Source organism: Grammomys surdaster, unplaced genomic scaffold (assembly GCF_004785775.1).
Source record: "Grammomys surdaster isolate TR1022 unplaced genomic scaffold, NIH_TR_1.0 343, whole genome shotgun sequence".
Classification (NCBI taxonomy): domain Eukaryota; kingdom Metazoa; phylum Chordata; class Mammalia; order Rodentia; family Muridae; genus Grammomys; species Grammomys surdaster.
This window is the reverse complement of record NW_021604762.1, coordinates 55,958-126,918: the sequence shown is the minus strand read 5'-3', so window position 1 is coordinate 126,918 and position 70,961 is coordinate 55,958. Positions and strand designations below refer to the sequence as shown.

Sequence of the window (70,961 nt, the reverse complement as noted above, 5' to 3'; positions counted from 1 at the left end):
TTAATATAGGTTATTAAACAATATTATATCCACACTAAGTTCCCTGGTTAATGTAAAATAACATCTGTGTTCTTGAGAAATTCATACCAAAGTATTTAAAGGCAGAGTCATTTAATGCCTGCAATTTATTCTCAAAGGGTTGTAAGACAGAAAGCAAGCCTAGCTGTGCATGTACATAGGAAGAGAACATGAATGCAGCAAGTGCTAACACTTGGTAAACCTGAGTGACGAGTACCCGGGCATCTTTTTATTAGCCTCAATCCTTTTAAGTAAATTAAAATTATTTTTTAATATAAAGAAATAAAACAAAGGGCTGGAGAGACGGTTCAGTGGTTGACAGCACTGACTGCTCTTCAGGAGGTCTTGAGTTCAATTCCCAGCAACCACATGGTGGCTCACAACCATCTGTAATGGGATCTGATGCCCTCTTCTGGTGTGTCTGAAGACAGCTAGAGTGTACTCATTCATATACATAAAATAAATAAGTCTTAAAAATAAATGAATAAAACAAAGCCCAAGGCTGGGTGTGTAGCACAGTGGAGAAATGTGTGCCTAGCAGAAAAAAACAAAACTAGTCAGCCAGTCATGGTGGAACACACCTGTCATCCCAGCACTTGGGAAGAGGAAGCAGGACGAGCAGAAGTTCATATTCCCCTTCTAGTTCAAGGTCAGCCTGGAGACCTTGTTTCATGTAGCCCAGATCTGGGTTGCCATTTACAGAGCAGTCTCATCCGCCCGCATATAGTGAAGTAGAGCCCTCACGTGGAGATAGGTTGGAACCCAAGTCCCCAAAGTTCCTGCTCTAACGGAATGCCTCTCGGGGCTGTGAAGGGAACACATACCTTTGTCAAAACCCACCAGAGAATTATTCATGTACACTTAAAGTATATGCCAGTAAGGAAGAGTCCAGCAGATGGCAAGGAAGGATGAAGGACAAACCAGAGTGGTCGATTCTCTGAGAGAAGCGACAGTAAGCTAAGGCAGAAGAACAGTAAGGAGGCAGGGCGTGGTGACTTAGGTGGTAGAACAGCCTCAGCAAAAGCTCTAGGGTGGGCAAGTGGCATGTGTATACAAGGAACTGCAAACTCTTCCTCGACATTAGGACCTGGAGGGAAGGTTCCAAGCAGCAACCAGTGTGGACTGGACATCTGTAGAATGTGTGAACAAGTGAACAGCTGGGGTCTGGTTCCAGTATCTCTCTAGAGAGAGCCCCTTCATTCTCAGCCCTTAAATCCCACAGTGCTATAGAAAGAAAGCACTACCCTTCTCCCCTCAGAGCAGAGCTGGAAGAAACATCCCAACCCGCTAGACCCCCACCTGCCACCTAAATGCCATCTCTCCTGTTAGGAAGAGACAGAGCCCAGGTTCTGAGCAGCCTTGCTGAGCCCCTCGGGCCCAATGGGGCCTTGCTGTGTGCTTTCCCCAACCCCACAGCCTGCCTTGTTTATTTGTTCAGCAGGTTTATTTCAGCCATGGCACAGCCTGTTCTGACTCTGGAACATTTACGAGATGAGCCAATTTTTAAAAATCATACAAAATAAATGATTTCTCTTGGAGCTAAAGGGCGGGGCTGCCAGGGTGGGAGACAGGTTTCTGGCCAGCTCTGGGCAGAGATTTTGGCTTATCCTTCTATGTATTCTTTCCCCCTCTTGCCCATGGGAACCAAAGGGGCTGCCATGGGATTTCCTGCCTCTATTTCTCCAGACTATGATGTGGAAAGATTGGGACATTCAACCGTAAGATTTCCGGTTCTCATCTCCACCCTCGTTAGTTCCACTCCAAAGCCTGGCTCTAAACCTCTGTGTTCAAGCCACAGTCCCATCTACTTGATCAGCCGTGGGATGGAGATGTCAGAACTAGACCTGGTCCATCCCACCCCCTCTGCAGCAGCTTTCTTTCCCTCTCTGGTTGCGAATTCTGACTTTCTCTTTCAAAGTCCAGCTGTCATCTTGTCACTCTAAATCCTACTGTCTTCCTTGTAGCTGGCAGCTACTAAACATATTTTTCTCAAAGCCCAACCAGGATTAACAGGACGGCTAAAATGTTGAATTTCTTTTTTTTCTGACTGAGTATTAACTTGGCATAGTGATGTTAGGTATCTCAATTGATCTGAAAAGCTTATTTGTAGCTACGTGGGTATTTTATCACCAAAAGACGAGAAAGTAAAGGTCAATACATTCAATTTGGGGACCAAAAGAATACTTTATTCGAACCTTAGTTTAAGCGGGTGTAACTGTAATCTGAGCACTCAATACTGAGGGAGGAAAACAGAGTTCAAGGTTAGCCTGGGCTACATAGCAAGACTGTCTTAAAAAAAAACAAAACTAAACTAAAAAACACAGCCATGCATCTCAGCCAGCTGAAGAAATTAAGTACTGGAGAGGATGGATAAGGAGTCCCTTCTGTGAAGGGACACTGATAGGTCTCACCTGGCTTTTTGACATGTGCCTGACTTGTTTCCCTAAAAGGCCAGGTACACAGTCGGCAACCTCAAGGATGGATGCTTGAGGCTGATGACACTCTCCAGCTCCTGAGATCACTGCGGCCCTTTGCCAATCCCAGCCAGTCAGCCCATAAGAATCAATGTAGGAGCTGCCCCAGGCCCTGGATGTCTAACTGATGGCATGTCCTCTTAGCACTCACCCGGGGAGTGCTGTGGCTGGTAAGGACGTGGGGCTAGGGCAGTGTGTCCTGGACTCCAATGCCCACACCAGCACTCTCTGGGGCAGCTCCCCCAAAAGCAAAGCCTGGCCAGCTGTGGGAGGTACTGTTCTTCTTTTCCAAGATTAGCTCAGACTTCAAACCCTGACCCTGGGCCTGCTCTCGGTGCCAATGAAAACAGTAGGTCAGGAGCCTCCTTGGGTATCTGGAGGACAGCTCCCTCAGCTCCTCCCTTCCTCTTATGAGGTCATTGAATCAGGATGACAGAGCAAACAGTGACATGTGCTACGACTTGTTCCCAGAATGATTCCAGGGATTCTCCGGCCCTCCTTTCCTCCCCACTTCAGAATGTGTGGGCAGCAAACTGAACTGTACTTAGTAATTGGGCAAAGAGGAGGTAGGTCTTGGATAGACAGACACTAGCACAGTGCATTCATTCAAAGCCTCAACATGCTTTCACGCCATTCTAATCTGACTTAAGGTGGGTAGGAATTCCATACCCACTCCACAGAGGAGGAGTGTGAGGTGAACAGTTCAGTGTTACATCGCTTAGGTTTGCAATTATTTTGTCAATAGTTTTGTTACATCTTCCCACCTTACCACAGTTTCTTAAAACTTGACTTTGGGAACCTTAAACTTCCCACTCTTTGTCTTGCTGCCTATCAACAACAGTGTCATTATTTATTGTTTTTCTTTCCCTTTTTGAGACATGGTCTCACATACACTAGGCTGGCCACAAACTCCCTATTAGCCAAGAATCCTCCTGTATCTACGTCCTGGGTACTGAGATTAGGTGTGTGCTGCTATGTTCCCAGGGCTTTGTGTGCACCTGGCTGGCATGTCACCACCTGAGCAAGCTACACTTTTCGGGCCTGCTCTTAATTGGACCCACACTGAATGTTAACTTCGGGAGCAGGGGGTGGGAGCAGCTCAGCATCTAAGAGGGCTTGCTCTACAAGCATGAAGACCCAGGTTTGAATCCCCATATGGATTCAGCTGCATGTGCCTATATTGCCAGCATTGTAGGGGCAGGAACAGACAGCTCTAGAGAGCTCAATGGCTAGCCACCTTTCCCAAAACAGGGTTTCTGGTTTAGCGAGGCAAACTAGGTGTGTCTTTGAACAAGTCACTTGTTTCCAGTCTGTTTCCTTCACCAGCAATGTCAACCATCCCCTTTCTGCCATTCAAGAATGACAGATGACAGATCTGGGGAAAGAGAGGTGTGAGAATCCTCTGTAAACCATAAAGTTATAAGAGTACTATGGGAGCCGGGCGGTGGTGGCGCACGCCTTTAATCCCAGCACTTGGGAGGCAGAGGCAGGCAGATTTCTGAGTTCGAGGCCAGCCTGGTCTACAGAGTGAGTTCCAGGACAGCCAGGGCTACACAGAGAAACCCTGTCTCGAAAAACAAAAACAAAAACAAAAAACAAAAAACAAAAAAAAACAAACAAATAAACAAAAAAAGAGCACTATGGGATGGCCCAAATCTCACAGAGTATTCTCACTGTAACTGGAGAATATTCAAGGAGAAACCAAGACAGAAACAATGGGTTGGAAAGAGATTTGGGGAGCAGGCTTTGGTTGGAGAGGGATTTGGGGCGCAGCTTTTGGACCTTGGCAAGGTTCCCTGGAGAGCATGCTGCGTCCAAGTGTTAGGCTTGGAAAGAAAGACACTGCTGAGCTGAAGTAACTTGCTGCCCTCTACTCCTTTAGAAGACTGTTTCTCTTTGATCCTTTGAGCCATTTCTTTCAGACTTTTCAAGTCAGCTGAATAGTCGTGGGTCTCTACTGGCCTCGTGTGGTAGCTCCCTAACATTGCTACATGGGCTTCTGAAGGGATTTGAGGGACAAAAGCCAACCTGACTGAGGAAAGCAAAGCCAACCTTCCAAGCCAGCATTTTCCAGGGCCAGCAGAAGACTTACACCCCAAATTAAAGTCAGCATCTTGAAGCTAGTGCCCCTCCATGGGAGGGGTGAAGCTACTGTAGTGGGGGATGCTGACAAGAGAGAGGCCACACATGTGAGGGCAGGGACAGGAAACTCTGGCTGTTCAACTTCACTGTGAACTCAAGACTACTTTAAAGGTACACCATTTTTAAAATGACACATGGAAGAAAATAAAAACAATTTTATCATTCACGATTTTCTACTAATAAAAACATCTCTAGGTACAGTCATTCTTGTTAACCATGGGTATCCAGGGTCCCCTGTGGATGCTCAAATGTGGGGTGTTCAAGTCCCTTCAACAAAACAACACCATGGTTGCTTAATAAAGCTCTAAGAAAACAGCCTACTTCAAAAAAAAAAAAAAAAGAGGACTTGTGGGGATATCTGTTATTGAGGGAGGGTCTCACTATGTAGGCCTGGCTGGCTTTGAAGTTACTGTGAAGACCAGGCTAGCCTCAAAGTCACGATGATCAAAAAGTACAGGGAACCTAAAAGGAATTTTAAAGAGACACAGAGATTTGATCCTGGAGAACATTCAGATTTCAGAGCAAGGCACTTTGTGTAAGGGTGTATCTGAGATGGCAGCACAGCCAGAGAGCAGACAGGGGAAACCTGGGAAGAGGCCTGGGGTGAGGCAAGAGTGGCTTCAATCTTTACCTCAACAATCTGAACCAAATGTGAGGGATGAAGAAGCCGCCCTCAGGAAGGAGCCATTTCCCCTTGACAAGCTGGTTAACTCTTCTCATGATGCCACGCACTATGGAAGAGAAAGATCTCTGGCCTCCCATGGAAGAGGTCTCAGATCCACCAGGAAGCATGGTGTGCCAAACCCCTTAGCCCAAAGCAGGCCAAGGTCTGCCAGAGACCAGAGACATCCTGAAAACTTCTCTTAATGCCACATGGAATGAGAAATCTCAGGATCAAAGAATGGTTAGTCACAAAAGAAGACCATATAGGTTTGATACCGTGACCCACTCAGCAAAGGTCAAGGGGCCTTGTGTCATTTCCCAGAAGTTCACCATCTGTTTGGATCAAATCCTGTATGGGAACTCAGCCCCAACATGCCCCCTCTTCCTCCAGGAAGATTCCTGCTTCTGATTGCCACAGCGCTGGCAGGCTTCCCTCTGGCTCCCATTCTTCCAGGAAGCCATCTACAGCTGCTGGTCCCTTGTCACATGCTATGTGGTGGTGGTGGCAGCTTTCCATTGGTAAAATGGATTTCAGGTTACAGCTAAGGGTTTCAAAGTTAGCTCAGAAATGTGCTGTATTTCTAAAGATGGCTAACCCCTCCAGTTCTAGGGATGTAGTAAGGGCTTAGATCTCAAGGGGCTACTCTTCATTCCAATTCCTATTTGTTTTGAGACAATTCTAGGAAGAATGTTTATGGCAAGCAGTCAACAACCACTAATGGAATGTGCTAGGTACTTTGAACAGTAAGAAGTCTCTGTTCTCAAAGAGTTTTGGTCTCAAGAAGACACCTACCTTGTGCTAATACTTTTTTTTTTAAAGATTTATTTATTTATTATATATGAATACACTGTAGCTCTCTTCAGACACACCAGAAGAGGGCATCAGATCTCATTAAAGATGGTTGTGAGCCACCATGTGGTTGCTAGGATTTGAACTCAGGACCTCTGGAAGTGCAGTCAGTGTTCTTAACCACTGAGCCATCTCTCCAGCCCGTGCTAATACTTCTTTACTCTGCTTTTTCCTTCCCAAAGCTTTGCTGATACCTGACCACTTCACTGCCCTGTCATTTCAGCTATTAGATGCTACTGCCCGGAAGTCACACAAAGCCACTGTGTTCAAGAAAACAAAACAAAATGTAGGCATATGAAGGGGTGTTGTGTGGAACTCTTAGCAGTCAAGAGCACTGCTCTTCTAGAAGATAGTTCCCTTCCCAGCCGCCCACATCGGCCTCCAGCTCCAGCCCCAGGGGATGTGACGACTCTCCTGGACGCTGCAGGTACCTGCACATGCATCATACACTCACTCGCATAGAAGAGACAAACTGCACACTTCTTAAAATGTAATCTTTTAAAGGGAATTTGTACCTTAGGGGCTGGCTGTAAGGGACGTGGTTCTCATCAAGGGCAATACTATATTGGAAGTTCATTGGTCTCTAAACAACTACAGTCTGAACAGAGAAGCCAACCCAGCCGGAACATGGAAACACCTAAAAACCCAGATACAGTAATCCAAACTCCTGACCTTCACACCCACACCATGCACCCTGCCACACACACAACAGGTAAACGTGTAGTTTAAAACAGGAGAAAGCTGGCTGAGCACAAACATTTATGGGATTAAGACTGAATACACTAGACAAAAATCACTTCAGTCCTTGGGTGGCGGTGGGAGGAGGGTGGGGAAAGGTGTGACTATGGGTGGGAAGCCCCCAAAAAGGGTGGGGGAAGGAACAGAGGACATAACATTCTAGCAACTACATACAAGTTATGGTTTTCTCTTTCTTTTCCTTTCTTTCTTTCTTTCTTTTTTTTTTTTTTTAGAAAGAGGCACCAAATTTCAGCAATTTCTTTCAATTAAGGACAGTGTGTTTCTACCTCACATTGACTTATTTTTATATTGTTTCCAGTTTAGGGAAGTCCTACTGTTTATCAACACAGAACCCTTCAGAAGCAGATGAGACTGGAGTTGTGAGCTACAACTCTGCAAAGCCCAGGTTTCCTCACCTGCAGACAAAGGAGGATTGACAGAGGGACCCTGACGGTTTCCAGGCTAAGAGCTTCAGTCACACAAAGCAAGCCTCCTTCATTCCAAGGCCTGGGCTTATGATAATGGAGATGTGCCCTGCTGGGATGGGTTTACAGGAGTGAAGCTCTAACGTCCAAATAAGCTCTCTGCTTCCTAATTGCAGAGGTGCAACTATACTTCAAATTCCCGCTGTTTTGACTCCCTTCAGGATACACAATGCTCCTCAGTCATAAGCCAACTGAAACCCTTCCTTATGCTGATTTGTCAGGATATTTTATCACAGCAACAGGAAAAAGTAAGACGAACCCCTGGCTTTCTATGTGGGCTCCGGAAAACTGAACTCGGTCCTTGTGCTTGCACACAGGCGATTTGGCAATTGAGCATCTTCCCAGGGCCCTGATGCTGGGATTTCCATGATTTTACTTTTTAAATCCATGTACCTGTTTCTTTCTCTAAATAGCCTCAAAATGACCATATTTCATTTAATATTTTCTCCTCTCTAATGACATATGTATAAATAATTTCATTTTGTTGTTAATGTTTTGTTTTGTTTTTGAGACAGGGTGTTACTCTGTAATCTATGCTGGACTTGAACTTGTAACAGGCTCCTACCTCAAGCCCTTGAGTACTAGGGTTTCAGGCACGAGTCACCAATGTCTGATTAGAACTCTTTTAAGTAAAATCTTTAAAACTGTTCTGTGAGGCTCAATTAGTTATACAGAGAGATTCTGAAATCTACAAGAGAAACTGAGGAGATACAAATCTAAATCCGCACAAAGACGCTGCACTTATGCTGACCAAAAGTTGGGCTACTGCAGACCCAGTTATCTTGAATTATCCTTAGTTCTCTTAACAGCCATTTGCCCATTTGATCTAAAACCCTTCTATGAGGTAAAACTTCTGTAATACATTCTTGGCATAATACCAACATCATTCCCTAGGTACTTTTTCCTGTCGCTGTGATAAAATATCCAGACAAAGGGAACTCAAAGGAGGAGTTTGTTTTTCTCATAGTTCAAGGTCCAGTTCATGACAGGAAGTTACAGTGGCTGCTTGAGACCCATTGTCAGGAAACAGAGAGCTATCAATACCGGTACTTAGTACACGTTTTCCTTTTTACAGTCCAAGATCCCAGCTCAGGGACTGGTGCCATCCACAGTGGGACAATGGGTGTCCACCTTATTACTTTCCACCTTATTACTACGACCAAAATAATCTCTCCTAGGCATGCCCTCAGGCCAATCTCTCAAGTGATTCTAGGTTTCATGAAGTCAATCATTGAGATCTAGTCTTCACAGCCACCCATCTCAAAGCTACAAATGTCATTAGGTAGTGTTTGAAATTTAAAGCCAAGTTGCTTTAACCTGATCACCTGTGGTTTCTACCTATTTTGGTAAATGCACTGATTTATGACTTTCTTTTATTCTGTAACTAGAGAAGACTCATAAAGCCACTTCCGTGGTGAAATCTGTCATTTGTCACGACCTCAATCCACGTTGCTAGAATTTCTTAGTGTCTCTGAGGTAAGACTGTGTTTTGCATCAGCCTTTTTAGCATCCAATGATGGGTCCTGTGCTGATCAGTTTAATATCAACTTGACATAAGCTAGAATCATTTGGGAAGAGGCACTCTCAGTTGAGAAAATGCCTCCATAAGGTTTGCCTGGAGGCAAGTCTGCACTGCCTTTTCTTGACTGACAGCTGATGTGGGAGCAACCAGCTCACTGTGGGCGGTGTCACTCCTGGGCTGGTGGTCTTGGATGTTATAAGAAAGCAGGCTGAGCAAGCCATGAGGAGCAAGCTAGTAAGCAGCACTCCTCCATGGCCTCTGCATCAGTTCCTGCTTCCAGGTGTGTGCCCTGTTTGAGTTTCTGATCAGTGATGGACTGTGATAAGAACCATAAGCTGAAATAAACCCTTACCTTCCCAGTTGCTTATGCTCATGATATTTCAACACAGCAATAGAAAGCTTAACTAAGCCAGGTCAAGACAATCCACTTTCACTGAAGTCAGCAAGATCCGTACTGGGTACCTGCAAGGGCTTTTTGTGTCCAACTGTCTTGGCTGTATCATTAGGTGGGCACTGGTGAGCTCTTACTGGGCTCATTTTGAATTGGTTGTATACACTTTCATTTCAAGGCATTTGGATGGAGCACTGACTAGTTTTGAGAATATTTATGAGCATTCTCCACTCCTGCCATGCCTCAAGTATCTAAGTTTTTTTGTTTTGTTTTTCTGTATCCTCTCCTGTTTTTGTTTTACAACCTAGCCCCCTTCACTTTACACGTCCATGACTGCTTGATGCTAAAGATGACAAAGACAAAGAACAGTTGTTCCCTCCAGCATACAGGCTGCAGGTGGCAGGGGGAACTCCCCAGGGTGTGCAACACCCTCAGAAGAGTAAGACACAACACCCTCACCATGGTTTGTAAGAAACCTTGTTGGCTCAGCTCAGGAGACTCACAGAAGGGGTGATCATCTGGTATCCTGAGCCCCCTCACACAAGACACAGTAGGAAAGAACTGACTTGAGAACAAGAACCAAAGGAGCCACTCTCACAAGCAGCAAATCCACCAAGCTAGAAAGTTGGCTGCAGCTTTGGGGGGGAGGGGGGGACCGTTAAGCTGAGAAATAGATGAAGAGAGATGTTTAGAGAAAACGCCGTTTGCTCCTCCAGCTGGCTTTATGTTTGATAGTTATGGTCATTTAATTTGCAAGTATTTGATCAAAGGGGGTGCAGTGAAGTAACTTTTGACATACCTAAATTGTCTGTTCTTCTCCTTACTAAACTAAAAGTCCCAGGCAACAGAACAAAAGATCATGAATGGGCAGCCTATTTTAACTGGAATTCAAAAGTATATAACAAAAGAATTTATGAAATTTTCGATTAAAAAATGCTATCAAACCTTTTTAAAGACGTTAAAGAGGAGATTCATGAGAATTTCAGGGCTGGAGACACAGCTCAGCAGTAGCATTTGTCTTGAATGCATGCGTGCTAACCCTCAACACCTAGCGCTGTTTTGCTTTTGTTTTAAGGAATTTTAGAGGTTGAGAACTAAAGATTAATTTGGAGTAATTTAACTTTTCTTATCCTTCCTCTCATTGATGCCTCTGCCTTTCTTTCTCCTTCTCCACCTCTTCTGGCCTCTTCTCCAGTAAGCCCTATACAGAACCACATTCTGCAAGGGGAAACCATTACAACAGTTCAACAGCTCAGATAAAGCCTAGACTGAGCAGAGGTCCTGATGGTATCTAATCCCCAGACAAAAACTGGGCTGCAAACACTAACTATAGGATTTCTTCAGTCATATCAGGACACTCTGGGACTGAAGCAGCATGTAGGGCTTTCTTTTTAACCTTTTTTTTTTTTTTTTTTTTTTTTTGGTTTTTCAAGACAGGGTTTCTCTGTGTAGCCCTGGCTGTCCTGGAACTCACTCTGTAGACCAGGCTAGCCTCGAACTCAGAAATCCGCCTGTCTCTGCCTCCCAAGTGCTGGGATTAAAGGCGTGCGCCACCACCGCCCGGCTTGACCTTTATTTCTAACCCTACATATTTTGCATATATGACTTGTTTTGTGGGACTCCTGAATGTGTGAAGGAGCCTATCTGTGACTTGTGCCTTTTCTTGGGCTTTTTGCCTTTCGTTTGCTCAGGGCCTCTCTCTCCCTTCCTCCCCTCCCTCCCTCCCTCTCCCCCATCCCCCCATATAGGCTGTCCTGGAACTCAATTCCTAGACCAGACTAGCCTCAAGTCAGATATTGGCCTGCTCTGCCTTCTGAGTTCTAGAACTAAAGGGCACCATGCCCTGGCTTTTTGTTTTCTAAAGAGAGACAGTTAGGGGGTGGTTCTAGATCTAAGAGTGGTGGGGTGGGGAGGTCCTGGGAGAAGCAGAAGGGAAACCATAATCAGAATCTACATATAAAAAAAAAACAATTTTGAATAAAAGGAAAAAAGATTTTCTTAAGAATTCTTAAGAATATAAAATTCTTATTTACTTACAAACCAATGTTCTCTTGCTTTTCCTAATTAGAAATTTCCATGTGCAAGGAACTCTCTGTTGCTCTCAAACAAGGGAAGTCATTAACATACCCTGGCAAAGCAAGCTTCATCCTTTGACCTTTCTGCTTTTCTCTGGGCCCCTTACAGCTCAAGGGCATGACTTACCACTTTGGCTCTTTGCACTGGGTGCATACTAATTTAATGTAATCATATTATGCTTTTCTGATAATTTCTGATATTTACTGATTTCTTTTTTTAAAAAATTATTTTATGTATGAGTACACTGTAGCTGTCTTCAGACACACCAGCAGAGGGCATTGGCTCCCATTATAGATGGTTGTGAGCCACCATGTTGCTGGGAATTGCACTCAGGACCTCTGGAAGATCAAGCAGTCAGTGCTCTTAACCGCTGAGCCATCTCTTCAGGCCCCTACTGATTTCATCTAAGTGTTTATGTGTCATTTTGTCATATGTCTGTAGGGCTATGTTCATGATCTGACATTCTTATTTATGACTCCAATATACAGGGCCTTGTTTTCTGTCCCTTGGTCTAACTATCTGGGGGTCTCTTGTTTCTTTTGAAAACATAAAACTGGTGATTGCTAAAGATGACCATCTAAAGCCCACCTTAGTTAAAGCACAGGCACACAGACTTTCAAGGTTTTCCTTTTCCTTTACTTCCAGCGTGAACATGGGCTCTTAATTTTATGGTTCCGGAGGCATGAGGCAGCTCCTGCACAGGCAGTTAATATACTCATCCTTGACACCGATACCTGTAAAACATTTCATTTCCCAGGCCTGCAAATTGTAACTACTTCCTGACTCACTGTTCAGGACTGGTGATGACCTATACTATCATTATTGCTTTGAGTTTTGTTTTTGAGACAGGCTTCCAACTATGTGTCCCAGGCTGATGTGGAACTCTCTATGTGGACCATGCTGGCCTCAAAATTGTGGTGGTCCTTTTGCATCTGCCTCTCAAGTGCTGGGACTACAGGTGTGCATCACCATGCCTGGCCTACTGCTTAATATTATAGCTAAGTTTTAGAGGAAAGTTATCTCATCTTGGGACTATCTGTATTTCTGGATACATAGATATATGTTATAGAGAGCAGAGAAATCCCAGAATTAGTTAAATCCTTCGTGAATGCATACTGTTGACATGATCATGGCATTAACAGAGAGAGGCACAAAGCCTTCCTTAGGGGTCCAAGTGTGAACATTGATAATGTGTGCAGAAAATGTCCACTACAGCTTTCTCCTCCTGGATTTTATGGCCTGAAGACTGCTTGCCAATAGAGACTGTGCCTTCCAAGATTAGCTAAACCTGCCTCTTGAATTTAGCTGTTTGCAACAACCCCACCTCCCTGTTCAACTGCAGATAATAAATACACTGACCCTCCAGGGTGCTGGTTTCTCTATCTGAGAGCGCAGTCCACCAGATCTCAGCGCTCCCCTGTATCTGTCTGTCTTTTTTATTCCTCATCTTGAGGCATACTGGATGTGGCAGTATGCTATTTGGTGTGTTTACAAAATACACCCCCCCTCCAGCAATGGTTTGATTCAAACCAATTTATAAAACTCATGCATTATATTAGTTCAAATTCCTTCTAGTTCAGAAGAGTTAAACAAACCTGAGAACATATTTTAATTTGTTGGTAACAGAAAATAAAAACCATCATCAGGAGGATTAGCACATCCTTGCCTGTCATTAGGTATTTACAGAACTGATGTCCTCTCCCCACCCCACCCCCACCCCCATACATACAGCTTTCTGGGTTTTCATTAAAATAGTTACTTTTGTTAAGGAAATGACCTAAGTTGAGAAAATTTGCAAGGAAATGAGGAAGGTATACATTTTGTTGTTGTTTGTTTTGATAAAGGAAAAAATGTTCTTAAGAAAGGATTTTTAGATATAAAATACAGATTTTTTTTCCCTGAAGGGAAGGATTATTCTAAAATAGAAAAGGAAAGATAAGTCCAAACCAGAAAGTATATTGCAAAAGGCCTTTCATGTCATAAGGTTTGTAAACAATAAAGCTTGTTTGCTATGACTGAAGGCTATTAACTTCCTTAAGATCAAAATTAAATGATGCTCTGATGTAAGAGTAAAACCTAACTCACTACTTTGAGCAATAGGTTTTAAATTTAAAAACAAAACAAACAAACAAGACCCAAACCAAGCTCAGGTGGGTGAGCCCGTTAACCCCATTGCTTCCAGCACTCAGGAGATGTAGGTGAGTGAGTCTCTGAATTCCAGCCAGCACGGATACACAGTGAGACCTTGCCTTTAAGGGGGGAAGGCTTAGAGAACAAAGACTTTATGCTTTATCCCTTACTGAATGAAGTAACTGACACTTTAGATTACGTCCAAATGCCTCTGACACAGCTGTATTCATTTCATCATAAGTCTGTGTGTTTCCCCAGTGAGTTAGGTCAGGAAGCCAGCCTTAGCAGTAGGTAAATTTCTTTTCTTTTTTTTCTCGTTTCTATTTTTTCAAGACAGGATTTCTCTGTGTAGCTAGCTCTGGCTATCCTGAAACTCACTCTGTAGACCAGACTAGCCTTGAACTCAGAGATCTGCCTGCTTCTGCCTCCCAAGTGCTGGGATCAAAGATATGTGCCACCACTGCCCTTCGGAAAATATCTATTAGAAAGAATTAATCTTATTTATTAGCCATGGCCATGGCATTTTGTAAAACTCCCTCATTTTAGTTAAATGCAGTAATTTCCCCAAACTACAGTAATTGGCATTTCAAGAACTAAAGTGATTGTTTTCCTAGATTCTGTCGCCTCCACCCTGCTGACCTAGGCCATGAGAGGGGTTTACAGATCACTCACCATCCTCTTATCTCCTCACAATGTCCAACCTCAGGGGGGAAAAAAGGAGGGGGAGAGGAGATGGGGGAGGAGGAGGAGGAGCAGCAGCAGCAGCAGTAGCTTTTTGACCCAATATCCCATCTCTTCTCCCCACAGCTGTCCCCAGTCTGTCAGCAGCCAGTGCACTCTCTGGTTTTCCAATCCAGCGACCTCCCTTTCAAGGGTTTTCTTGGATTAAGCCTTATCTGTTGCAGAAGTCAATGGTTTCCTTTGCAGACCTTGCACTTAGGGCATTCCTGATAAATTACATGGTAACTGTAGAACTCATTTAACGGTCAAATATTAACTCCATTTGTAAAATTGAGCCTATGCGTTTTCATTCAATCTATAATCTTTAATTATCTGGACTGATGGTTAAATATACAAATGACACTATAAAAATTTGTTTCGAACTTAATCTAGGATCAAGGCCTTTTAGAAAGCGTCAACTATTTCTTCATAAAGCAACTTCTGGGCATCCTATAAAATGGACAAAGTACTATATAAGCAATCTTTCAACACTGAACTTCCAGACAACAAATAACACCAAGTTACAAAGGTTTCCTATTAGACAGGTCTAAGCAACCTCTGTCCCACAGAAATTTAAAGTGGGGTGGACACGTTGGCATACACTTTTAATCCCAATCTTTTTAAGAGGCCAGGCAGGCTGTGATTTGAGGCCAGCCTTTGTTGCGTGAGTTTTTGCTACATCACACTGATCTGTGCTCCGAGGGGATGGCCTGTACGCACATGCCCAGGAGCTATCTTTGGATCCATGAATGAAAGACACACACATGTTAGCTTCTATTTTAAATGCCTTGGCTACCTCGAAGGATGAGCACTCCTAAACCTTCCCTCGCTATCCCTGGTCCATTCGGGGAAGTGGACTGTGGCCGCTTACCCAAAATCTCACATGGCTGGTTGGCTTTATCTCCTGCTACTCCTAGGTCCCATCCCTCTACCCTGAGTCACTGTGATCTTCCTCCATTCCTCTCTGTGTCCTACCTGTGCAACTGTCCTGCTCCGTGCCTAGACATTGGCTGTAGGCATCTTTACCGATCAATCAAAAACCAAAAACCAAAAGGACTTTTGGCAGATTCCCTACTGAGTCAAAGCATTAGAACCAATCTCCAACAAGCCTGGTCTACATAGTAAGTTCCAGGCCAGCCAGGAACTGAATGAAACCCTGTCTCAACAAAACAAAACAAAGCACCCATAAACAAAACCAGTCAGTTACAGTTCAACCCAGATTTCTTTTCTCAGCCTAACTAGTCCTGATGACTACCCACCCATAAATGTGGCTAGATATTCCAAAGAATGGGATCTAACCAAATCTATCAAATATTCAAACTTCAATTTATAGGAGTAACTGATACTGTACCGTGATCACATTCCTTTTGTAATGTAATTGTCCGTTTGTTTTCTCAGACTAATACTGCGTCATACTCAGCAGCATTACTAGTCACAGAGACAAGCTACGATACCTTAGACATTAAAGACCAACAGCCCCTACAAGTAGAAAAAGCCACTCCACACAAGGTTTATGGTTGTAGAATCAACAAGAAAAGCTAGATTTAAAAATCAAGAATAAGCCGGGCGGTGGTGGCGCACGCCTTTAATCCTAGCACTTAGGAGGCAGAGGCAGGCGGATCTCTGAGTTCGAGAGTTCGAGGCTAGCCTGGTCTACAGAGTGAGTTCCAGGACAGCCAGGGCTACACACAGAGAAACCCTGTCTCAAAAACAAACAAACAAACAAAAAAAAAATCGAGAATAAATTACTTCAAATACAAACAATAAAATAAAGTTTCAGCAGGACATTGTGGTCCACTTTTAACCGCAGCACTCAGGAGGCAGAGGCAAGAAGATCTCTGAGTTAGAAGCCAGCCTGATCTACAAAGCAAGTTCCAAGAAGCTAATGCTACACAGAGAAACCCCGTCTTAAAAAAATAAATAAATAAAATAAAATAAAATAAAATCACATAAACTAGAAATGAAACCATATCCAGCCTAGCTGAAGAACAGGCTGACAGACAGAGGGGTTAAAACACCTGCTTCCCTCATCTGCAACATTTGCCACTGTTCTCTCTCCCCTCCCCCCCCCAACTCCTTCCTGTTTTTGTAGTAGCTCTGTCTTGTCTGTGTAGCTCTGGCTACCTTGGAACTAACTATGTGGACCAAGCTGGCTTCCAACTCACAGATCTGCTTGGCTCTGCATTCCAAGGTCTGGAATTAATGGCTTGTGCCATTATGCCTGATTTAACTTTGCTTCTTTAGCTCATTGTATGTTTCTATTTTAATTGTAGATAAAGTATTCCTAGCACATCTGTGTAAACATTAGACGGAGAGAGTAAAACAGGAGAGGTGAGACCGCGGTCATGATGGCTAACAGTATTAATATGGTCAGGGCTTTTCAACTATTTCTCTCTCTGAAGACCGCCTTCCAGCCCACTCGGACTCGTCGTTATCAGGTCTCTAGAATGGGCCTCACTAGCACTGTGAAATAGACAGAAAACATTTGGATTGCCCAGTAGGCTTGGTTGGTTAGATTATAATGCTAAAAAAGCATGTAGCCTTTGCACGCATAAACTGCAGTGGTCAATCAACAGAAGTGTTATTGTAAGCTCCCAGGAAAAAAGCTACATCCACACTCAACACTACCAGGCTGCCTGCCTGCCATATTAGAACTCTGGGACAGTGAAAGGTTAAAAATGCTGCAGACCAGAGACAAGTTATCTTCAGTCACTTATATTTGGTTAAGAATAAGCTCCCTCCTCCTGCCCTTGAGCTGAGGGATATGCTGTGCATCGACAGCATTGGCAGGCAGAACTGAGCCCAAGGACAGCCCGCTTTCATACAGGACTCACCCAGAGTGGCAGCAAGGTCCAGCACAGGCCCTGTTATATTAGAGGCTATAACCTTAAATCAACATTAGGGGAATCATCATCACCTCAGTTTATAACGGGTCATGCCTCTTTACTGATTCATGGTGTACATGGTTCTTTTTTACATATATACACAAACACTTAAATATAAACACCGAAATTCAGGAGAATCCAATGGGCAGGTAGTTTTAGGAAGCCAGGGATACACAGGAAAAAGCTGGTCACCATATTTTACAAAAGGTCATCTGAATTTCCCAAGCCATGACTTGATGTCTCCTCCCAAACATCCTGTGGCCCACAAGGTCTTCCTTTCGGACTCTGAACCGATCAATAGCCATACTTGTCATTAAGATGGGTCCTGCCATCTCCACTTTGACCTAGATCAAAAGGAAGGAAAAGGAAAGAAGAAATGTATTTACCCTTCCAAAGTCAAGAAAAAATATTCAGGTTATCAGTAGGTCAAAAGCAAAACAAATCAGGCAGTTTCTTTTATAACAGAACATTTACCTACAAAGAAAAAAATTTTCTAATTTTTGGATTTTCAAGACAAGATTTCTCTGTATAACCGTGCCTGCCTCTGCTTCCCAAAGGCTGGGATTAAGGGCATGTGCCACAACACTTTGCTATGAAAATTTACTTTTTGGGCATAATCTCACAATTTTCTTTCTTTCTTTCTTTCTTTCTTTCTTTCTTTCTTTCTTTCTTTCTTTTCTTTTCTTTTCTTTTCTTTCTTTTTTCTTTTTGTTTGTTTTTTTTCGAGACAGGGTTTCTCTGTGTGTAGCCCTGGCTGTCCTGGAACTCACTCTGTAGACCAGGCTGGCCTCAAACTCAGAAATCTGCCTGCCTCTGCCTCCCAAGTGCTGGGATTAATGGCGCGCGCCACCACCGCCAGGCCACAATATACTTTCTTTTTACTCAACATTTATTAGTAGATAAGAAGCAAATATTTCTAGTATCTTAGAAACATCATCCACCAAGAAAGGCAACATGTGATTAGCCCGTGGAGAGGCGATCATCTCCTACCCGTGTGCATGCACTAGCACTGAACTGGGACAGTATCCTCAGAGTGTAGTTATGGGCAGCCCTTTGACCCAGGATGTTAACACCCGCTTTCCCATGGATGTATTTCTATACTTGGTGTATTTTATTTACTTGTTTGTCCAGTAATCTTTATCCTTTTCAACTTTAGAATTTACTAATTTATTGATTTATTTAATAATAAAAAAAAAGAAAGCAGAACAAGGAACCAGCGCAATGGCTTAGTAGGTAAAGTCAGAACCCACACAGTGAAAGGACAGAATCAACCATTGCACATCACCCTGAGTTTCAAATGCATGCCATGGCATACATGTGCAAGTGTACACACACACACACACACACACACACATGCGCACACGTGCGCGCTCAAAAACCAACAACTATGCGTCAATTAAATGAGGAAAAAAGAAATAATTGTTCTAAGAACAAATGAGTAGATGAAACCCCCATTTGTGTAGAAAAGGGACTAAAATATCTTTTGTATAGGCATTTTATATAATGCATTAAGAGTTAATAATTAATAAGAAACCGATACTATTCCATTATCTTTAGAGAAAAAAAGATTAGATGAGTCAGAAATTAATTTTTTTCTTTTAGTTAATAAAATGCAAATTTCTTGCAAAAATAAGCAAAATAAATAAATAAATAAAGCATGCATGCATCCCTCACCCAGCTTTAGTAGTTAATAAAGTGTGGCCAATCCTCTCTATCTACTATCCCTATCCAGGTTCTCTTATTCTCTATCACCAGAGCACTTAAAGTAAATCTCTGTATCTGTATCCTGTCTAGAACATAACGACATTTTTCAAAAGCCATTATTCAACATCATTCAGATTTTAAAGAGTCAACTAAAATTTCTATCATCAATATTCAGTTAGTGTTTGTGATGGTTTGTTTATGCTCAGCCCAGGGAGTGGCACTGTTAGGTGTGGCCCTGTTGGAGTAGGTGTGCCACTGTGGGCGTGGGCTTTAAGACCCTCATCCTAGCTGCCTGTAAGCCAGTATTCTGCTAGCAGTCTTCAGGTAAAGATGTAGAACTCTCAGCTCTGCTTGCACCATGCCTGCCTAGATGCTGCCATGCTCCCACAATGATGATAATGGACTGAACTTGTAAGCCAGCCCCAACTAAATGTTGTCCTTTATAAGACTTGCCTTGGTCAAGACAGTGTTCAAATGTGTGTGACTGTCTCATTACTTTACAAAAATTATTTTTACATATTTATTTATATATTTTTTAAGCAGGGTCTTGTGTAGATAAGATTAGTCTCATATTTGCTATGTAGTAAAAAATAGCCCTGAACTTCTGATCATCCTACTTCTCCTGCTGAATGCTGGGATCACAGGTCTATGTCACTATACCTGGCTTACATAGTGTTAGGGATTAAATCCAGGGCTCTGCGAATGCTGGGCAAGCACTCTATCAACTGAGCTACACACTAGGCCATTATAATTTTTTAAAAGTTAAGTAAGGATCTACACAGGATGCAGCAGTTCCACTGACTTGATGTGTCTCTTGACATCCTTTAATTACAAGGGAGACTTACTGTGTACTGTGTAGCTCTCTTAAACAGCGAACCTACTTGATATAACCGGGAGGGAGCCAGGACGGCCCTGAGGCTAGGAGGATCTGCTGCGTCTTCACAGGACTGCGTTCAGTCCACGGCACCTCACACAGCAGATCACAACCACCCGCAAGTCCAGTTCCAGCAAATCTAATGCCCTCTTCTGTCTTCCATGGCAACAGGTACACGTCATATACACCATACATGTAGGGACTCATGTACACACATACATACATCTTAAAGGAAGGAAAAATAAACACTATACCTTCAGGTGGGACCCATATACAGTAGTCTGGGTCATCCTCAGGATATTTGGAAGAAAGTATGGGTGGAAACTGCAAAGAAGAAAAATACTGTTTTACTCACCACAGTTGTTTGTTGAGTCAGAGTATCACTAAGTAGCTCAGGGTACCCTGGGGATTTGTGATCACCCTACCTGGGATTACAAGTTTGTCTCATCATTATCTGACTCTAAAGACTTTTACCTGTAAGATTTATTGTCTTTGTGCCTGTCAGTAAACAAAACTAAGAGAGAACAGTTTCTGAGAATGACTCTGATTTCTATAAAGCCAGAAGTCAGTGCCAAGTGTCTTCCTCAATTGCTCTTCATGTTTTACTTTGAGACAAAGTCTCTATGAAGCCCCAGTCGGTTGAGAACACATTACATACACCAGGCTGGCCTCAAAGTCACAGAGATCCACTTACCTCTGCCTCCCAGGTTCTAGGATTAGAGACATGTGCACTGCACATGTCCCTCTAGTTACTCATTTATTTACTTACTTGCTGGCTTATTTTTTGTTTTTTCCAGACAGAGTTTCTGTAGCCCTGGCTATCCTGGAAATTGCTCTTTAGACCAGGGTGTCCTGAAACTCACAGAGATCCACCTGCCTCTGTCTCTTGAGAGCTGGGATTAAAGGTATGCATCACCATACCTGGCTTTTTTTTTTAACTTTTAAAATTCTATCTATTTGTGCTTTTGAGTGTGCATGTCCTGGGACATATGTGAAGGTCAGAGATCAACTAGCCAGAGTCAGTTCTCTCCTTTCACCAAATGAGTCCAGGATCAAACTCAAGCTGTGAGTCTTGAAAGCAAGCATCTGCACTAAGCCACCTGCCATCCTTTTGTGACAGGTGATTCTGTACTGAACCTGAAGTTAACTGACGTGGTGAGGCTGGTTGGCCTTCTGCCTCCTCAGTACTGAAGCTGAAGACATGTGCTGAAAATCCAAACCTGGGTCCTCACACTTGTCCCACAAGCACCTCACCAACTAAGCCGTCCCTGCAGCTGGTATAAGACCCTGTAAAGTGGTGTTAACATCTGGCTGGCTGAGGCAGAAGGGGTATGAGGCACTCCTGCACTACAATGAAAGCCCTGCCTCAAAAACAACAAAAACAAACAATAACAAAAAAGCGCACACACTGTACACACACTCCTGAAAAAGAGAAATAAAAGGAGTGGTAAGAGAAAGCCACTGTTTGTCTTTGACCTGGCCAGGCAAGCCTGTTGCTATCCTTTGTGAGGCTATTGACAGGCCAGCCTTTGGCTGGACTGTGGTCTGGGGTTTGGAGGGAGACTTGGGTCCTAACAGACAAGGGTGGCTCACTCTGTCTCACTATGTCCCTGGGGTTATGAGTGTCCGCTGTGCACTCAGTGTGCTCATGTTCCTCTTGCCAGTATGGAAAGTGGACACATGTTGGGCAGATAATGCCTTACATGATACACCCCCAATAAAATCCTGGTTCTGAGTCCGTGAATGAGCTTCTCCATTTAGCACCACTTGCCACAGCTAGCTGCTAGGGAGACTAAGCACACTTTGTGTCTCTAGTACATGAGGACTCTGAGCCTTGCATATGGTTGCACACATTTTTTTGCCCAGTGCATTTTCCTGTTGCTGACTGTCCCCGATATCCTTCTGCTGTAAGGAGTCACAGCTGCCAGCAGGACCACACGGCGAGCTCTGCAGTCCTCTTGTGAGTTAGGCACCCCAAGATGATCCCAGGACAGGACATACAACCCACTTGGCCCTCTCTGAGGAGCTAGTGAAGTAGGAAGCTCTTGAGAAATTAATACGAATTCCACAATAGGTTAAAAATTAAGATTACAATGGAGAACATCAATTATACTTTTATGTCACAAGAGGGAGATAAGAACATGTACTCAAATTCTTTGCATTGCATACAAGATATGAAAAAACAATTAATAAATTAATAAGAGCAGGGTAGATGGAGAATTGAAACATGAAAATGAAGAAGAGTCCAGATTTCTGCAAGTAACTACTGCTGCTGGAAACTCTAAGGCAGTCTCAAGGGTCAAAGACCCACCACAGTAAACCTGCTTTCAGAAAAGTGAAGTACGTACTTTGCCTGGCCCAGGAGGTTTCTTTTTCTTCAACTCCTCTCTGTCTTTTTTATATTCATTCTCTGGTGCTGCTTTAAGGGGGGATAAAGTAGATACAGTTGTTATCAGAAGTAAACATAGTATAGACTGAAGCTCCCCTGAGACAGTGCTGTAATGAAGCCATAGACACTCAGTAACTGGATTGTCTACAACATTGTATGACTATATAAAGGTTTGGAGAGCTGGCTCAGTGGTTAAGCACGTTTGTAGCCAACCCCCACTGGCAGACCTCCCAACTCCCTGTAACTCCATTTCCAGAGGATGCAACACCTCTGGATACCACAGACACTGGTACTCGTGCACATACCAACATGCACATACCCCCCCCCACACACACACACATACACATAACCAAAAATAAACTAAATCTTTATAAAAAATGTATATTAAGAAGAAATAGTTGGGGCTGGAGAGATGGCTCAGCGGTTAAGAGCACTAACTGCTCTTCCAGAGGTCCTGAGTTCAATTCCCAGCAACTACATGGTGGCTCACAACCATCTGTAATGGGAGCTGATGTCCTCTTCTGGTGTGTCTGAAGACAGTTATAGTGTACTCAAATACATAAAATAAATAAATAAATCTTTAAAAAAAAAGAAGGAAAAGGAAGGGAAAGCTGGAGGAGGATGAGGAGGAGGAAGAAGAGGAGGGGGAAGAGGACCAAGAGGAGGAGGAGGAGGCTGCTCTTCAGAGGAGCAGAGTTTGGTTCCTAGCACATGTCAAGCAACTAACAACCACCTATAATCTAGCTCTGAGGGAATCTGATGACACCCCTGGTCTCTGCAGGCACCTGCATACATGTAGCATATAATCATATCACACATACACATAAATTTGAAAAATATATAGGGACTGGAGAGATGTCTCAGCAGTTAAAAGCACCCATTAATCTTACATGGACTTGAGTTTAGTTCTCAGCACGCACATCAAATGGCTCACAACCATCTGTAACTGCAGCTCTGAAGGGATTTGGCACCTCTGGCCCACAAGAACAGCAGCACTCACGTACACACACACACACACACACACGTAATTTTAAAAATAAAACAGACCTTTATTTCATTCACACAAACACTCATAAGAAATTACCTTTCACTGATATGTTTCAGTTTTAAATACCAAAGCTAGGCTATAAGCTAAAATATGACAAGGCTGCTTTACCTGTAACAGGTAAAGCCAGAGAAAAGTAGCCTTTCTACGTACCAACCAACCTATGACCTGACTTATTACCACAGGTTTAAGTCACTCCATGGTAGGACACAGTGGACTGAGAGATGTAATGCTGGAGAGGCGTCTTCTATCTGTCAGAGAGGGGCCTGAGGCACTGAATGCTTTGTGGGACAGATGGGGAGCCCCAGGAAACAGGCTAGGAACAGAATAGGCAAGTAAGACAGTGCCGAACACAAACCTCTGTCCATCCATCCCTGCCTTCTGTATGCCATTTTCTGTTCTGCCTCCCACCTGCCTCCTTATAAAACCAGGTAGCCCCTGTGTGTGCAGAAGCACTAGAATTGGCTATCCTACTTACCTGAAGGGTCCTCACAGGATGACATTATTTTGCCCATCTCTTGATAATCTTTACTCTGTTCCATGTGGCTGAGTTGAGATATTCTTTCTATAAAAAGCAGTGCCAGGGCATATTATTGTTATTTAATTCATGGTAGAGTCCAAAAGAGCAAAGACAAGAGGAGCAGCTACACACTTCTATGTGATTCAGTTAGACTACAGCAGATTCAATTCACCCTAAAGTCTTCAGTAAAGGAGCTTCCGGATACCTAGCAGAAACCCTGAAATTCCACTTTAAAAAACTTTCAAGTAAAACTTAATGGTAACTCTTACAACAAAAAGTCTTAAAAACGTACATATCTACCTCCTTAACTTACAAATTTAACTTCAAGGAATATATATTCTAAAAGATACCAGGATTAAGTTATCAAGATTTATTATTTACATTTTTACAATAACAAAAATTAATAGGGCCAATGAGATGGCTTAGCAAGTAAAGCCACTTGTTGTCAAACCTGACGGATGACCTGAGTCCATCTCCAGAACCCTCGTGGCAGGAGCCATGACTCCCCTGAGAGCCATCCTCTCATCTCCACAGGTGCATAAGGCACACACGTGCTTCACCACCACACACAATAAAGGCAACTTAACATTTTTCAATTAAATTTAAAAATTAAATACTTTACATGCTTAAAAATGTAAAAAGTAATTAAATCATGACATATACATATACTGGACCACTATGACACCTAGTAAAAGAAAATCATATTATAAAAATAATATTTTTATTATCCTTTATCTGATTCACAAAGCCAGTAAGAAAGTTCAGCAGGTAAAGGCACTTGCCACCAAGCCTGATGACCTGAGTTTGACTCAATCAAACACAATCCACGATAGTGGAAGCAGAGATCCAGCCCCTTTGGTCCTCTGACCTGCACATGTATGCCATAGTAGTCACATAATCATAAACATGTAGATAATAAATGTAATTTTAAAAATTAAAAAGTAATATTTTTAGGACATAGGAAAAAAGCAGGCTATAGATTCTGAATATGATTCTATGTTAAAAAAAAAAAAAAAAAAGAAGACAGAAGTCCAAAGGTATAGACTAATCCTTCATCAACTACAGATTTATTATTTAACTTTTAAGGTTTTTTTGTTTTGTTGTGGGTTTTTGTTTGTTTGGCTTTTGTTTTACTTTTATGTGCATTGCCGTTTTGCCTGCATATGTCTATATAAGGGTGTCAGATCCCCTGAAACTTGAGTTACAGACAGTTGTGAACTGATATGCAGGTGCTAGGAATTGAACCTGGGTCCTCTGGAAGAGCAGTCAGTGCTATTGACCCCTAAGCCATCTCTCCAGTCCCCAAGCTTTAAGGTTTTAAACCAAGTTTTAAAAACCCGCGTTTTTAAATAATGGCATTTCATTTGTGCTGACAATTCTCAGAACACTATACATTACCTAAAATCCCAGCCCTAGACACTCTTACCCAAGTGGATGGTCAGGGTAGTCCAAGTGACTCCACAAGCAATCAAGCTATTGCCACTGCCCTTCATTGATTCCCAGAGGTTGAAAGTAAGTCCCTATTGCTAAAGACACTGCATACTTAGGACACAAGATTGGACAGCTGGAGCTGAATCTATCTGGAAGCCTTGTTCTTGTAGTCTAGCTTCCACAGCACCAGAAAGTACTACACAAACTGACAAGGGAGGGAAGCAACTGACAGTCCTATCGATCTGCAACAAGTGTGAACAAAAACACAGGCCAACACGCCAAGATACATTGAAGATGCTACAGTGGCTCCTCTGTTGGCCATAACCAACAGCTGCCTAATTGGATGTAAGGCTTGCTAAAAAGAGGAAACCCTGCTATTTCACATGTACATACATACACTCTGATCCTCTGTAACAACAAACATAACCGGTTTTGTGTTTTTAACTCGACCCCAATGAATACAACTGCCCGACTAGCCAGCACAGGGAAATAGACACTACCATGACTTTTCGTCTCCTTAGAGCACGAGGGCTCTGAGGGAGCACTCGGGTGCTCCACCGCTGCTTCCAACTCCGGCTCCTGAGGCAGCCTGACGCTTCCACCCTCCACTCGTTCTTCATGCTCCTCCTTTGCTTTCTCCTCCTCTTCTTCCTCTTCTTCCTCCTCTTCTACTTCAGGTTCATCCTTCATTTGCATTAAAGCTGGAGGGAGTTCTGGACGCTTGGGTGGCAACTTCTACAAGGGAAATAAAACCATGAACCAGAAGTTCTGCATGAGGGTTAAAAGGAACAATTCTCCTCTGGGAGGTTAGGCTAAATGTATACAGTACAGCCTCTCCCGGTTAGTAAGCCCCACAGAAGTCTGCTAAAAGTGTGACCTCCAAAGGAAATTTTGTTCATCTATAAATCTCAGCAAATGTTTTCAACAATTTCTAGGCCACAGATTACTAGACAATATATATAAGAACCTAAACTGGATCAGCAACACCAAAAACCGAAACAACGAAGATTACTAACGCAGCACCGGGTACAGATCAGTGGCAGTGTGCTTGCCTAGCAGATGCAAGGTCATGTATGTTCTTTCTTCAGTGGAACACACAGGGTTCCAGGGTTATTAAATATAGAACACTTGAAGCACCTTGTAGAGAAAGAGAACACTATTGTAGGTGAGTAACAGCAGCAGGATCCAATCCTGTCATACCATTGCTATCATAGGACTTTGATGCATTACAAGATCTTCAAGGAAGTAAATCAAATATATGTTTTCAAGAAAATCATTTTGACTGTCCTCCCTTGACCCTCTGAATACTCTGAGCAAGGTTTTACTATACAGTGCTGGTTTGCCTGAAACTCACTATGTAGACCAGGATGACTTCAAGTCTGGAATGATCCTCCCAGGTAGAGATTATCACCCCAGGCTACTAGCTAGTCCTTTAATATTTTTTAAATATTAAAAAAATTAAGTAATCTTTTTTTAAAAGCCTTTTTTAGATTCATTTACTTATTATGTATACAGCATTCTGCCTGCATGTATGCCTGCAGACCAGAAGAAGACAGGGTTTCTCTGTGTACCCCTTGCTGTCCTGGAACTCTGAAGACCAGGCTGGCCACAAACTCATAAAAATCTGCCTGCTTCTGCCTCCTGAGTACTGGGATTAAAGGCATCTACCACCACTGCCCAGCATTAAAAAGCCTTTTAAGAAACCATTTTTCTTCTATTTAAACCTGGATACTTCCCTTTCTATAACTTTAAGTCAGTCACATGTGTGACTGGGACTTCAGGCCTCTGGCATCAGATGACAGTCCATCACAATTTAAGGTCTTTCTATCTCAGTTGTTTTGTTGTTTGCTTTTAGACAGTTTGGCTCTATAGCTCAGGTTGGCCCAGAATTTGAGTCCATGTCTCAGCTTTCCCAGTATGTCAACAACTATATGCAACACTATACTTGCTTTTTTTTTCTTATTGATCTACATACACCCCTATAAATCCACGTGTGAGGTCTCAACTCCTAAGATCTCTTGGAATGTCATCTCATTTGGAGATAAGGTCTTTTGAGTGATTAAGTTACAATGAGCCGTCGTTAGTCAAATGGCTGAGAAGCCTTGGGCCCTAAGATGGCATGCCTGACACTATTAAAGGGAGAGGCAATTATATGAAAGGGCAGCCATCGGTAAGGCACAAGATACCAACTATGCCAGCATCTTGATTTTGAACCTCTACTATCTAGAACTGTTAGAAAATAGACCTGCAAGGTACTGCGAGCTGAATTATTTAGACTTATGTCATTATGCTGCTAGTTTTCATCAACTTGACATAAGCTAGAGTCACTGGAGAGGAGCAGTTGAGAAAATGTGTCAGTAAGATCGGGCTACAGCCTCAGCTAGGGAAAAGGGAGGAAGGTACAAAGCTGTATCTCTAGCTGAGAAGTTATGGACAAATAATGGACCTTAGGAGTGGGAGAGTCAGTTTTATCTAAGACTACACCTTCTAGTCAACCAACTACGCCCCAGCAGACGGACACATATCCAAGAATATATGGACAGTATAAATTACGTTCAATGGGTTAAAAAAAATAAAGAGGTGCTGGGTGGCACACACCTTTAATCCCAGCACTGGGAGGCAGAGGTAGACAGATCTCTGTGAGTTTGAGGCCAGCCTGATCCACAGCCAGGGCTACACAAAGAAACCCTATCTTAAAAACAAAACAAATAAACAATCCAACGAAACAAAAAAAGAAGAAAAAAAGAAGAAAGAGGAAGAGGAAGATGAGGAGGAAAAGGTGAAGGAGTAAAAAGAGGAAGATGAGGATGAAGAGGAAGAGGAGGAGGGAGGAAGAGGAGGGGGAAGAGGAAGTGAGGGAAGAGGAAAAGGGGAAGAGGGGGGAAGAGGAGGAGGAAGAGGAAGAAAAAGAGAAGGAAGAGAAAGAAGAAGAAGAAGAGAAGAGGAGAAGGAAGAAAAGGAAGAGGAGGAAGAAGGGGAGGAGGAAGAGGAGGGGGAGGAGGAGGGGGAGGAGGAGGAAGAGAAGGAGGAGGAGGAGGAAGAGGAGACAGAAGGAGAAAAACAAGAGGTCACAGAGTTGGGTGGGTAGGGCAGGGTGCAGACCTGGGAGAAGTTGGAGACGGGAGTGAATATCATCAAAGCACAATGTACAAAATTCTCATGGAACTACTATTTTTAAATAAGGAGGAAAAACAATATTCCAGTAAACAAAATAATCATGGGGAAAAATATCAATGTAGGCACTTCATTTCTAAATACAACATGCATTAGAAAGGGAGGGGGAAGGAGGGAGGAAAGAAACTATACCAGTAAAAAAAAAAAAAAAAAAAAAATTACATGAGTTTTTTCAAGTTGACTGGCATAAATCAATCATCCAACTCGATTGTGTCTGTGTGCACACGAGGCCAGAGGAGGCAACAGCTGTCCTCTTCCATCACTCTCCACCTCACTCCTTTAAGGAAGCATCTTTACTGACCCTGCAGCCAAGCTAGGCTGTCAGTCAGCAAGCCCTAGCAATCCTGCCTCAGCAGCCCTCAGTGCTGGGGTCACAGTCTGCACAGGGCCGTGCCTCACTTTACATGGGGTCCTGGGATCTGAAGTCTGGTTCTCAGGCTTGGGAGTGACAGCTGAGTCAGCTCTTCCGTCCAGCTCACTAATTCTCAGCAGGAGATTCCCATGCTAATCCAACAGTCCTTCCCATATAACCAGGGAATAAGATGGAAATCTAGTTCAGGGACAGCTCGAGGACTCCAAGTTCAACACACTCTAACTCACAACTTACCCCTACCGTTCCAGTTCTTAATTTGAATTTGCTTCCTCCTTTCATGGCACCAAAGAGAGGCAATGCAAGTTTCTTAGTTTTGTTGTCTGCATTTGTAGTCTGAAGTTCAGTCCTAGGAAGAAGAACAATTATAAATATCTATTCTAGTTAAGTTCAAGGCTTTATCTTACATGCCATGAGACTGGGCTGGCGAGATGGCCCAGCGGGTAAAAGCACTTGGCATCCAGTTTGAGAACCTGTTTAACCCTCTGAGCCCACAGAAAGGTGGAAGGAGAGAAGTGACTCCTCAAAGCTGACCTCTGACCCCCACACACTGTACCTCACCTCAACCTGCAACACACACAATAATAAGGAAGACAGTTTTTAAAACACCAAGAAACTGACAAGGACAATTCTGAGAAAACAGACATGACCACAAGATGAGGATCCAGACCTACACAAGAAAGAGGGCAGAAAGCCTACTGAGTGAGGATGGTGACACGGCTCCCTCAGGCTGTAATTCCCAACATGGCACACAACTTTGCATTTGTCAAATGGTGACTTCAGTGACGACAGTCACTGGAGAAGGAAAATAAAAGTATAGCCCAACTTTGTGTTTGTTTGTTTTTTTGAGACAGGGTTTCTCTGTGTAGCCCTGGCTGTCTTGGAACTCACGCTGTAGACCAGGCTGGCCTCAAACTCAGAGATCCCCCTGCCTCTGCCTCCCCAGTGCTGAGATTAAAGGTGTGCACCACCACTGCCTGGCACACAACTTATCTTAACATCTAGATGCTCTTACATAAGAGTTAAAGGTTTCCTAGAGGGATGAGGGGCATACCACATGGTCACTGACAACCTAAAGCAGCTCTGTACAATGAAACTATGCAATGATAGAAAACTTGTAATGTTTATATTGCATTATCCATTTGATTAAATAACAGCCACATTTGGGGACTGAGTACTTGAAATGTGACTAGTATGTTGAAGAACTGAATTTTAAAAACTTTACTTAAAAAAATTGTAATAGTATATACTGTTTAATATTATAGGGTATTATATTGCATAGTACAGCTTCTCGACCGCCCAAGCGCTGAGATCACAGGCATGAGCCACCACATATAACTAACTGTCTCACTCTGTAGTCCAGGCTAGCTTGAAACTTACTATTCTAGTGCAGGTGGCCTCAAACTTGAGAACTACCTGTTCAGTTTCCCTCATGCGAGGATTATAGGTGTGGACCACCATATCCAGACTGCAATACAACTGTTAATGTGGTTTTCTAGTTGTTTATTAAAAACTCAAATTGTCAAAACTAAGACTTTATGGTTATGTCATCACATAACCATACTTTAAAACCTAAAACACAGCCGGGCAGTGTTGGCACACGCCTTTAATCCCAGCACTTGGGAGGCAGAGGCAGGTGGATTTCTGAGTTTGAGGCCAGCCTGGTCTATAGAGTGAGTTCCAGGACAGCCAGGGCTACACAGAGAAACCCGGTCTTGAAAAACCTAAAACACTATGGCTGCTTGGTGCAAGACTCTCCTTTGTGCAAATTTACTCACACATTGACATATAAAGTATCAAGAGTTTATATACTGTCAAGTCTCTCTCTGACTGCTGTCCTCCAGTCACCCAGTTCCTTTCCCCAGAGACACTCACTCAATCAGCTTTTATAAATATTTCCAGAGACAGAACAGCAGATGCCATTGGGAACCCTTGCTCACTCCCTTTCAGAATGGCCAGCTACTGCAGATGTTGTACGCTAAGGACCATGTCTACATCTTTCTCAGAACTGCTTGTGTTCCCAAAGCCTGTGGTCACTGCTGGTGTGCAGGAGGGTAAAGTCCGAGCCCCTGGTCTCTAGGACATCTGTGGTGCCACTATAAACCTTTGTCCAGCTTGTTCCCTGTTCTTTCCTCTACTTCAATACAGATTTCTTTAGAGCAGCTGCAGTAATTTTGAGTAAGTCCCTTGTAGACAATCCCCACCTGAGCGTGTACTTGTAAGGAACTTGACTAAACAGACATATATATCTATACATGTATATACATACAGATGCTATGACTCCTTACCTCACATTCTTCCTCTACACATAGATTACACTGTTCTAGAGTTAATATATCTTTTGTCACTTATATTTTAATAACAATCCCACAATTTGCAAAAATAATTGCTTCCTTATCTTAATAGCTACATGGTATCCTACTGTATAATATTTAATTTTGTTCTTGATAAGCATTTATGTGATTGATCATATTTTTTATTGTAAACGGTATTATATATTAATAATTCTCTAGGTATGTAAAGACAAGTGTCTAGAAATAGGCCAGGTGCGGTTGCACATACCATAATCCCAGCACTCAGGCCACAGAGGCAGACAGATCATGTGAGCCTGAAGCTAGCCTGGTCTACACTATGAGTTCCAGTCCAGCCAAGGCTATTTAGTGACACCTTGTCTCAAAAACAAAAGCTAAATAAATAAATCTACATCGTTTCCTGCTTCCTTTTTTTGTAGTATTGGGAATTGAACACAGAGTCTATACACACTAGACAAGCACTCTACCACTGAACTATATAGATCTCTAGCCCTAAATGTTGATTTTTTTCCTTCCTTTTCTTGTTTTTTGTGTTTTTTTTTTTTGAGACGTGTCACTGTGTAACCTTGGCTAGCCTAAAACTCATAGAGAGATCCACCTGTCTCTGCCTAAGCACACACACACATTGCCAAGTGTAGCCCAAACTTGTTTTCAACTTGCTACATACCAGAGGATGGCTCTGAACTACTGATCATCCTACCTCTACCTCTCAAATGCTGGGATTACAGGTACGCACTACCATGCCCAGGTCTTTGTGTGCATATTTCAATTTTTGTGGCTGATTATCTATTACCTTGCATAAGTTTTTATATATTGAAGGTATGAGTCTTTTTTTTTTAGGTTTATTTATTTATTGTTTTGTTTATTTATTTTATGTATTCACCATTGCTCTCTTCAGACATACCAGAAGAGGGCATCAGATCCCATTACAGATGGTTGTGAGCCACCATGTGGTTGTTGGGATTTGAACTCAGGACCTCTGGAAGAGCAGTCAGTGCTCTTAACCACTGAGCCATCTCTCCAGCCCAGGTATGAGTCTTTTATGCATGCTGCTTTTAAAAGAAGTTTACTCTGCAGAAAGATATATAGCAGAGGACTGCCTAGTGTTGCCTTAGTGAGAGAAGATGCACCTAACCCATGAAAAACTTGAGGCCCCAAGGAATGGGGAAGCCTGGTGGTGTGGGGGTGGGGTGGGGGGGGCATCTTCTTGGAGACAGGGGAGGAGGAATGGGATGAGAAACTGTCAGAGGGCAGAACAGGAAGGGGATAATGACTAGACTATAAAAAAAGATCAAAGATAATAAAAAAATTAATAAAAATACATTACATATAGATATATTTATGAAACTGTCAAAAATAAAATTTATTTTTAAATGCTTTAAAAACTTCATATCATTCCAATTAACCAAGAATCCATGTAATATCCATGGAAAATCCTCTAGCAATCTATAGTTAACAAATAATCCTGTTATCCTTTTTTTTTTTAATGTATAAGTACACTGCAGCTGTCTTCAGACACACCAGAAGAGGGCATCAGACCCCACTGCAGACAGTTGTGAGCCACCATGTGGTTGCTGGGAATTGAACTCAAGATCTCTGGAAGAGCAGTCAGTGCTCTTAACCTCTGAGCCATCTCTCCAGGCCTATCCTTTTGTTCCTAAAGGCTATCTGTACCAGGAATATGGCTCAGAGGTACAGTATGTACTTACTATGTGTGAAGATTGTGGTTGACCCTTAGCACAAAAACAAAAACAACAACAACAAAAACCACACACACACACACAAAACAAAATAATTCTATAAGTATTAAATACAAAGATAAATAAGACTGGATGTGGTGGCACATCCATATTTGGGAAGTAGAGGCAGAATATAATTGTTTTTAAATGATACAAACATATTCTTCTGGGTAAACATAGTTGAGGGAATGAGAGGAGCTGAATATGATCAAAATACATTATATGAAATTCTCAGAGAATAAAAATTTTACTGCCAGGCAGTGTTGGCGCACACCTTTAATCCCAGCACTTGGGAGGCAGAGGCAGGCGGATTTCTGAGTTCGAGTCCAGCCTGGTCTACAGAGCAAGTTCCAGGACAGCCAGGGCTGTACAGAGAAACCCTGTCTCAAAAAACCAGAAAAAAAAAAAATTCTTTTTTACTAAAGTTTTCTTTAAAAGTTCAACATTAAGCTGGAGAGATGGCTCAGACGGTAAAGATGTTTGCCACCAACCCCAAGTCTGAATCCAGTCTCAGAATCCAGATGATGGAAAGAAAAAGCCAAAACCAAAGTTGACCCCTGACCTCAGCATGTGCAAACTGCATATACACAACAGAGATCATGGCAGGCAACAGCACTCTGTGGAGGCCAGGCTGGCTACATGAGCTATTGTCTCTGACTTTTCTCAACTAGAACTATTCATACTTACTGTTTTAGCTCTGGGATCTCTGCCGGCTTTACAAGTTTTATTAACCCTTTAAGTCTCTGTTGTTCTCTTCGTAATTCAAAAGTCCTCAGGTGAAGTTTCTTCCGGGAGACCCCATCTAATGTGCTCCCTGATTTCATTTCTGACATGAACGCATCTAAAGAATCCTGAGATGATGATTCTGACAGAACTGTCCAAAAGGAATAAGACATGTTTAGAAAGGTGGCCCGATACTTTTAAATCCAGTCCAACATCCACAGAGGCTCACAAATGTAAAGCTGAACAGCCATCACCACTGGTATTAGGAACGAACCAAAAAGTCATAGCTGTGGGAGACCTTGGAGGTGATTTAGGCTTCATTCCTGTCAACTATTAAATAAAAGAAACTAAAGCAAACATTTTAAAAAATCTTTTTCTAGCTTTACAATGTTACACTGTGGGAGAACTGGCTCAGCACTTGCTGCTCCTACAGAGGACCTGGGTTCAGTTTCCAGCATCTGTATGGCAGCTCACAACATTCTGTAACTCCAGTTGCAGGGGATCCAGCGCCCTCTTCTGGCCTCCATGAGCACCACACATGGACTGGTACACAGACATGTATGAAGGCAAAACACTCAAAAACACGCGTTAAATAAAAGACTATTTTGCTCCTTAAAAGTACTCTCCCAAAGCCTGCACTTTCCAGTGTATCCCAGTGCCTAACATGATGCAGTATCTACTTATATGACAGGGGCCTGACAACTATTGGATGACAGGCTCACCTTTGCTTGAAGCCTTGAGTCTTTCAGAAATTTCGGCGAGTTCTCTTTCGGCATCATTTAACTTTGCAACCTATAATGCCCAAATCAACAGGGTTAGCAAATGCTTTTCTTCCCATCACCTTCTCATTGTCAATATTATTACAAGGTTTAAGATGACTTATTCAGAAGTCCATCTAAGTTGGTTCCTGGTGGAGTTTATAATTCATTTGTTTACTTTATTCTAGTGGAACTAATTTTAGAATTAAAAAACTCGAATAGAATGAGTAACTGAATAGTTACTGGTAGATGTTGAAAGCTAGGAATATTGCTAAATATAGTGTTAAATGCATGTCACCTTAAGGCAAGTTCCTGAATGGCATAGCGATTCCAGACTAAGGTGACACCATTCTTCTGACTTCTCCTAAATGCCAGGGCCTAACATCAGTTTCATTGTGAACACCCAAACTTGGAACTTTTTCTTTTTTTTCGGGGGATATGGGGAGTAATGCCATATCCAAATGTTCATTAATAGATCAATACAAATCTGGAGGAAAGTGAACGGCAGTGAGTAAACTCTTTTTTCCACTAACTTGAATAAAACCAGTTATTTTCTTACCACTGAATTTAGATCACAATAACTGTAACTCAGTATTAGATTTCTATGCTGTTGTTTTTAAAAGCTATAATGACATAAAAGTAGCTACTTCTATGAACAACTTGCCAGTGATTCAAAAGTTTCTGGCTTCTCATCAATCTTCCCAGCCTTCTTCATCCGGTTCAAGCGCTTCTTCTCTATCAGGCCAGTCCGATCAAGAAATGTATCATCATCACTATCATAAAAATCCTCATCTTCCCAGTTCTTGGCTTTCCTTTTCCGAGACACTAAAAATAAAATAATTCATAACAAAGGGTTTGTTTGTTTGTTTGTTTTAGAGATTGAGAAAGAGAAAGGGAGGCTGGGGATATATTTCAGTTGGTAGTGTGTACATAGTATGCACAAGGCTATTGGTTTGACAGGTGCAAGGGAACAAATCTATAATTCAGCACTTGTAGGTAAAGGTAGGAGGGTTGGAAGTTCAAGACTATCCTTGGCTTTATAACAAGATTGAGGCCAGCCTGGGATACACAATACCTTGTCAGAAGAAGAAGAAGAGGAGGAAGAAGAAGAGGAGGAAGAAGAAGAGGAGGAGGAGGAAAGGAAGAAGAGGAAGAAGAGGAAGAAGAGGAAGAGAAGAGGAAGAGAAGAGGAAGAGGAAGAAGAGGAGGAAGAAAAAAAGAGGAAGAAGAGAAAGAAGAAGAAGAAAAGAGGAGGAGGAAGAAGAGGAAGAGGAAGAGGAGGAGGAAAAAGGAGAAGAAGAAGAAGGAAGAGGAGGAGGAGGAAGAGGAGGAGGAGAAGAAGAAAAAGGAGAGGAGGAAGAAAGGAGAGGAGAGGGAAAAGGAGAGGAGAAAGAAAGGAGAGGAGAGGGAAATGAGTCACACACAAGGGTACCTATCACGCCACTTATACAAGGAACCTACAGTAGTCAAATGTGCGCTGAGAAGATGATGTAGTACACAAAGTACTTGTCTCACAAGTGTGGACCAGGTTCAGAGCCTTAGTACCCAATGCAAATGCTGGGCAAGAGCCCACCTGTAATCCCCCAACACAGAAAACAGAGAAATCCATCCCCAGCAAGCTGGTCAGCTAAACAAACCTAGGGCTCGGGTTCAATAAGAGATCCTACCTCAAAATAAAGGGTAAGGAGTGACTGAAGAAGATACCCAACACCAACCTCTGATATCCACACTTTATAAAGAAGTGAAATCAGAGACAGAAACAGAATGGCAGACGCATGGGCTGGCAGTAAGGAGAATGGAATTAATGTTCACAGGTTATAACTGCACCAAGGATAACGAAAAGTTCTGAGCTGGGCAGTGATTATTACTTAAATATACCTAATATTACTAAATTATAGCATGTTTTATGCTACATATATTTTACAACAATCAACAGTAAAAACAAAGCTGGTCATGTTGGTTGTATGCCTTTAATCCCAGCACTCCACAGGCAAAGGCCAGCCTGGTCTACAGAGCAAGCTCTGGGACAGCCAGGGCTACACAGAGAAACTATGTCTCAAAAAAACAAAAAACAATCAAGCAAAAAGATATAAATCAATAAAAAGGTAAGATGATGATAAGAAAAAGACCACTAACCATAGAAATAAACCAACAAATATGAACCTGGATACATGGACCAGAATGACTTTGAATCACAACTATCCTCCTGTGTCTGCTTTGCCAATTACAGACAGGGACTGCCATGTCTGTCTCAGGAGCCAGGGTTGTTTGTTTTGTTTGTTTGTTTGTTTGTTTCTGTTTCTGAGATAGGTTTTCTCTTTGCATAGCCCTGGCTGTCCTGGAACTTGCTCTGTAGACCAGGCTGGTCTTGAACTCACAGAGATCAGCCTGCCTCCGCCTCCTCAATGCTGGGATCAAAGGTGTATGCACCACCACACCCAGTTTTAGTGTTTAGTTTTAAATCTACACTCACCTACATACAGAAAACGTCTAAGACAAACGTCTAAAACAGTCTTAGGATGTTGAGAGGGAATGTTTCTCTCTGCTTCAGAAAGTTCTGTACAGTTTACACACTATCTATGTAGAGAGATTATGCAGTATATTTTCCTTCTTTGTTTTCTAAAAGGAAAAGATTTTTATATACTGACCTGCTTCCTGCCGTAGCAAGCCCAGTGTATCAAGGATCCGACAAGCTTCCAGTGAGCACTGTATCATTGCTTCTTTCTTCTTTCCTGAGTGAATGGCCTCAGCCACCAGCTGTTTCCCAGATGAATCATCTACAGGTAACCTGCATTGGTTTACAGGGGTAAGAAGCTCAGCAGTAAGCCCTGACTCTCATGACAACAGCCATCAAGATGCTGAGTGTCCATGACGACGGCATTGCAGGCTCTCAGATAACTTCACTCTGTCTTCCCTCGGTCGGACTTCAAATCATTTCCTTCCAGCTTTATTCATTTCACCCCAGCTCCCAGTGCTATTGAGCTATCAAGGCCCAAACTTGGAACTAGCCTAAAGTGCAGAGTAAAGTTACTCTTGGGCTATTCCCTGCAACCATATGTTAACTTGAAACTGGCTACTTTCAAACAAGACCCTGTCTCAAAACACAGCTAAAAACAAACAAGAAGAACTTACCTCACCCTGCAGAGCCAAGTGCTGTGTCCCTGCTCATCAAATTCATATTCTAACTCTTCTCCTATAGGAAAAAGAACAGTCTCAGCCAGATCTGAAAATTACCAGTTGATACAGTAAGGAGGACTGTATCAAGTCAAAGATATCAAGTTTTAACATCACAGTGAGCACAGATAGGGATCATTACCTGGAAATCAGACTAGAATGAATGTGACACACAAGAAAATCATTTCAAATCCAAACAATCAACTCAGCAGGGTCTGACAGTACTTAATCCCATCTATTCGGGTGGTGTGGCAGGACGATCTCAAGCTTAAGGCCTGATGAGCTACTGGATGAATTTAAGGCCAGCCTAGGCAACTTAATGAACCCTGTCTGAAAAACACAAACTACACCCCTTTAATGGCTATTCCTGGTAGTCAACTTGACTATATCTGGAATATACAAATTTCTGACCTGGATCTTGGCATGCAGATCTTGAGGCATAGTACCCATGAAAAGCTTAGGCCCAGGCTAGGTAGTTCGTACACACCTTTAATCCCAGGCAAGGGATTAAAGATCTCTGAGGCAAGGAGATCTCTGAGTTCAAGGTCAGCCTGGGACAAGCAAGTCCCAGATCCAGATGTGGTTGTACACAGCTTTAATCTGAGCCACACCTTCTGCTGAAGACCTACATAAGGACACTGGAGGAAGAATCACTTCTCTCACCTGCTTGCACTTACTTGCCAGCACATCTGTTGGAACCTACTTCTTCAGGATTCCAGCTCATACAGAATTCCAGCTGAAACAACTAGCCTCATGGGACTGAGCAACTACTAGATTCTTGGACTTCCCATCCACAGTTGCCCACTGTTGAGTTAGTTGGACTGCAGACTGTAAGTCATAACAACAAATTCCCTTACTATATAGAAACTATCCATAAGTTCTGTGACTCTAAAGAACCCCGACTAATACAACCTCCAACTAAAAAAGAGGGCTAGAATCAGGTTTGGTAGCTCATACTTAAAATCCCAGCACTCAGGAGGGAGGTGCAAGTTCAAGGCCAGCCTGAGCAACATTGAAAGTCTGAGACCCTATCACTTGAAAGAGAGGGGGTAGGGGGAGAGACAGAGACAGAGAGACAGAGTTAGGATACATCTTAGTGGCAGAGTGCTTGCTTGAAATACATATAGGTCTTATGTTCAATCAGAGACCACAAAATACAATCTTGGCTATGTATACTTATATATACAGCTTCTAATACTAGGCATTCAGAAATTAAAGCAAGAAGATCATACCTACAAGGCCTACCTGGTCTCCAGGTGATGGGGGTCTCAGGTTGTGCTTAGTGACAGAATGCTTGCCTAGCATGAGCAAGGTCCTGGATTTGATTCCAGCATAATCAAAACAAAACACCCAAACCAATCATCTCTCCATATATACTTTTATTTATGCAATTGTGTGTGTGTGTGTGTGTGTGTGTGTGTGTGTGTGTGTGTGTGCTAAGACTGGTTATCTTCCTCAGTCATTCTCCACCTTAGAATTACTCACTGAACCAAGAGTCCATCAATTCAGCTAGGTTGGCTGACCAATAAGCTCCAAGAACCCAACTGTCTCTCTGCCTCCCAAGCACTGGGCTTATAGGCATATGCTACCATATCCAGCTTTTTTATGTAGGTTCTAGAGATCCAAACTCTTGACCTCCTGCTTGTTAGCAGGCACCTTATTGACTAGCCTCAATTTTAATAGGCATAGTTAGTTTTTAGATGCATAAATACTCATTTTGCTGTTGCTGCTAGAAACAGGACTTCATGTAGTCTAGGCTGGCCTTGAACATGCTAAGGAGACAAGCAAAGCATGACTTTAAACTTCTGATCTTCTTGCTTCCAGTTACTAAAGTGCTGGAACAGCGGGTACCAGCCATCATGGCTGGCTAGAATCATAATACTATGTGTGGAAAGCAGTTAGTTCATATATACTTCTAGATATGTATTTATACATATACAGTTATACAGAGAGAGAGAGGAGAGAGAGAGACAGACAGAGATAGAGATAGACAGACAGACAGATTGGACTTTTCTTCCCTATCGGTATTCAATCAAATAAAGAAAAAAAAAACTGTCTGCTTTGAACACGTATACTTGGGGGCTGGAGAGATGGCTCAGCGGTTAAGAACATTGACTGCGATTCCAGAGGTCCTGAGTTCAAATCCCAGCAACCACATGGCGGCTCACAACCACCCATAATGAGATTCAACGCCCTCTTCTGGTGTGTCTGAAGACAGCTACAGTGTACTCATAAATAAAATAAATAAATCTTTAAAAAAAAAAGACTATTGAACACGTATACTTTTTTCAGACAGTATAATGACCATGTACATACATTTACACTATATTAAGTAATGTAAATAATTTAGAGTATATTTAAAGCATATAGGAGGCTATATGTAGTTTATATGAAAATATTATGCTACTTGATATAGAAACTTAAGCATCCTCAGATCTTAGTATCTACAGCGAAGCATCTTGGAACTAATCCCCCCAAAATCTCTGTGAATAACTATGTATGTGTTAATGTATACATAAAACATGAATATATACATAAATATGCATCAATGTTCTCTCAAAATATATCTACTGAAACAATTCTCCCTGAGAACATTTCTTATCATATGAGGTAGAATCTGCACTAAGAACTGGAAAACCAGGGGCTGTAGGGGATGGCTCAGTGGGAGAAGCCCTTGCCTAGAGAGCATAAGCATCCAAGTTCAATGTCCTAGAAACCATGTAAAAAAACTGGGCATGGTGGCACATGCTGTAATCCCAGCCCCGGGGAGGCAGAGACAAGAGGATCCCTGGGGTTCAGTGGCTAAGGGATCTCCAGGACAATGAGAGACCTTGTCTCAAAGGAAGTAAGATGGTGTTCCTGAGAATTACACCTAAGGTTTTCTAGAACACATGCATTAAAAAAATACTGATTATGAAAGACCACGTGAATTAGGAATAATAAATGCTAAGGCTTTGTTTCAATTCCCTACTACTAAATCCAAGATCTGAGAAGAATGTGTTAAGTTAGGAGAAAAGTATTTAAAACGGAAAGAAAGACAAACAAGAATTTTATTATTTTCAACATGAACCTGGGACTTGTGATGGAGATCTCTCTCTCTCAGTGATAGAGAAAGCACTTTCCCAGTACACACCCAGGATCGGAGCCTCAGCAACCCACAAAAAATAAAAACAAACAGAGCCAAAGAAAGTGACGGAAACTGATCACAGGGCAAGAGCTGAATAAGGAAGACAACAGACAAAATACATTATTTACAAGTATTAGGCAAAAGTCAAAGCTTTAGGAAGCGGCACTGTGGTGAATGACTTTACTGTCACAGCCAGAACCACATTCACTCACATACCTTCTCGGTCAAAGAAGCCTTGAAGTGCCTTCTTTGGATCCTTTCTATAGAACGCCTCCCGGTCCTGCTGGAACTCCAAGGCAATGGGGTTCTCTTCGGCCTCGTCCTCTACAGCGTCTTCTCCTGCAGGAGACAAGGAGACACAAGGAACAACAAATATGAGACGAGGATATGTGAATGAAATTCATGAGCCTTCTAGGCTGAATCAGGATATAATTAGATGAGGTGGCACAGTGACACACACCTGTAGTTAGTACTCAGGAGGCTGAGACAGGAGGATTGCCTGACTGTATAAAGACAATGTTTTAAGAAACACACACACTTATTATCTATATTTGATCGTGATTAAAAGAAAGATATCTGGGACAGCCAGGGCTACACAGAGAAACCCTGTCTCGAAAAAAACAAACAAACAAACAAAAAAACCAAAAAAAAAAAAAAAAAAAGAAAGATATCTGGGGGCACAGGTTGAACAATCACAAAGTCACCATTATGAATATCTCTGTTTTCTAAGCTGTGTAACAGACAAGACTTGTTTCCATGAGTTTTTCTTCTTTTCATCACTTTAGAGACATTTACCCACCACACTTTGAAAAACCACTGAGCTATCTAGCCTAGTCTCTTTTTCTCCCACTCAGGTCTTATTGACTCCAATACTGATTATTAGTAACTCTCCAGTCTGACAAGCAGACTGGTCAACACAACACTCCCTTAAAAACCAACAGTCTCTGCCCTGAGCACCGATGCTGGCGTGCAGCTTTACCAGAAGCTTTACTTTTCCTTCAAGTTCTAGCTTGAAACTCTTTTCTTCTCTCTTTTCTTTTTTTCTCTTTTATTCTGAGTCAAGGTTTCTATGTAGCTTTGGCTGTCCTAGAACTCACTCTGTAGACAATACCGGCCTCAAACTCACAGAGATCTGCCTGCTTCTGCCTCTGCCTCTACAGTGCTGGGACTAAAGTCGTGCACCCCCACCACCACCCTGGCTTCAGCTTGAAACTCTTATCTAAAAATATATAAAGTGGGACAGCAGGTAAAGGTTCCTGCTACCAAGCTTGAAAACCTGCTTTTGACCCCTGGGACTCACAAAGTAAAAGCAGGGGAACTCTGCAAGTTATCCTCTGACCGCCACCTACAGGCCATGCCCCCTAACACAAACACACAAGAGTTAAATAACTTACAGTTTCCAAGAGATCTAAATCAGTACTGTCCAATAGAAATATGTGGTATGAGTATAATTCTGAGTTTCCTGTTAGCTACTTTAAAAAGGCCATCTTACCATAATAATCATTACAAGAATATGATATTTTCTTTTCTTTTTTCATTGTCATTGAAATCCTGTGTATAATTAGCACTTAGAAGACATGCCTTTGGACGAGCCACATCAGATATGCAGATAGATCTATGCTATTCACTAGCTGTTAAGTTCCCAGTGACTGACTCCTTTTATGACACTAGCTCAAGCATGCTAATGGTTTCTGGCTTATTCTTGACACATAGCCTAAGTATTTTTGCATTTGTCCTGTCCTGACATCTACAGGCCACACATATACATGCCACAGTGCACACAGAGGGCCAAAGAGAACCTGATGAATCCATCCTCTTCTTCCACCATGTGCTCGCTTCCCTGGGTCAAACTCAGGTCAGCACAACTGGCAGCACACACCTCTATCTGCTGAGCAAGCTCATCAAGCTGCAACTTCTTTCAGTCACTCTCTCGTCTGTTTTTTGAGTCGGGGTCTCTCTATAATGTAGCTCTGGCTGTCCTGAAATTCAATATGTAGATCATGCTGGCCTGAAACTAACAGACATCCACCTGCCTCTGCCTCCCACGTGCTGAGATTAAAGGACTGCATCATGACGCCTTATTAGCCCCAACTATCTTTTTCTTTTACAGTTTTATGTATATGGATACTCTATCTCTATGTACACATACATGCCAGAAGAGGGCATCAGAGCACACTATAGATCATTATGAGCCACCATGTGGCTGCTGAAGACTGAACTCAGGTCCTCTGCAAGAGCAGTGCTCTAACTACTGAGCCATCTCTCCAACCTCTCCCCAAAATATCTTTTCATAGGCCTGATTACCTAGCATCCAAAATGTGGAGCTATGCCCGGCGGTGGTGGCGCACGCCTTTAATCCCAGCACTTAGGAGGCAGAGGCAGGGTGGATTTCTGAGTTCGAGGCCAGCCTGGTCTACAGAGTGAGTTCCAGGACAGCCAGGACTATACAGAGAAACCCTGTCTCGAAAAACAACAAAACAAAACAAAACAAAAAACAAAACAAAACAAAGAAAAAAAGTGGAGCTATAATAACCTCTTAAATGTGTTGCACTTTGGGGTTTATTTTGTTTTTGTTTTTGGTTTTTGGTTTTTTGGTGTGCGCCACCACCACCCGGCTGTGTTGCACTTTGTAAAAATAGCCTGAGAGATGAAAAAATATCAAACACCGATTTCTCAGCCAATGGAATGAAGTAAATTTTTCCGTGTCCTCCAGGTGATAATTAGCACTCAGAACTCTGTGTGTGTGTTTAAATGATAAAAGCAATAAGCAAATTGCACAGTGAGAAAGAGTGTATGTATAATGCCCATAATTCAAAATTTTTATATCACTAAAGTTAATGATCCTGGGCTTGGAAATTATATTTACCCTACTCCAGCTGTAGGTTTTTTGAGCTGTATGATCAAAAGCAGTTGAGTGCCACCAGGAATGAGCTCAGAACTTTCAGTAGCAGTTTCTTACCCATTCCCCACGTGCAGCCCATCTCATCATCTTGACTTGTATTTCTCTTCCCTTCAGTGGTATCTGCATCCTCTTCTTCATCTGAGTCTTCACCTAACATCTTCTTCTCCAATAACATCTGCTGCTGTTTGCGAAGTTCCTTCAACTGTGTCACTGTTAATTCAGATTCTGCCTCTCGGTCTTCCTCTGGTCCCTAATGAATCAAGGGGAATATATATACATATATGGATTCAGAAGTGGAGAAATTACATTCCGAGATACCTGCGGGTCCAGACTGAGCCCTATGCTTTTGTCATTGGTTACTAGAAAAAACCCTTTTCTCAATTAAACCTTAAAGAAACTCAGAATCCCAGCATAGTGAAGTCTCAAGAGTTTTATTTTAGATTTTTCTACTTACCTGAAGGATAAAGAGCCGAGTGCTGCCTCCAAAGCGAATAACGTGCCCGACATGGACTCTACAGTAAGTGCGGGGTGGGATGCGAGTTTTGTTGAGGAAAGTGCCGTGGGTACTTCCCAGATCATAGAGATAAAAGCCCTGCCCTGGACCCTCAGAGTCTCCGCTGGGATCCGACCCCCGGTGCTGTAGTACAGCATGGTACCGAGACACGGAAGGATGCTCCAGGCATATGTCACAGCTAGCAAGTCTCCCGAAAAGGCAACTGCTCGTATCTTTCAAGGAGCGGGTGCCAAGAATGGTGCCACCCTTCAGGGTCTCGAGACTGTAGGGGGCTGTGGCTGGGCTGCCCCACGATGGCTCTTGGTATGGAGGAGCCCGGGTTGGACCGCCAGAAGCAGGAGCTACCCGCGGGGAGCGGAGCTGTTCCACCGGTGGATCCCCAGTCTCCTCGCTGTCCCGCTGCGGTGGCGGGACCTCAGGCTCCCCACATCCAGAGTCCAGCTGAGCCGTGGGACATTCCTTCTTCACATCTTCAGGAACTGAGGGACTGGAGGCCTGAGCCTTACTCCGTACTGAGGGAGGCACCGGCAAAACAGGCTTCTTAAACTCGCTACTGACTTGCTGAGGTGCTGGCGCTTCTAGCTGAGAGGGAGTATCAGCCATCCTCAGCCGGGTGCAATCTCAAAATATGTCCCTCGGAAACCGCGGCCCCTCGCTCTCCACGTTCCTGCTCACTTCTCCTCCTCCTTCCTAGCTCCCTGACGCTTCTCTGGACGCCAATGTCTCTTTCAAGACTCACAGAGTTTTAAAGATGTGAATAGCTCTAGGGAGACACAATATCAGAAAGGAGGGAGGGGCTTCAAAGTGCTGTGCAGAACACGGACATTTTTAGGCGCTGCAACCGGCTAGTAATAACTTCCTGCGTCAGAGGGCGATTGGGAAGAAGTGCTTCCGGTGGCCTTGGACCATTAATCAATAAACAAGGCTCCTAGGCTTGACCTAGTCGTCGACTCAGACCGGTCAGACAGCCGCGTAGACCACTCCTGGGACAGGGCGGTGAGTATTTGAGCTTTATTTTCTGGTTCAGGTCCAGAGCGTCCCATTTTCTTGCTGCCTTGTAAATCAGACTTCCTTGGATCCTGTGGTTGGCGCCTAAGCCTGCACATCCGGAGCAAGGAGGCCCTACCCTGCAGCTCCCGGACCTTAGGCTTGATAACCCCTTTACTCCTTTTGTGAAGTTAGGGAAGAAGCAATTTCTTGTTTGCTCATTCTTTTATTATTCGGAACAAATTATTGAGGCAGCATGTTTAGTGGCTTTAGAACCTGAGCATCGAAACCTCATTTCTCTTTCTCTCTGTATTTATGACATTGGCATGACACTGGACCACAGCTTCCACATCTGAAAAATTGGAAGTGATAGTGTTATTTTTCATAAGATGGTTGGAAAATTGAACTAAGCAGTATCTTATATTGTAACTCTTTGACACTATATCAAGATGGTAGCCATAACAAGTAGGTGAATACAGATGAATAAGTCGACTAAACTTAAGTTTCAGGGATAAAAGCAAATTGATTTGGGGATACAAAGAAAGGGTGTGTATTGGGGAAATGTTGGGGGATTGCGTTTCAGTTATCTTAAAGAACAAATTCAAGTCTAATAAAGATGTAGAGGGTGGTAGAGGTCACAATTCAAAGGGTCAATTATAAAAATGTCTGATGTTCTCAAGAAGCTGAGTAGTGGGGCTGGAGAAATGGTTCTGTGGTTAACAGTACTTGCTGCTCTTCCAGTGGACCTGAGTTCCATTTCTAGTACCCACATCAGGGCAGTTCATAGCCATATCTAATTCCAGCTCCAGAGGGATCTGATGCCCTCTTCAACTCTCCTTGGCACAAGGAACACACATACATACCCAACTCCCAACAGACAACAATAGAAATAAAATCTCTAAATTCAAGGCCAGCCTGGTCTACAGAGTAGGTTTCAGGACAGCCCAGGCTACACAGAGAAACCTTGTCTTGAAATTAACTAATTAAAAATAAAATACAATCTTAGAAAATTAACTGAGGGGCCAGTTAAATGGCTCAGTAAGTAAAGGCACTTGCTGCCAAGTCTAACAATCTGAGTTCAGTCCATGGAACTCACATGGTGTAAGGAGAGAACTGACTCTCACAAGTTGTCTTCTGATTTTCATATGCACACACACCCAAAATAAGTAAATGAAAGAAGGAAAGAAAGAAACTGAGTATCATATTGTTAGAACTGAGGTCATTTCGTCCAGGAAGCCCCTCCTTTGCCTACAGGCCACTGAGTTTAAGCAAGTAGCAGTGCCTGCATGCTGCTATATTGCAATATTTTGCTTCCGTTACTCTTCCCTCAGGACAAAGATCTTACACTTTCACACAATGAGTTCATTTGACGTTAGTTGGACCTGAAGAGACATATGGGCAGTGAGCCTGGAGAACTGAATTAAAGAAAGGTAGTAGGTTTCATTGAATGGTAAGCCGCAGAATTCTAACTTTTTCCAAGTAAAACAACAAAACAAAAAAGCTTGGAAGTGTAGCTCAGTAATAAAATATTTACTTTCGTAGCATGTGTTCAATCTTCAGTACCGAGAGAGAGACAGAAAGACAGAGAAAGGGAGAAAGTCTAGCAACAGGGCCAAGTGTAGGTCAGATTCTGAGAGAGGCTGGAACAGCAGATCTCAACCTTCCTAGTGCTGTGACCCTTTAATATAGTTCCTCATGTTGTGGTGACCCCTCAACCATAAAATTATTTTGATTTTCATTGCTACTTCATAACTGTAATTTTGCTACAGTTACGAATCTTATTGTAAATATCTGATATACAGGATATCTAATATTCCTTGCTTATGAAAGAGTCATTTGATCCCCAAAGGGCTTATGACCTACACGTTCAGAACAACTGGACTAGAGGAAGGAGTACTTGTTAGAAGGCAGCAGAAGTCTCTCAGATTCAATCTGGGGAGACAGCTCAGTTTATAAAATGCTTGAACCCTGAGTTCAATCCCCAAAACCCATATCAAAAACCCAGTTATGCCGTGTGGCGGTGGCGCACGCCTTTAATCCCAGCACTTGGGAGGCAGAGGCAGGCGGATTTCAGAGTTCGAGGCCGGCCTGGTCTACAGAGTGAGTTCCAGGACAGCCAGGGCTACACAGAGAAACCGTGTCTCGAAAAAACAAAAAACAAACAAACAAAAAAAGACAAAAACAAACAAAAACAAAAAACAGGTATAGGTGCATGTGCTTATAGCTTGTGGGGAGAGGCAGATCCCTGGAACTTACTGGTGAAGGGGGCAGTTCTGATGCTAAGGTCTTGTTTCCCAATTGGTTCTTGATTTGTCAGTAAAGAAAGCCGAGGGCCAATTGCTGATCGCCAATTGCTGAGCGGAAGGTATGGGTGGGACTTCCGGGTCCCAAGAGAGAAAGGGAGACACAAGGAAGTAGAAGTTTTTCTGCCATATTTTGGAGGAAGAAAGAGGCAACCATGTGAGGTCATGGGGGAACTGGGGCCTGTGGCCGCTGCTACAGGCGGGGTGGTCATGGATGTTTGGCAGGGGCTAGGTGGGACTAGCCACTGAAGTTTGGGGCAGGTGAAGAGACAGAGATCAAAATGTTAATAAGGGCATGCTTTTCTAGGTGGGAGACAGTATCACCCAGCAGTTGTGCTAAGAAGGCAAGTTATAAAGGAACAAACTGTGTATGTCTTTTATCGACAGATTCAAGGGAAGTAGGAAAGAGGTTGGTAACTCAGTCACCTCCCAGAGCTAAAGGCACTTATAGCAAAAGGGAAGCCGGGTGGGGGCTGGTAGCTCCGACAGTCCCAGAGCAAAGAAGTAGAATAAAACTACACGCAACACACCGATTTAGAATAATCAGCAAACCCTAGACTCCAGTGAGAGATCCTATATGAAAAGGCAAGATGGATTGTTGCCTGAGGCTGATCCCTGACCTCCATGCCCACAAAGAACCCGTTTGTTCATGTATATTTCAGAATTTGGAAGCATTAGGCTAGATTAAAGGTTCATGAATGTTTCTACCAGGCACAGCACAGATTAAAAAGCACCTATTAGTATGTTTTGTTTTTTGAGATCTGGTTTCTCTGTATAGCACTGGCTATCCTGGAACGCACACTGTAGACCAGGCAGGCCTTGAACTCAGATCTGTGTGCCTCTGCCTCCTGAGTGCTGGGAGAAAGGAGTGCGCCACCATGTCTGGCTGGCTGGTGGTATTTTTAATGCTACTCTGTTTTTCCTAGAAATCTAGCACAATTGTAGAAATACTCTGGAAGTACTCCCACTTAAGTTTTTTGCCTTGTCAAGAATTTAGAATGAGGCATGATGGTTATTCTGGTGATGAATGTGTGATGTGAAATAGGCAGTGTACATGTTACGAGTCCCACACACAAGTCACTGCTCTTTACCTTTTAATGACTTTGATTGTCCTTTTCTAATTCAAAGAGGAGCTGTCCTGTGTGATTGGCATCTAACAGTTATTTTTCTCTTCATTTCTTCAGGGAGAACATCTTTTGTCCTAGAGTTTTGCTAGCACCTTTTTCAAAGTGATCTTAGCTTGCTTTTTATGTCAGAACTGCCTGGACTTCCTACTTTTCACTACAAAAGCTTATGTTCTACAGTTGCCAGAGACGTAAACACATACCTTTAGGGCATCATCTAAATTAAGCCCAAGAGCCCTTCTCTGTTCACTCTAAAATGCTGAGGTACTGGGGAGAAATACCAATACCATCAGGACAAACCAACAGAAGTTCCTTTGATCTGCTCCCACGGGAGTTCCGCCTGGTGGAAGTCCATGACCCACCCCTGCACCAGCCCTCAGCCAACAAGCCGAAGCCCCCCACCATGCTGGACATCCCCTCAGAACCCTGCAGCCTCACCATCCACACCATTCAGTTGATCCAGCACAACCGACGTCTGCGCAGCCTTATTGCCACAGCTCAGACCCAGAGTCAGCAGCAGACAGAGGGCGTGAAGACTGAAGAGAGTGAGCCTCTTCCCTCCTGCCCTGGGTCACCTCCTCTCCCTGATGACCTCCAGCCTTTAGATTGTAAAAATCCCAATGCACCATTTCAGATCCGGCACAGTGACCCAGAGAGTGACTTTTACCGGTAAGACAGAGCATTGCTGTGGTGGTTTTTCTTAAGTAATCTCCACTCCCAGTGACCCTGTTAAGATTATGGTGCCATTTCCACTTGTACACAAGGACACTGAAGATGGAAGTGATTGACTAGGCTAATGTCACTGGAGTCATTAGCGGAGCTGAGTGCAGTTAGTTCAAGTCGCCACAAGCTAGTCTGTAATTTTGTTGTTCTTTTAGTTTCTGTTTTTATTTTATGAGATAATTTTTCTGTGTAGCCCTGGCTATCCTGGAACTAGTTCTATAGACCAGGCTGGCCTCAAACTCATAGAGATCTGTCTGCCTCTGCCTCCCTAGTGCTGGGATGATTACTTTTTAAATTTTCTAGCACAATAGGTATTGATTGATTGCTTGTTAATTCCAGACAGTTTACTAGAAGTGAAATAACACACTGATACATGAACATTAATTAATTCCAGGCAGTTTACTAGAAGTGAAATAACACACTGATACATGAATATGAAAACGTGGGCTGATAAGGCAGTGGCCTGGCACAGAGCAAAACAAAACAAACAAACAAACAAACAAAAAAACCCAGCATATTCACACCATTCAATAAAATATCCATCATACTAAGTTTGTGTTATTACTACAACTTTGTAGTTTTTTGCCAAGTTTCTATTTTAATTTTTAAGAACCTAGGGGCTGGAGAGATGGCTTAGTCAGTAAGGTGGTTAGTGAGACCCTGTGTTCTGTCCCCAGAACCCATGTAAAAGACCTAGGCATGGTGGCTTAACGTTTATAATCTGAGCACTGGGGAGTCAGAAACAAACATGCCCAAAGCTCTCTAGCCAGGCTGGTCATCCCTTGACAAGAACTCGAATAACACTCCCTTGTCTCCTCTCTCAGTGGGAAAGGAGAGCCGGTGACCGAGCTGAGCTGGCACTCCTGTCGGCAGCTCCTCTACCAAGCAGTTGCCACAATCCTGGCCCACGCAGGCTTTGAGTGTGCTAATGAAAGTGTCCTGGAGACCCTGACTGACGTAGCGCATGAGTACTGCCTCAAGTTCACCAAGTTGCTGCGCTTCGCTGTGGATCGGGAGGCCCTGCTGGGCCAGACGCCCTTCCCTGACGTCATGGAGCAGGTGTTCCACGAGGTGGGCATTGGCAGTGTGCTCTCCCTCCAGAAGTTCTGGCAGCACCGCATCAAGGACTATCACACGTACATGCTACAGGTGAGGAGACCCTGGGAGCCATGGGCAAAGTCTCCTACTCTAGTAGGGTCTGCAGCACGTGTTCTGGAGTACGGCGCATGGGGATTTGGAGCAGAGTGGATCTGATGCACTTTTCTAATGGTCTGTGTGTTTCTCTGTCCTCACCACTACTAGCCCAGTGAGAAAACAAGGCCTCTTTCAGTCAGTGGGTAGCCCATTCCTCGTTACTTCCTCTGGAAGTTTTGTTTTGCAAGTATTTTATTCAACAAGTATTTATTGAGGACTTACTGTGTCAGGCATTGTGGGAGATAGTAGTTTTCAAGGGGAATCAAGTCTTTTGAACTTGCAGTGTTCATGGGAAGCAAAAACAGGCAAACAAGTAATAAACACAACTATTTCAGATAGCATTAAGTGTGTTGAAAACTAAACAAAACCAGTGGAGTACCAGAAGGGTTCAGGTAAGAGCACCATCTCTCCAGTTCCTGAGGCTTAGGCACTTAGTGACCAGTACCCTTTAGTGTCTAACAAGAGGACCCAGATTGCTTGCTCCACTCACGGTTCGCCTAGAGGGTCTGCATGCCAGATGCTCGGGAGGCTTCTGTCCTGTGAGACACGATTGCCCTGAGCAGCCAGGCTGGCCTTACTCTCCCTTCTTTTCAACCTCCTAAGAGATGGAATTCCAGATATATGGCCAGATAATCGTTAGTTTTTATAGACAGAAATGTGTTTTGCCTCAGTTCTGGCTTTTTTGCTTTGTGTAACTTACGTGTCTGTCATAAACTCAGACCCAAACCCTTAAGTGACTTCTTCTGTTGGCAGTGGCAGCTGTCCTTGTTTGATGGTGCTGGATTTGAACTCATGGCCTTGCACAGGCTAAGCATGCACTCTTCACTATTGGCACCCTAGCCCTGGCAGTAGTTTTATTGTTGTTGGTTTTTTTTTTTTTTCAACACAATGTTTCTCTGTAAAAACCCTGCCTATCCTAGAACTTGCTTTGTAGTACAGCTGGCCTTGAACTCACAGAGATCCACCTGGCTCTGCCTCCCAAGTGCTGAGATTAAAGGCGTGCACCACCACTTTCCAGCCAGCAGTAGAGGTTTTAAACTCACCTTTCAGGTTGGCTGTTAGTAAAGTGCTTGTCTTGAAAGCATGAGAGCCTGAGTTCAGATCCCTGGAGCCCATGTGAAAAGCCAGGTGTGGTGGCATACACTTATAAGCCCATCGATGGGGAGATGGGAGGCATAGACAGGTGGGTTCCTGAGGCGCACTTTCCCAGATGAGAAGTGGAGGCACCTGAGGAATGACAGCTGAGATGACTCTTTGACCTCCGAACATTCATGTGGACACACACAGACACACACACACGCGTGCATGCACACATATATACACACATCAGAAAGAACAACTCATCTGGTAACTCCTGCCTAGTTTTCCTTGGGTTATTCCAAGCTCACTATCCAATTTAATTCTAAAATAGCCCTGGAAAACTAACTCTTGCTTGCCAACAGATTAGTAAGCAGCTCTCTGAAGAATATGAAAGGATTGTGAATCCAGAGAAGGCCACAGAAGACACTAAACCTATGAAGATCAAGGAGGAGCCTGTGAGTGATATCACGTTTCCTGTCAGCGAGGAGCTGGAAGCTGACCTTGCTTCTGGAGACCAGTCCTTACCCATCGGGGTCCTTGGGGCTCAGAGTGAGCGCTTCCCATCCAACCTGGAGGTGGAGGCTTCGCCACAAGCATCAAGTAAGAAAGAAAGTTGTATTCATTTTGCATCTGGTTCTGCTCATCCTGACACTTTCAAATCAACTCCAAGTGGGAGAAAGGCAGGCATGGGCAGAACGGAAGCTGCTGGAGCAAACGGAGGAGCGGTGGTGAGTCCTTTACTCTCTGGTGTAAGGGGCTGTCTCCTTGTAGGGACTTCTAGAAAGTTGCAGATCAAAGGGAATGAAATTGTTCTGCTGTGCTGGACAGAGCCGGTCTGTTGTAGGTTCACAGCTGTGACGACTTTAGGAACCTGGAGAACTAGCTTGTTCTTTTCTATTTTTAGGCAATTGTATTTTTGTTTAGGGTCTTGCCGTGTAGTCTAGGTAGATCTGAAATTCAAGGACTCCTGCTTCAGCCTCCCACGTGCTGGAATTGCTATGCTTCCCTACCTCCAGTCAGTTAAGTTGCAAACTAGTTTGGACACTTAGTTGTTTACAAATGTAAACACATAAAAAATTTAAATATCAAATCTCGGATGTGACCCAAACAAAACGAGGTCAGTGTTAGAAGTGCTGAGAAGAGGTTCTTTTCTGAGGAGGAAATAATAGTTAACAGCAGAACTGCATTACCGAAATACATACGAAAGATAGAGGACACCAATGACCATGTCTTTTGCCAGGAAAGACAAGCAGAGAACTGATGTCACCATCATGTATAAACATGGTCTTCAAATGCAAGAGAGGCCTAGAGAGATTCTCAAATAAAAGGAAAATAGCCACATGAAAAGGAGGAAAGGGACCTAGGGAGATGGCTTAATGTGCAAGTGTGAGAATATGAGTTCAAATCCCAGCACCCATGTAAAAGGTATGGATGGCTGTGTGCTGTGTGCCTGTAATCCCAGCACGGGGAGATAAGATCTCACTGGCCAGGCAGCTGAGTGAAAACTGAGCTTCCAGGTCAAGGCAGTGAGAACAAAAAAAGATGCCTCGCATCCTTCTCTGGCTTCCACGTGCATATGGATGGGCACACATACCTACAGGTTCATGTGTATACCACACACGCACACGGTGGGGAGGGGGTACAGGACAGGGTAAACTGTGGAACTGTATCTGCCTTTGAACATAATCTTTCCACCCAGTTTTACTTTTTTTAGAATAGGAGAAATGGAGGTAAGGTGAAGGGAAAACCATGAAAGTAGAAAGGAGGTGGTAATTTGTGGATGACATTTGAACCCCAGACTAACAGTGACACCCTCAATCCATGTGGGGTACTGCAAGGAAAGCAGCATGAAGACCACTAGTCAAGCAAGTGCAGGACGTGCAGCTGTTGTTGGCCTTACCGTGGGCTCATGATCTTTCCCTTCATTTCTAGGTGCAGAGGTAAATGCTTCTCCTCTCTGGAACCTGGCGCATGTGAAAATGGAGCCTCAAGAAAGTGAAGAAGGCAATGTGTCCACACATGGGGTGTTGGGTAGTGATGTCTTTGAGGAGCCAATGTCGGGCATGAGTGAAGCTGGAATCCCTCAGAGCCCTGAGGACTCAGACAGCAGCTATGGATCCCACTCCACTGACAGCCTCATGGGCTCATCCCCTGTTTTCAGTCAGCGCTGCAAGAAGAGGATGAGGAAGATTTAACTGCAAAAGGACACTGAATCCAGACCCACACAGCCAGCAGGGAGCCTTGGTGTCTGGATTGTTTCCATAAGTAGTAATTTGATTCTATTCTTCAGCTGAGGCGTTTCCTAATTTTAGAGAAACAGTTCTTAACGTAGTAACAGTTCACTTTGGCATTGTTGTACTTTTTCAGAACAACTCAGCCACTGTTTGCAGATGGATTGTGATACTGGCCTGGTAATCAGACCAAAGTCCTGTCTCCAGCTGGCTTTACTGTGGGACAACACACATCTCAGCTCCTCCCAGCCATGTCTTTGGCACACTCGAGAAGAATTGTGCCACTTTAATGCTCCTTACAGAGAGGAGGGACGCTGAGGTGCTCTGCTTAAACTTCAAAGCTTGCATATGTTCACGTAAATATATGCTATGTTAGAAGTCAGGGATTCATTCATCTATTTTGTGTTGTCACTGGGAATCCAGTAGTTAAGATAGAAAATAGCTAAACCTAACAAAGCTTGTCAGTCAGATTTCAAAACTAGTTTTGCTACTCAAAAGCCTCCTACAGAGCGAGAGCCCTGTGGTGACAGCCATCATCCTTATGCAGCTGGCCCCACAGTTCTTTTCTAGAATATTCCAGCCAGCCTTGTCGTTTATACTTTTCATACGCTCCTCTGCTGACAGAGTTTTAAGTATCTTTCACCCTGCACATTTCCAGCTGTTCCTGTTCTCCTTTGTGAAGGCAGCAGACGGGACCTGCCACGGCTGCTGGATGGGCAGCATCTGGCTGTTTCAGGACAGCTTTCGGGGTTTTGTTTGTTTGTTTTGGTTGTTTTGTTTAAAAAAAAAAACAAAAACATGTGAGGAGCCAGAGAGATGGCTCGGTGGGTAAAGTCACTTGCGATTTAAGTTTGATCCCAGGGACCCACATGGTATAAGAAGAGAACCAACTCCCCCATACATGCCATGGTGCATGCATGTGCGCACGCATGCACACACACACACTTAAAAATAAATTATTTTTGGAAAAAGTAACTTGAGTTATTCCAATTCTTTTTTTAAAATTCTTTGACCATTTCATACACATACAAAGGGAGGGGATTTTCCTTTTTTCCTTTGTTTCAAGCACGGCTTCCCCCTTTCATGTCTTCTGTGTGTGATTCAAAGCTCATCAGAGTTGAAGCGTGAGTGGGAACATACTTACTGAGCAAGGGCAATACTGATGTGCCAGTTAGCCCTTCACCATCACTTCCTCTGCTCTTCAGCCAGTTACGGATTTCTGCATTAACTGATGCCCACTGCAATCAGCTCCCAAGGCCGAGCACAGCACCTATTTCAGATGGCAAACGAGCTGACAAAGGATGGACATATTCCCTTCTTCAAAACCAAGATTAGCCGGGCGGTGGTGGCGCACGCCTTTAATCCCAGCACTTGGGAGGCAGAGGCAGGCGGATTTCTGAGTTCAAGAGTTCGAGGCTAGCCTGGTCTACAGAGTGAGTTCCAGGACAGCCAGGGCTACACAGAGAAACCCTGTCTCGAAAAAAAAAAAAAACAAAAAACAAAAAACCAAGATTAGTGGTGAGCTCTCCTCAGTGTTTGAGGTTTCTTATATGTGTGTGGCCTGTACAGAGAGGCCAGAGGCAACTGCTGTGTGCAGTCAGTTCTCTCGTTCTACCTTCACATGGGCCCCGGGGGCAGAAGGCATGGTGTCAGGTTTGCATAGGAAGTGCCTTTAACCCACTAAACCATCTCGCCATCCCAAGTTCACGGTTTTCAGACAGTCACATCATGTACCTTAGACTAGCCTCCTACATTCCTGCTTTCTAAAGTTATAACTTAATTTTAAAATAGGATTTTTCAAAGTAATCCTTAACATTTTTTTTTTTTTTTTTTGGTTTCTCAAGACAGGGTTTCTCTGTATAGCCCTGGCTGTGTGTATATATACACACACACACTGTAGCTGTCTTCAGACACACCAGAAGAGGGCATTGGATCCCATTACAGATGGTTGTGAGCCACCATGTGGTTGCTGGGAATTGAACTCAGGACCTCTGGAAGAGTAGTCAGTTCTCTTAACCACTGAGCCATCTCTCCAGCCCCCCACCAACACCCAGCCTTAACACTCTTAAAGTCTATCCTGTTTTGATCTTGTGGTAATTTGAAAATAGACCAGGGCTCATAGGGAATGGCACTATTAGGAGGTGTGGCCTTGCTGGAGTATGTGTGGCTTTGTCAGAGAAGGCCTGTTAACAGGTGCAGGCTTTTCGGTCTCATATGCTCAAACCAGGTCCAGTCTCAATTCCTTTCCTGCTACAAAGATGTACCAATTCTCAGCTACTCCAGCACCATGTCTATTATAAGAGCTGCCGTGGCCATGGTTTCTCTTCACAACAATAGAAAACCAGTAAGACAGATCTTATCTTTATTTTCATAAACAAAGTGGCCAAGAGGCAGTTATTGTACTTAATTTACTCACTTAGGAAGCATTCATTAAGCACCTCCATATCGTGGTATGTGTCCTCCGTTTCCTCACTCTTGGGTGTCCAGGTGCTGCTACACACCAGGCTAGAAGGATGAGGCAGAGTGGGGGGATGGAGAGGGCTTCTCCGAGGACTTTGGTTTATAGCTCTTTTAGATGGTACTGAATGAATCAGCTCTATCAGCTGATCTTCAGTGAAACAGCTGGTGCACATACACTTTATTCAGGGAGGACAAGGGATATGTATGAACCTTGGAGAGTGGGAAGGAGTTTTCACGGTGATTGTAAAATCACTGGCTGGAGTTTAAAGTAATGCCTCATTTGTATGGAGAGGCATTCCATGAATGCCAGGTACTTTTCAGTGGGTTCTTATTCAGAAAGAGGAAGTTGAACTTGTAGGTTTGCCAAGTTACCAAGTAGAGGGTGTCGGGGGCCAGGCTCCCCAGACTTGGGGGAAAGGGAGTTCTCCATTTTGCATTGAGCTCATAGGAGCTACCCAGACATTCTAGACTGCTACCTTAATTAATTAGCACACCATTTCCCCACACCATGAGGGTCTTGTTCAAGTGAGGTGAAAACAGGACCCCTAGAGAGCTGCCAGCAAGAAAGAGGGATAGCATTGTAAGAGAGAAAGGGAGAGCAGGCACCATGGAGAAGAGCCTAGCTTGTCAGTTACGTTCTGTGTATGGTTTCCCCTTAAAGAATAGATCAAGCACAACAGCCTAGCCCTATAGACCCCGCACTCAGGAGGCAGAGGTGTCTTTTTAAACTGGGTCTTACTATGTCTATATGTTACCCTGACAGGTGACCCAGAAAGGGCTTAAGAAAAGGGTGAGGTTTTTAGATCAGTATTTCCTACTAGCTATGAAATATTAAATAACCAATAGTAAGATAAAATTCTGTGTTGCTCTGAAATAATCCTGGAGAATAGGCACCATGTCAGGAAATACAAGAAGCCTGAGAAAGCATGTTACGAGGATTGGGTGGTTGATTCACCTGGCCTGGGATTCAGTCACAGGCTGACTTGAAACAGTTCTGCAAAGAGCACAGCAGTCACCTGAAGGGCTTATAAAAACAGCCTTCTAGGCCCCACTCCATTTCTAATAAAGCTGATTTGAAGGTGGATCAATTAACAATTTCCTGGCTGATGATTTTACTTCTTGTGCAGAGACTACACTCTTGAGAACCAGGGCAAACCCTTCTAGCTATGCATGTATTGAACGGACCAAATCCTGGTGACGAACAATGCTTTGTATTGTTCTAAGTACAATATAAGGAGGACATGGTTTTGTGCACAGTTAGGTGACTAGACATGGGAAACTAACCTACACCTTACATCCTACCAGACATGTCATAACAGTGGTGAATCTGTTAGTGACACATACCTTCTAGTATCAAATCATGACAGAAAAGTTCACCACAAAGTTAAAGTTAAAATCTTTATGCAAGTCACCATTCCAACAGTATTCTTGAAAATGCACTACCTCGGATGAGCAGGGGCACGGCGCTGCCCCTCTGTACAAAGGCATCTTCCTTTCCCATCCCACTAAAGGACAGCAATTTGGGGTGCAGAGTTAGGAGCACAGTACTAAGGAAGCTATGTCCACAGATCCAGCTAGTCAATATCCAAAGTTGTCTTCAGAACAGAAGTTAGCTCTGTCCCATCAACAGCATGAATATTTGAGTTCAAACAATGCAACATGAAGTTATAGGCTGGACAGTTATCAGCTTGCAGAGCGGTGAGAATACCTCCTTGCATAAATATCGGGAGAAGCTACCCAATGATGGGCATCCACCTGTCAGTTCCGCCTTCAACCAGACTTCATCTAAGTCAAGTTTCCCTCAAAGAAGTGGCCATCTGAGAGAAAACTGCTCTTGACTGCAGCCCTGGTTCCCAGGAAGGACGTCCTCTGCATGGAGACCCAGCACATGAGACCCATGCAGCAAGTGGCAGGGCCTATTTGTTTCTCTTCCAGTGTTGTGCCATTGATTCCTGCATGAAGTTCTGGAATGCGGGCTCTTCACGGCTTTCCTCTGTAACTGCAGGGGAAAAGGATGCTGCTTTTAAAACTTTCACTGTAGACAATGAATCAGAGCCACACACACACACACACACACACACACACACACACACACACAGAAAAACCACATTTAAAAATTATTTTTCGGGGGATGGAGAGATGGCTCAGCGGTTAAAAGCACTGACTGCTTTTCCAGAGGTCCTGAGTTCAATTCCCAGCAACCACATGGTGGCTCACAACCATCCGTAATGGGATCCGATGCCCTCTTCTGGTGTGTCTGAAGACAGCGACAGTATAGTCATATAAATATAATAAATAAATCTTTAAAAAAATAAAAAATAAATAAATAAATAAAAATTATTTTCACTTTTTCAAGACAGGGACTTGCTATGGATCCCAAGATGGCCTGGAACCCATAGTCCTCCTGCCTCAGTCTCTCCAACGTTGAAATTACAGGCATGTATGCGCCTCCACAGCTGGCTGAAAGTACTTATAAGGAATTACATCCTCACACCCTGAGTCAATGAAACGGCTTCCAGAACATGACATGCAGCATCAAAGTAAAGACAATGCCCCTCATAAATAACTGAGATGAGGCCTGCTCAGGTGGGCAAGAGGAAACAGCACATTTATCATACAGCCTCAGCCACCCAAGAGCTAGGAATAAAATAGGGAACCACCACGTTTGACTGTTAAATACTCAAACACTGGTGGCTGGAGAGGTGGCTCAGCAGTTAAGAGGACTTGTTGCTCTTGCAGAGGAAACAGGTTTGTTCCTAGCATCCACATGGTGGCTCATATCTGTACCTCCATTTCCAGGTGGCTTATGACCTCTGTGGGGACCCGGAATTCACATAGTGCACACACATACACAGACAAGACACTCAAACGCAGAAAGGAAAAACAGACACATCTTTAAGATCTGACATTAATGACTCAGGATGTAGGTCAGTACCAATGCTTTTAGCAGGTAAGAAGTCCTGGGGTACAACCTTAGCACCAATCAACCAAAGAACTGGTAACAGACGGAAACAGCAACATCTCCAACTGAGTCAGAACGTCAGAAGTGAGAAGACATAAAAGGCAGGGTACTGGTATCTGGGTGTGGAGAGACTCTGTCTGTTGTGCAGGACACTCACTAGACAGGGTCCTGAACTGTATGGAGGAGAGATCAAGCCGAGCACACGCAGACAAGTGAGGGGGTGTGTATTCATTTCCCTGCTCCTGACTGCATGGAACCAGACTTTTCTCTCCGCTGGATGGAAGCTGGAATATGAGCAGAAACAACCCTTTCTCCACTGTGCTACTTTCCCTCGGGCTCTTTTGCCACAGCAACAGAATGAAACTAGAACACACAGCAAGGTCAGAACTCTTTGCATGGAACCCCTTGCTGGCACAGTATGCTCTACCATCTTCCCCCTCCCCTGTCCCTGGTCATTTGCTCAGGATCTCCTCAACAGTGACAACCTCCTGAGCAGATGGGGCAGCTGCTGTGTCCACCAGCTGTGTCCACCAGCTGTGTCCACCAGCTGTGTCCACCAGCTGTGTCCACCAGCTGTGTCCACCAGCTGTGTCCACCAGCTGTGTCCACCAGCTGCCTCTCACCTCTGTGGTCAATGTCATCTGTGTCACTGTCGGCTTCTTCATCCTCCTCATCCAAGGTTCCTCGAGTCAGGATCAAGTCAGAAGGATCCAGCACAGGAGATGCACTGTCTAGGGTGAAAACACTGATCAATACACCTGTCTTCTGAGTTGTCATGCTCAACAGATGGCAGCATGAGAGCGTGCCTGGACAACAGACACTCGGAAAGTTTGTCTTTTAAGTGTAACTGCACTTGTCATTCTTAACACGGTTTACTTCACAAGGTGATTTTTTTTTTCTTTTGGTTTTTCGAGACAGGGTTTCTCTGTGTAGCCCTGGCTGTCCTGGAACTCACTCTGCAGACCAGGCTGGCCTCGAACTCAGAAATCCGCCTGCCTCTGCCTCCCAAGTTCTGGGATTAAAGGTGTGTGCCACCACTGCCTGGTGACAAAGCGATTTCATGAGTCCCCTTGTTTCTACTGAAGAAAACCCGAGAAACATGTCTCTGAAACCCCAGCACTCTGTTTCATTGGTTCACAGACAGGAAGAAGCTATGCTTTTTCCAAAGAAAGATGAAACATAAGACAAATGGCGACCCAGGGCAATGAAGCTTCTAGGTGGAACACAGGCTCAAGGGGAGGCCTGAAAACAAGTAGAAGGTGAGATGCCAGGCTAGACAGCCTGGCCACCGTCATGCAGTGGAGGAGGGTAAAATAAGGGAAATCAAACATACTCCTAGAGGGAACATTCCCTACTCAGTGAATAAGGACTAACCCCCAAGAATGAGAAGAAAGTCTAATCAAGAATTCCTGGCACAGGACTCAGTAGATGTTAATTTCTATGAGGACCTGAGACTACAGGAGGTTCTGCCCATTGCCCACAGTCCAGGAGCCTGTGAGGCCAGGAGCTCAGCTGTGGAGGATAGAAGATGGACTGAAGGCAGTAACAGGGACAGAAACAAATCTCAGTGGCCAACAGGGCAAGGTGGCACACACCTTTAGTCCCAAAACTTTGGGAGGCAGAGACAGGCTGTGAGTCCAAGACTAGCCTGGTCTACAGATTGAGTTCCAGGACAGCCAGAGCTCTATAAGACACTGTCTGTCAGGGAGGTGGGTGATCGCAGGGCCTATAATCCTACACAAAGATGACGACAGGATGTGCTAATAGTGAATGCTTCCTGCCACACCGAACAAAGAATTGCCCAAATATACTTGGTGTCGTCTCAAATCACCCACTCTCTTCAACAGCTCATCTGGATACAGCAGCAGCAGATTTGACATTGCCTTTTCAGGTACCCACGAGTGACTCTGGAGGGCCTCACTGCATACACACAGAAGATAGTGAGGTATGTGCTGAGAACAGCATAGAAACACTAAAGTTCCTGGGTACCCCAGCAGGTTCCCCCTTCGCTGATCACTGATAGACATTAGTGAACAGAGGTCACAAACAGAAGCTTCATTCTTGTAATGCAGTACCCCAAGAAAGACTGTTATTAAAAGATGAAAAAAATGAATGTATCTAATATACTGCCACAATAAATAAATAAAATGGAACTTAAAATATATTAAAAAAAAAATAAAGTCCATCTATGTGATTTTTGGGTCTCACTGACTGTTTTGTTTTGCTTTTGTTTTTTTTAGAGACAAGGTAGAAACCCTGTGTGGCCCCGGCTGTTCTAGAACTCTGTAGGCCAGCTGGCCTTGAATTCATAGATCCGCCTGCCTCTGCCTCCCAAGTGCCGGGATTAAAGGCGTGCACCACCACAGCATGGCTCTACCATGCTGTTTACAGGCAGTCCGCCATCCTGCCTCTCTAGAAGGATGTAACTTTAGATTTGTTTACATTAGTTTCTGTGTACAAGTGTTTTGCCTACATGTATATTTATGAGCCACAAGCAAGCCTGCTGCCCATGGAAGTGAAAGAGACCGTCGGGGCTCCTCTGGAACTGCAGTTACAGGTGGTCACGAGCCACCCGTGGGTGCTGGGAGTTAAACCTGGGTGCTCTGCAAGAGCAACAGTGCTCTTAGCTGCTGACCCATCTCTCCAGCCCCACAAGTATATATTTTAATATAAGCATATCCTAGACATTCACAGAGGGTCAATGATAAAAGTAACAGAATGAAGGAAAGAAAGAGGAGTAAAGGAGGGAAGGGAAGAAGGAAAGGAGGGAGGGACAAAGAGTTAGTAAGGTAGCAGGATACAAAGACCAAGAGAGGAAGCCACAGCACAAACTCAAACCAGTTACCAGAGTAAAACAACATGTAGCAAAGAAGATAACATCCACTCAATAGTGTAATGAGAAATAGGTAAAATATATGCTAGGTAACACTCCAGAAAGACTCAGACATGCCAAACACAAAAATTCTTCCTGCTCTTGAGGAGGAAGATGCGAGACCACTAGGTAAGCTGGTGTGGATGTGCATGTGGAAAAGAGAACCCAAGAATACCCAGGAGAGGACACAGTACAGGGAGCGCAGACACTGCAGCTTTTATAAGACCGCCACCTAATTAAACATGTGCAGGGGTGTAAGGAAAGAAACCAGCAGAATATGCAGACCATCCAGGGCAGCTAGGCTGTTCAGTGAATATGGGTGCTTGGCCCGCAACCTGATGAGCTAAGCCTGCTTTGAAGGGAATGGCTACGCCTAAGGCCATGTATTAGGTAATACTGTGCCCATGTTAATCTCATTTTTTGTAACAGCAATGGGGGTTTATAAAATTATATTATTATTTCTTGAAAGAATACACAGATTCAAAATAAAAGAACACTATATATGCATGAGTTTTAAGTAATTTAGGAAAAAGTAATGTATACTATGTGACATGTAAAGTCACATGTAGCAGAAAGAGGCAGAAAAAGAAAATGTAGATAGATGTTAACATTCTGGGACTCTCAAAAGTTACAGCAGTTCTTTGTGCTAAAGACATAATTTTTCTGTATATCTAAAATTTAGGGATAACACACTGAAAAAAAAAAAAAAAAAGCCAAAGTCCCTTGCCAAAGTGAAGCACAGAAACTTTCCATCAAGACTGGAAGCAGTGTGTGTGAGGCATGTACCATCCTCTGAGATTCTCTTCCAGGTCACATACAGACACGTCACAGACACACTCTGCACATCTCCATTTCCCCTGTCCTTTCTCTCACTTGCTCATACACACACTGCTGCTGAGTGGATCCACCCTCCGTTCCCTTCGTTTTTCTTTTTTCTTTTTGGTTTTTCAAGACAGGGTTTCTCTGTGTAGCCCTGACTGTCCTGGAACTCACTCTGCAGATCAGGCTGGCCTCGAACTCTGAAATCCGCCTGCCTCTGCCTCCCAAGTGCTGGGATTAAAGGCGTGCGCCACCACCGCCCGGCTCCTCCGTTCCCTTCGAACACCAAGAACACTTCCAGTACCTTTGCCGGCTCCTGGGTCCAGAGCTATGGACCCCATATCCTTCCGAAGACGCTCCAGTTGCTCTTTCTGCTGATTACTCTGGGCGCTCGCCTGGATGGGGTGGGGAGGTGGGGGAACATGTCCTCAGGTTAAACGCGAGATCCTGCCTGGGGAGGTACTTTAGCAGTGGATCTGCTTTCTATCTGTGGACCCCACGTGACCGGGGAAAACTGACTCGGCAAGCTATCCTTTGACCTCCACAAATAGTTTCACACTCCCACACAAATATATCTGTAATTTTTTTTTTTTAAAGGTAAGTTCTCTCACAGTGTAGGTCATCCTCAGACTCACTCTGTAACCATGAATGACCCTGGACTGAACAGGAGTCACCACTATGCTTGTCTGGTGCTAAAGAACAAACCCAAGGTCTTGTGCATGCTAAGCAGATACTCAACCAGTCACCAGTCCCCAGTCCCAAGACGCCAGCCTTTTAGGAGAAGACTGGAAATGATTAAAACACCAGAGGCTGGTAAAGGATGACAGACATGGAGACGAAGCAGTGTAGCGTATGGTCCCAAGTGACAGCAGATTTCCTGTCACAGGGTGAATGAAACCATTCAGAACTTATACCACGACCCAACAACCCTCAAGTGGAGCTTGAGAAAGCTGTGACAAAGACAACAGCAGTCTCATTTGATCATTTTGGGTAAGAGTTGTGAGACTGCTCTCTTCTTCAAAATCCTACAACTATCCTTTAAACTGACCTCGGAGAACGGGAGAGGTGGGCCATAAAAAGGTCTTGGTATATGAATTTCAGCAAAATTCTAAAAATTTAGATACAAAGCCCGTGTGGTGGCTTGTGCTGTAATCCCAGCACTCAGAAGGATGAGGCAAAAGAAAAAAGAAACAAATGTTCAAACGCAAAGAGGGCGGGGTGCTGTTCAGAGGCCTGTCTGTACACAGACAGCACACACAACTACCCATTTAAATGAAAGCATGTTTGAGATGGGCTGTGGTAGTTATCACCCGGCTGCAGTCCCTCCTGCTCAGATGGCTGAGTTAGAAGATCTCTAGAGCCCCAGAGTTTTAGACCAGCCAGGGGTACAATGAGACCTCAACTCAAAACCAAGCAGGACCAAACAGGGCTAAACACATAGCTCAGTGTGTAGAGCAACACCAAAACCAAAACCAAAATACAGGCATTTTAAAGAAATACTGAAATTTCATTAGTCAATTATATCTCAGTAGAGCCAGAAATAAATAAAAAGCACATGAAGGCAAACTTAAAATGCACACTGAGAGCCTAAACAAAGCACCCATTCCGAGATGACTAAGATGAGTGTTTGGGGGAGTTAGGGTTAATTAAGTTTAAGGTTTTTCCCCTTAATTTTGGGAGTTAGTGTCTCATGTAGTCCAGGCTGGCCTCAAACTCACCATGAAACTAAAGCTGGCCCTAAACTTCTTTCCTTTCCATCCCTACTACCAAATGCTAATTACACCACGGGCCAGCATGCCAGCTGGTCCCCAACTTCTCCAATCAAAACTCCCCTATCAGTCTCTGGTGACTGGATAGGTCCGCAGGCCTGTGCCCTGGGTGGGTTCAGCAGACTTTCTGTGAGCTCTAAAACACATCATCTCCCTCTTACCAGTGATTTCTTCAGACGCTCATATTCAGGACGATATTCCCTGGAAAAAGAAATGAAGACATGTCTTCTAAGTTCCTCTCCTGAATAACCTACACCTCCCATCCTGAACCCATTGCTTCTGTTTTCTTAAAACGGACAAAAGACCTGACCTCCCCTGAAGTGCCCTGTACATTGCTGAGTCTACCCCTGAGGAATTCAACAACTCCTGGTGTGTTGGGTACACCATGTAAAGGTGTGTCTCCAGATATTCAATGCTGGCAGGATCTTGGTATTGTCACTTCTAAGGCCCATCACTGGTCTCATATTTTATAAATATTCATTCCTCCTCACCTACCTAAAGCAATCTAGAATTGTATCTGATTGTCTGTAATAAAGAGCTGATAGCCAATAGCTGGGTAAAAAAGGTGGGCGCATCTTCTGGGCAGAGAAAGGGAGGCTGGGAGAGAAAACAGAGGTGGGAAACTGGGCAGGGACAGGGAGGCGAGCAGTTGAACCAGAGTGCAGTGGAGAAGTAGAGCTGGCCACACAGCAGGAGTGGTCCGCTGGGCAGGAATCTGACATGGGCCAAGGCCAAGGCAGGAGCCTGACTTTAGGCTAGAACAGGGAAGCAAGTTCAGGGAGAAATCTGATTTTAGGTTAGAACAAAGGAGCAGGCTTCAGGCATGAGTATGACTGTGGCTAGGACAGGGAAGTAGGCTCAGATATCTTGGTCATCCTGTTAATAGCCCTTAGAAACAGACTTTGTTTATTGCCTTGCTTGTTCCTTGACTATTTGTGTTTATTGTACTGCTTGACCTTATTACTTGCTTGTAATAAAAATTATATAAAAGCAGATTGGGAAAAAATAAACCTGCCTTCAGTCTCAGGACTGGCTGAGGTCATGCTGCAGTATTGTCTCATTGTCTCTTTTTAATCCTCGCTCTTGCCCTGGAGAACCTGTTGACTGACTGAGTGGGCTTGGTCACCTAAGCTTTAACTATTAAAGGCCTCTGTATCCTGCTACACTGATGCCTGTGCTGCAAAGACTAAGGATGAAGCGGCCCGACTAAGGGGTGTGGGGCAGCAGGCAGAAGACGGGGCTGCTGCTCTGGAAGCCCACTGTATAAGGAAGGGACGGACCTGAGCGACAACAGAACAGGCGCCATCCTGAGCGAGCATCAGAAACACACACAACCCGTGACAGTTAACCAGGGGTAAAAAATGATGCCTGGCAACCATGATGTGGTCCTTTCGAGAAACCAAAGCAGCATGCTACCAAGCAGCCTCTGAGGTCATGTTCCCAGGGTCACAGATGCCAACTCTACTTTCCTTTAAGGGGATGGGATCCCACTGACAATGACAGCAATTGTAGCTGGCATTCATGAAGTGTCTCTCTGTGTCAGCAACTATTAGGACTTTGCATATGCTTCCTCAAATAATACAGCGGCGTCGGTACCAAGTCACACTGTGCCTGTTTCTGTGGGTGATGTATTACAGGAACATAACCATGACATAGCTGCTGAACTATCTACAATGACAGAACTGAGACACTGTTCACAAAACTTGTAATGTCTACCAAGTGGATCTTTACAGAAGAGGCTGGATGACCCCAAGCTCGCAGCCTCTCAGTCCAAGTAACACTTCATAGTTCCGTCTTCGTAAAGAAGGGGACAGAAACAAGTCACTCCAGAGCATGGTCTGGTCTAGTACACACGTGCAAGGCAAATATAGTTTACACAGAGCATGCAACTGCTGACAAAATGACTGCCAGACGAATAGTGGGTAACTGAGAAGAGAGGGCGAGTCAACGGCCCCTCCCCCATCTCACCTTTCGTACTCCTCTGCAGCGCTGGTGACCTGAGCACAGAGTTCATCCAAGCCGGTGCCCACTACAGCAGAGACGCCCACCACCTGCCGAAAAGCATCCTGTGTTTTAAAATACTAAACATTGTGCTTCTAGAATTTTGTCATTAAAAGAGTCATAAAACACATTTGAATACTTAAAGACATCTCTGGCAAAAAGCAAAGCCCAAACTGAACAAAATGGCTTACCTAGCCAGGAACTGATAAAAATTAGTCAATGAAAATAAGCAATTAAAAAGAAAACTGTAAGGTGAGCAGCTAAGCACAGCCTGTGGGGAGGCAGAGCAGGCTGATCTTTGAGTTTGAGGCCAGCCTGCTCTACAGATAGAGATTCAGGACAGCCAGGGCTACACAGAGAAACCCTGTCTCAAAAAACCAAAACCAAACCAAACAAAACAAAAACACAACGAAAGAAAACAATTAGGACCAAACCTGCAGAATTTTGTACAATTTTACTCCCCATCAACCAAACCTAATACTCTCATTCTCTCAATACCACTGCCTAGCCCACGATCATCAGACCCAGCTGCCCCTCTCCCCTCAGATCTCCCCTCAGCCACAGGCCATCATACATCACTTCTCCATGGGCCGACTGCATCATAAACTCTGACAAGGGGGCTCCTGTGGACCCTGTGAAGCGCCACACTTTTTGTCTTTCTCTGAAATGTTGAGGATCACACCCAGGCCTCGTTAATTTGCATGCTAGAGAAGTGGACTGCTAGAGAGCCTCCTGCCAGCCAAGAACTACCTTTACAAAACAATGGAGCATGAAGGTCACTTTATAGAATGTAGAACATTCCTTTTGACACCGGTTCAAAGCCAGGAACAGCTGTGGTTAAGATATTACAGCTACTGTCACTAAGGAGGTAAAGTTTACCCTGAGTGAGCTGTAGAACTCATCTAACACCAGGCTCATGGAACGAGTCAGATTACTGACGTAGGTAGTCTCTTGGTTCAAGGCATCCTGGAAAGCCTCAAAATCCTGCATCCATTCCACCGCAAAGCTGTGGTCAATGATGTCGGTCTGTGCCAGAGAGAAGGCAGTCATCAGCAACCTGAATGAAGGTCATGAACTAAAAGTCATGGCAAAAAACATTTCCTTAAGTAAGTGCTAATAGCAAGACCTCATCATCTATAGATTTTCCTTCTCTGGCCCGTTTCCAGCCCCACTGCCACCAACCATAAAGACATCTATCTTCCTCTGAGCAGTATTTCCAGTAGATTGCTTGTTCTTCTACTGACACAGAATCCCTGATGCTGAGGGATGACTGGTACACTAGGGTTACTCTGTCTACCCGACAATCACATTGGGTGATTTAGAGGCAGTACTAATACCCACTCCATGTGGCAGCCTTCACTTCTCTAATGTGCCTGTGACTTTTTGTAGGTAAATCCAAAGTGCTGACAGCACCTGAAGTCACTCCTCACACCTGCTAGCCAGACCTAACATCAGCCAAGGCTGTTAAAGGCATGCTGAAATCCCCACAGACGGCACCACTCACTTTGTTCATGACCACAATGAAAGGCAGCTTGGTTTTGTACAAGATGCTGAAAAAAAAAAAATCAAACATGGAACCAGCATCAGTAAAAGCCTTTTAAGGCAGGCATAATGTCGTACGCTTGTACTTCTAGTACTCAGAAGGCAGAGGCAGCAAGTTCATGAAGTCAAGCCCAGTCTGGGCATACCGAGAGCACGTGTTTCCAAAAATAACTAAAAGGGACTTAAGCTCATGGGACTAAGTAAAGAGAACAGGAAGACCTTCAGACAGAAATCAGTCTCTCCCTAAGGGGAATGACCAACAACATCCAGCCAGAACTGACCCTCCAAGCCCACACCAGGGGTTGATATTCATCGTTCTTAACATTTTATTAAACAATTCTCACCTTTTTTTTTTACTCAAATGGAGGGAATGAGCATTTATTGAATACTCATTATAGGATGGTTTCTCTAGTAGCCACTTTTAGATTATATATAGTATCTCCTTTAATCCACACAGTTAAAGCATTTTGTAGCCTACACTAGCATAGAACTTAATAGTATGCAGGCCAGGCTGGTCCTTGAACTTATAACAATTCTCCTGCCCTAATTTCTAAAAGTACCATCCTATAGATTGAAAATTTCCCACATTTACTTGAGGTAGATGGACAAAATTATATATAAAGTATGCATCACAAATTGTTTTTAAAGTTGATCTTCCCTTATCCTGTATTGATTTAGTGTCTGCAGTCCTGATGGCAGACCCAGGCCTTGAACACGCAAGGCACACCCTCGACTGCTGAGCTAGCTTCCCAGTCCTCTGACATTGAGCTATTCATACACCGTAAAATGACTACTCAGGAGAATCAAGTAGCGGTCTTTCACCCATTAATATGACTGTGGAACAATGCTACCTTTCATGAAATTTCTAGGTGGATCAGGACTTCTTGTATCCAATACAATGTTTATTCCCAGACCTCTCATACATTCCCCAAATTAACTTCTGTCAGTTTCCATAGCACTCTCCTTCAACGTCACTCTGAATGCACAGTGACCCATGAAGCATCTTTGCTCTCCCAGTGCAATGTTTAGGATAAAATAGTACACGCCTGGATTCTAAGACCTTTCTGCTATTATTGTTCTAATGCTATGGCAGGTCTTACTCCCTTCACCTCCTGACTTGATGATGAGTGCAATACCATACTTGGCTTGGATGAAACTTTTTATTCCTAGTGTCTCTTCTTTTTTGTTTTTTGTTTTTTGTTTTTGTTTTTGTTTTTGTTTTTTCGAGACAGGGTTTCTCCGTATAGCCCTGGCTGTCCTGGAACTCACTCTGTAGACCAGGCTGGCCTCGAACTCAGAAATCTGCCTGTCTCTGCCTCCCAAGTGCTGGGATTAAAGGCGTGCACTACCACCGCCCGGCTCCTAGTGTCTCTTTATGTTACACTTTTTTTTGCTACTTATACAAAACCTAAGCACCATGTACACCAGAGAACTCTATTCTATCCAGATTTGAATCTCACCCAGCTGGAAGTAACTCCCACATCTCTCTCTGACAAGCAAGAGAGGAAGATGCTGAGAGAGAATGCCAGTGTACATGTCTCCCTTCATTAGCCTTCCCTTAACTCACGCCAATCAACTGAGTAGTGAATGCAAATAATCACAACCCAAGGTACTATAACCAGGACTCAAAGACAACAGGGGTACGGTCAGATACAGTGGAGCTGGAGCGATGGCTCAGAAGTGAAGAGCACTTACTACTTCTACAGGGAGCCCAGGCTCGGCTCCCAGCACACACGTGGTGGCTCACAACCACCTGCAACTCCAGTTCAAAGAGATCTGACTTCTCTAGGCTCCGCATGCTCCTGCATACATGTGGTACGCGTGGTACATGTACACTCATGCAGGCTCACATACACACAAATAAAATAATGTCTTTAAAAAAATAAAAAAGGGGCTGAGAGATGGCTCAGTGGTTAAGAACACTGACTGTTCTTCCAGAGGTCCTGAGTTCAATTCTGAGTAATCACATAGTGTCTCACAACCATCTATAATGGAATCTGATGCCCTCTTCTGGTGTGTCTGAAGACAGCTACAGTGTACTCACATATATAAAATAAATAAATCTTTTAAAATAAATAAATAAGTAAGTAAATAAGGAGCCAGGCAGTAGTGACTCATGCCTTTTATCCTAGCACTCAGGAGACAGAGGCAGTCGGATCTCTATGTGTTCGAGACCAGTATGGTCTACAAAGGGAGTTCCAGAACAGCCAGGGCTACAAAGAGAAACTCTGTCTCAAAAAGATAAAATAAATAAGTAAACTAAGTAAGTAAGAAATAAATCAGAGAAAGAGAACGAGGCTGCACACCTGACAACACCACGCCTACCAATCATCAATTACCTGCACGCATAAAGCATATTGGACATGAAGGTCACCGGGTTTGTGCTCCGTGACGTGTCCATGACATAGATGACCACTGTTGGAAATGAGGATGCCTAGAACAACACAATAGGTGAAGGCTTAATCCCGGGGCTCATCACTTGTTCCAATACTCTCTTCTCCCCTTCTTGGCAAGAGAGAACCACTGTTGACAGGGTGTGCAGAGCCCCTCTCTCCCTCTCATAGTCAGCCCCAGGCATGAACAGAGGCTGAGAAGCTAACCCACTAGATGCCCTCATGAACAAGATCCATAACACTCACCAAGGCCTCGGTGATGATTGTCCCCGAAGCTGACCAGGTAAATACTTCAATCTGTCCTGGGGTGTCAATCAAGACGTATCTGGGGCAAGGAGATCAATAAAGAAATGTTAGGCTTTGGCAATTCTGAGGAGGCTACATGTCTGCTGATCCAGGGTTGCAATAACCTCTGCGTGCTGCCAAGCAGTCCCACCGGGCCCTAAAGCTGCATATTCCCAAGAGCTTGTTCCAGATAGAATATGCTACCAAGAAGAAACTGCACGGTGCAAGCTGTGGCAAACAGTCAGAAAGAAACTGATAATTACAGAAACAGAGCACTACCAACAAGACATTAGCAAAACCAGAAAGCAACTCTCCGACTTCTTAGGGAGAGGATGAGAAATGGAGGGAAGGACAGGAAGAAATGGA

General features: G+C 43.7%; 3 protein-coding genes across 5 annotated transcripts in view; 1 reads left to right on the top strand and 2 right to left on the bottom strand.

Moving 5' to 3' along the window:
* Positions 1-16,908: 16,908 nt before the first annotated feature.
* On the bottom strand, positions 16,909-44,478 carry Slc4a1ap (solute carrier family 4 member 1 adaptor protein). 3 transcript variants are annotated; one of them, XM_028778968.1, is made up of 14 exons: positions 43,791-44,478; positions 43,394-43,586; positions 40,651-40,773; positions 37,266-37,326; positions 36,782-36,921; positions 34,798-34,958; positions 34,098-34,167; positions 33,340-33,526; positions 28,839-28,950; positions 25,558-25,792; positions 23,585-23,671; positions 22,021-22,091; positions 19,927-19,996; positions 16,909-17,438 (listed from the first exon to the last, which is right to left on the bottom strand). In XM_028778968.1, the coding sequence occupies exons 1-14, from the start codon at positions 44,451-44,453 to the stop codon at positions 17,389-17,391; spliced, it is 2,223 nt and encodes a 740-aa protein (XP_028634801.1). In that variant the 5' UTR covers positions 44,454-44,478; the 3' UTR covers positions 16,909-17,388. The 3 variants fall into 3 exon arrangements, with proteins under 3 accessions (XP_028634801.1, XP_028634803.1, XP_028634802.1); XM_028778970.1 differs by having other exon boundaries at positions 22,021-22,088; positions 43,791-44,475; XM_028778969.1 differs by lacking the exons at positions 16,909-17,438; positions 19,927-19,996; positions 22,021-22,091 and adding an exon at positions 22,678-23,422 and having other exon boundaries at positions 43,791-44,456.
* Positions 44,479-44,756: 278 nt separating this feature from the next.
* On the top strand, positions 44,757-53,874 carry Supt7l (SPT7 like, STAGA complex gamma subunit). Its single transcript, XM_028778977.1, has 5 exons — positions 44,757-44,846; positions 48,325-48,933; positions 49,812-50,136; positions 51,624-51,861; positions 53,194-53,874. Exons 2-5 carry the CDS (start codon positions 48,521-48,523, stop codon positions 53,454-53,456), a joined length of 1,239 nt encoding a protein of 412 aa, XP_028634810.1. The 5' UTR covers positions 44,757-44,846; positions 48,325-48,520; the 3' UTR covers positions 53,457-53,874.
* Positions 53,875-57,144: 3,270 nt separating this feature from the next.
* Positions 57,145-70,961, bottom strand: part of Gpn1 (GPN-loop GTPase 1) — a 19,882-nt gene continuing 6,065 nt past the window's right edge. The window contains exons 6-14 of the mRNA XM_028778997.1: positions 70,557-70,635; positions 70,257-70,351; positions 67,880-67,925; positions 67,255-67,401; positions 66,343-66,425; positions 64,536-64,575; positions 62,910-63,000; positions 59,538-59,645; positions 57,145-57,951 (exon numbers count right to left, since the gene is read on the bottom strand). Of these exons, the coding sequence (XP_028634830.1) occupies positions 57,869-57,951; positions 59,538-59,645; positions 62,910-63,000; positions 64,536-64,575; positions 66,343-66,425; positions 67,255-67,401; positions 67,880-67,925; positions 70,257-70,351; positions 70,557-70,635 (772 nt within the window). The 3' untranslated portion in view covers positions 57,145-57,868. The remainder of the gene's footprint in view (positions 57,952-59,537; positions 59,646-62,909; positions 63,001-64,535; positions 64,576-66,342; positions 66,426-67,254; positions 67,402-67,879; positions 67,926-70,256; positions 70,352-70,556; positions 70,636-70,961) is intronic.

Coding starts and splice junctions, on each gene's coding strand:
- Supt7l (XM_028778977.1), top strand. CDS start 48,521: ATGCTGAGGTACTGGGGAGAAATACCAATACCATCAGGACAAACCAAC. Junction 48,934..49,811: donor CCAGAGAGTGACTTTTACCG/GTAAGACAGAGC, acceptor CTCCTCTCTCAG/TGGGAAAGGAGAGCCGGTGA. Junction 51,862..53,193: donor GGCTTCGCCACAAGCATCAA/GTAAGAAAGAAA, acceptor CTTCATTTCTAG/GTGCAGAGGTAAATGCTTCT.
- Slc4a1ap (XM_028778968.1), bottom strand. CDS start 44,453: ATGGCTGATACTCCCTCTCAGCTAGAAGCGCCAGCACCTCAGCAAGTC. Junction 36,922..37,265: donor ACTTGGCTCTGCAGGGTGAG/GTAAGTTCTTCT, acceptor AAACCAATGCAG/GTTACCTGTAGATGATTCAT. Junction 34,959..36,781: donor CTTGCTACGGCAGGAAGCAG/GTCAGTATATAA, acceptor TTTTATTTTTAG/TGTCTCGGAAAAGGAAAGCC.